The 72,089-nt window shown below is 34.7% G+C and overlaps 1 long non-coding RNA gene across 1 annotated transcript; it reads right to left on the bottom strand.

Moving 5' to 3' along the window:
- Window positions 1-21,285: 21,285 nt before the first annotated feature.
- Window positions 21,286-58,452, bottom strand: LOC103884999. The gene is made up of 5 exons (XR_002522462.2): window positions 58,252-58,452; window positions 53,790-53,947; window positions 51,684-51,844; window positions 23,351-23,451; window positions 21,286-21,741 (listed from the first exon to the last, which is right to left on the bottom strand). It is a non-coding gene; the product is annotated as an uncharacterized LOC103884999 (long non-coding RNA).
- Between the last annotated feature and the right edge of the window lie 13,637 nt (window positions 58,453-72,089).

Below are 72,089 nucleotides of genomic sequence, written 5' to 3'. Positions count from 1 at the left end.
TAGTAGGTGACTAGAATGTAAATATACTGGGCCAATATATTTTTTTAAATGGATGAAGAAAGAATCCAAATTAATGTAAAGAAAACAAATGTTAAACCTCAAGAAATGAATATTAACTGAGGATTTTAATTACAATTGAACTTACTGTGTTATTACTTGAGGTGTGAGAAGATGTAAGCTATGGCAAAGGTAAGACCAAATTTCATATACTGTGCTAGAGATTTGTGACTTTATCCTCTCCTGGGAGACAAGTCTGTATGCATCTTTTGCATTCCATTACATCTTACAAGAGGAGGCACTCACTGTTTTTGTTCCAAATTATGTTCCAAGTATGTATACAGTAGAATAGTGACTACAAAAAGAGAAGAAACAGTCAGAGAGGGATGAAACACAGAAGATATGGTAGAAAAAACAACAAAGAAAAATTATCAACAGTGACAAATGCTTTATAAATCAAGTAGCTTGAAAACTAAGTGAGCCTATCCAATTCAGTAATTAGGAAATTACTAGTGGTCAGAGTCATTTTAGTGGTAACTGGATTGAAGTAGGTCGAGGAGTAAGTTTGGAGTACAAAAGGAGAGACAAACAACTAGAGCAATGCTTTAATAAAATTAGACAGGCTAGTCGTTAAAGAGGGACCCATGTTGGAGGTAAATTTGTTTGTTTTAAGATGGAAAAAAAAACTAGAACATGAGTTTATGCTACAGCAAAACAACCTTGAGAAATTTGGAAATACATGACAGGAGATAATCAATGGGTCAATACTTTGCAGAGATAGAGTTCTCTGAAATTGGTAGAAAAAGTGGACATAAGTAAGAAAGAGCATGTGGGTGTTGTCACACAAAATTGAGGAATTCTGGATGTAGAAATCAAATTCAGATAACAGGAGAGTTAGGATAGTATTGGATAGGAAATTTGAGGACTATGTTATTAAAATGCGTCTTGTGGTTTTGTGCTAAAGCTAAGTCACAGTGATCCATGGCAATGATTAAAAACATTTTGTCATTTGTATTCCAAAGACTCCCTGAATTGATAATAATATTGGAGTGGTGGAGGAATAATATAAAATATTCATTAAGGCTATTAAAGAATATTCTTAGGCAGGAAAAAAAGAGAAATCAACAATAAGACTATTTCCTTAATCTCTTTTCTAACCCTAGTATTTTATAAATACATAAAAACCCTGTAGAAGAGTAAGAAAGGGTAACCACTTCTGAGAAAGTAGGCCCCGGAGGCACACATTTTTGATAAGTCCAGTTAATTGCCTAGAAGTTCCTCCAGGCCAAGAGCAATGAATCAGTGAACATTTGTGTAGGGATGGCAGTGCCAATTCCCTTTGGCTATAAAAAGTTTATTGGAATTGATGATTTAAATCTCTTCTCAGCTAAAAGCATGTATGGTTTATCTGGATTATTCTTTGTATTATAGTTCTGCGTACTTCTCAGGCCTGTATTCACTACTGAATTATATGCTACCTTAAGGCAAAGAGTAGGTGTTACTCATTTTTTTTTTCAGTACAGAGTCTTTCTCTCTCTCTCTCTCTCTCTCTATATATATATATAAAACAAGAGTGTGAACTTCAATGTAAACTATGAATTTTATTAGCAATAATGCATCAGTACTGTGTCATAATCTGAAGATAATAATAGCAGAAACGTGTATGTATGTGCGTGCACGCAAACACATGCATGTTTGAGAAGTGCAAGAAAACTGTACTATCTGCTCTAATTTTTTATAAGAATTGTTTTAAAAAGTTAAAGAATAGTATACAATGACTAAAGGCTGTTAAAATTGTACCAAAGTAGAAAATCTGAATTTTATATCATAGAGAATAAAATGATAAGGGTTTACTCTATATACAAATATATATAATATATACAAATATATAGTATATAATCATATAATCATACATATTATATATGATTACATATATGATTATATACTATATATTATATATATAATATTATATATGTATATATAAAATACATGCTCAGTGCCTAAAATTATATACACATTACTTTAAAAAATATATTTGCTAAAGAAAAAAATGCATTGCACAAGGAAAAAACATTCACTATTTAATAGTCATTATTTGTGCTTGAGAACAGAAAAGACAAAATTCCGTTGAAGTGTAAGATTTAGTATATGCCCTCTGGTAATCTACTTTCTACTTTCAGAAATAATTGAGATGAATCTAAGAGAAAGATCTTAAAGTGGCCCTGAAGCAGTTTACAGCTTTGCCTTCTTTACCATGAAATACTGTAGTTTTTAGCCAATATCGCATATACTACATGGAATGTATACAGAATTAAACATTTCTTTAGTTGTTCTACAAGTCTATCATCATCTGAAACAAACAATAAAATAGTTGAAACACAATTCTTATGAGATATCAAAGATCCTGACTTTTTGAGCTATTATAAGTAATTAATGACATTATCTCTTAAATGCTTTGTACAGTTTTTGGTACAAGATGAGTATGGAATAAATATAAACTTTTGTATTAGTTTGCTAGTTGACTTACAGAAACAGACATTTGTTTTCTCACAATTCTGGAGGCTGGACATTCAAGAGCAATGCACCGTTCTGGCAGGTTTCTCTCCCTGGCTTACATATGGCTACCTTCTCCTTGTGTCTTCACGTGCCTTTTCTATGTGCATTCTTTGTGTCTCTCTCTATCTTCTTATGATGACACTGTATTTAGGTACCCACCCTAAGGTCTACAGTTTATATTAATCACCTCTTTGATGACCTTATCTCTAAATAGTCACATAGATTAGTGGTCACCCTTAAGAGTTCATTTAGTCTTAATCATCTCTTTAAAGGGCTTAACTCCAAATATAGTTACATTTCTAGGTACCAGAAGTTGACACTTCAATTTATGGATTTTTGAGAGCTGCATCATGTCCCTCCAAAATTTATATATTGAAGTGTCAGCTTCAATATTAAATATTAAAATAATAATGTTAGTAACTATAGCATTATTAATAACACTATTATTATAATTATAAAATTATACTATATTATTAAAATATAATAACAAAATACTAAAATAATAATAATAATTTTACTGGTATTCAAATAGCAAAATTATTATTTTGTTAGAGTCAGGTGGTAAACTTCTACAATTTTCTTTAAATATCAGCTTATTTATTTTGATTGTATGTTATTTCGTAAGAAATTACCTTGAAACTTAATCGCTTGAAACCAAACCAAACTTGTTGTCTTCACAATTTCGCATGTCAGGAATGTGAGAATAGTTTGGCTGAGCAGATCATCTTTGGTCAGTGTTGGGTCAGTTGGATTGGCCTGGCCTGAAGAGTTAATTTCTAGAACTGCTGTTGCACACCAAAGATGTCTCAACTTCCAAGGTCTTTCCTCATGACCTGATTTGTGTGTGTGGAGGGGGGGATGGAGTTGTTTGTTTTTTTTTTCTTTTCACAACATGGTGATCACAGGTTAGCTCACTTTTTTTTTTTTTTTTTTTTTTTTTGATACTTAGTCTTGCTCTGTCGCCCAGGCTGGAGTGCCGTGGCACTTCTCGGTTCACTGCAAGCTCCGCCTCCCGGGTTCTCGGCATTCTCCTGCCTCAGCCTCCCGAGTAGTTGGGACTACAGGTGCCCGCCACCAAACCCAGCTAATTTTTGTATTTTTAGTAGAGTAGCTCACTCTCTTACATGGCAGCTTCCGGTCACCACAGCTTTTCCCTAGTCCAGGTGCCTGTAGCAGTAGCCGTGTGCAGTACATCCAGTTTAGCAGGAGCCGCGAAACGCAGCCGCCATCTGTGCAGGCAACTGGAGATGCCCGCCCCACTGCACTAGCCGGCGTGCGTGGCTGTGCCCGGTGGCCCGGAGCCCGTGATTGCTCGGCCACACACGCGGGGCTCATCTTCAGCAGGTGTGGAATCCAGGCCAGTAGCATGAGCGGATCACAGCCTGCTGGACCGGCGGAGGAGGTGGAACAAACCCAGTGGATGTGAGTGATACTCAGACAGAAGGTACAAGCGGCCACATAGGTTTCTGGCTGGGAAGCAACATCTCAAGGATCCTGTTACATTACCAAAACATTATTTACTTATCAACAAAATGTAATTGTAAATCCATGTCCACAGAATATCCCATATGATATCACAGAAAGTAACTTAAATAGCCACAACCCCTGCCTTCTGGAATTTTACAATATAGAGCAGAAAACAGACTGCTACAAAGGCATTAAATAAAAACCAAGAAAATGAAATGAGGCATGACTTGCATGTCTTCATTACATTTTTGTCAAACTTTTACTGGCAAGTAGTAATACTGATTAATCTCAGACATAAATTTAACATATATTTTATTTATCATTGTAGTACAAAGGTTAGCAATCTACAAAATGCTCGTACTCCACAAAGCATGAGAGGAAACTACAGGCTAGATATTAACTGAAATTATGGATTGTCTTTGTGTGAGTAACATTTTTATGTGTCATTTTCTTAGAGACGAAAATATGACAGAAATGTTAAAACAGGCATTGAAAACTTGGTAACACCTTTCTTCATTTTACATAGTGCAACTTGAAAGTGTGGAATAAATATATTTGGGGGAGGAATAAATACATATATCAGTCCTGTATCAGAGATTTGTTTTGCAAAGTTATTCTTCCAATTTTTTCATTTTTCTAAATGTTGTTTTTATTTCAATTTAATTATGGAAAAATTTTTGTTTTGTTTAAGGTAAGACACTCACTTCCATAATTCATGATCCTTTATAGTTTAGAGGCAGATAGCTTAAGTATCAAGCAAAGTTTACTTTAGAAAGGCCAAACGATTCTTATTTTAGCATATACTCAAAAAAACCGAATGAAAATATTCCTATTTATTGGTGTCATGTACAACCAGAAAATTTCTAAATCTCATTTCCATAAGAAATGCATGCACACAAATAGTTCTATATCACATAAGACTGTTTAGAATTCCTCTACCCTACACCATAGATCACAGTTTAAAATTTTGTTTTCTCATATGATGTGATCATATAATAACAGGATATCAGAAATTTAAAAAAAAAATGCCTACCAAACATATGTGAGTTTTGTCTTTTAAAGGGAAAAACAATTGAAGAACTGTCTGGATTTCTTGTTTTACATAATGTCAAAAAATTTCTCTATTTTTTATCTGAGGATTTTAAATTGGTGAAAATAATTTTTCTGTAGAGAAATATACCCCTTTTGTTATTAATTCTCTGCTTGAGTACTGCAATTTTATTTTAGTTTGTTATAGTGACATTTGATTTAATAGTAATGGGGTATTCAGAACTAAAATTGCTTTTAGATAAAGTAGATATGCAAAAACAGTATGGAAAAGATTTTTTTATCTGTAATAGAAAATGTTCCATTGATTTAATTACATATTCCAAGTAAAAATGTATGTTTTTCATGAAAATGTGCTTTAAAGTTCTTGTATATAATACAATATTAGTCAACAAGAAATGATAGCTAGATATGATACAAATAAACATTCATGTGTATGGCCTACTCTATAAATAGTCACTGGCCAACTAGTGAGGTAGGATTTTTCCTCTTTTCTTTCTTTTTACATATTATATTAGAAACATGTAAGACATAGAAAAGAAAACAAATGGCATAATGAACTTCATGTACACAAGTGTTATCAACCCACGGCCAAACTTCTCCATGCGGCATCCCAACCATTTCCCACCGTCCCCATTTTAGCACCAGATTATTTTAACACAAAGTCTCGATAACATATCATATATTAAAGGCAATATTATATTCCCTTTAAAACATATATGCAATGCTTTTAAAGCCTTAATATCATTAAACAGCCAGTGTTCATATTTACCTGAATATTATGTAAATTTTTCAATTCCTAATTTTTTAGTTTCACAAAGTCATAAGGATAGGAATTTTTACTTTCTGAGATCTTCTTACTTTTATCTGAATCTAGCCTGTCATTGGGTTTATTGTCCCTGTTTTGTTCCGTTTGGATTTCACTCTCAGCAGTTTCTCTTTAGTGCAAACTTTTATCCTTGAATAGTGCTTAGGTTAGTTATTTAGATTCCAAAACAGCTCCATTCCCGAGGACTTCCAATAGTCCCTGGACACTCACTGTAAATTTTAGCCTGTGATACTCCTGTTTAATTCCTGCGGATGTTCTTAGATTTTTCTACAGTATGTGTTAGTAATATGCAGGTTTCTTGGATCCAAAGATTATGACACGTTTCTTTCTTCATTTTTTCTAGTCCAAACTCTTGTATAAAGAGATTCTTAAGACTGTGGTGGCTGGTTCCTACCCATTCATATTTTGAGGTTTATGGAAATATATTGTTATGCAATGCATTAGTTTCCCATGGCTGCCTTAGTAAGTTCCATCACAAATTAATCTCTTCTAGTCTGGAGTTCAGAAGACCAAAATTATTTTAGGTGGGCTAAAATGTGAAGATGTCAGCTGGGATGTGTCCTCTTGGAGTCTCTGGGGGAGAATCTGTTTCCTTTGTTTCCGTTGTTTTCCTTGGCCTTCTAGACGCTGCCTGCATTCCTTAAACTCATGATCTGTTTTTCACAAAACTGCAAGTTTTTGTCTATTTGGCCCATTTCCCATTTCTCAAATCTCCCCTGCTGAACTTTTATAAACTCACATGTGATTACATATCGGGCCTGTGGTGGTTAATACTGAGTGTCAACTTGATCAAATTGGAGGATGAAAAGTATTGATCCTGGGTGTGTCTGTGAGAGTATTGCCAAAGTAGATTAACATTTGAGTCAGTGGGCTCAGGAAGGCAGACCCACCCTTGATCTGGTGGGCACCATCTAATCAGCTGCCAGTGAATATAAAGCAAGCAGAAAAATGTGAAAAGGCAAGACTGGCCTAGCCTCCCAGTCTACATGTTTCTCTCTTGCTGAATGCTTCCTGCCCTCAAACATCAGACTCCAACTTCTTCAGTTTTGAGACTTGGACTGGCTCTCCTTGCTCCTCAAGCTTGCGGACAGCCTATTGTGGGACCTTGTGATCATGTAAGTTAATACTTAATACACTCCCCAGATATATGTACACGTATATATATATATTTTATATATAGGCAATTTTGCCTAGTAAGTCTTATTTTCACATTGTTGTTAATAACAAGTGTTTTTCTGGGCACCTAGGAAATACCATTTGTTCAAAAGCCAAAAGATAGTGTCTATATTCTTGTTTATCTTTCAGGTTAAGTATTTTCTCTATTGCAAATTAGCCACAAAATTATAGCAAATAAACCATTTTGTACATTGAACAGTAGACCCGAAGAGCATCTTTTTAGATAGGATAAAAGAACTTGTTTAAAACAAGGTCACAGAAATTCACTCCTATGTTTTGTTTTAGAAATGTAATTATTTAAGCTCTTACATGTAGATCAGTTATGCATTTTGAGTTAATTTTTGCATGTGGTCTGAGGTAAGGGTCCAACATCATTCTTTTGCATATAGATATCTGTTTTATTCAGCATCATTTTTTTTGAAGGCCATTCTTTCTATGTTAAATTGTCATGCCTCTCTTGCTGAAAATCAGGCTATAAGCATAAAGGTTAATTTCTGGACCCTCAACTTTATTTCACTGATTTTATATCTTTTCCTTATGCCAGTACAACACTCACTCAAAAAATGTAGCTTTGTATTAAGTTTTGAAATCATGAAATGTAAGTTCTCTTATGTTATTATTTTTCACTAGTGGTTTGGCTTTTGGGGATCCCTTGCTTTTTTACATGAAACTAAGCCTAGTTTATGAATTTCTACAAAAACTTTAGATTTTAAGTGACAGATGTGCTACTCTTCCTTTCAACTTAGAGGCAATTATATTTTTCATCACTGACCAACTTTCAACATGTTTTATCTCAAGAAATAAAGAGGCCTGAGGAGAGGAAGAGAAAGGGGGGATGACTGATATGCAGTCAACACACACACACATTTGTTAATTAAGTTCTCCCTCTTATATGGGTGCAGTTTGTGGTACCCCAAAACAATTACAATGGAAATATTAAAGATCACTGATCACAGATCATAATTACAGAGAGAATAATAATTTTTAAATGTTTGAAGTCTTGTGAGAATTACCGAAGTCTGAAACAGAGACATGAAGTGAGTACATGTTGTTGAAAAAAATGGCATTAATATACTTGTTCAATGCAAGGTTGCTACAAACTTTCGATATATAAAAAATGCAGTATCTACAAAGTGCAATAAAATGAAGTATGCCTGTACAAGCTTATGTTATCTGTAATCAGATATAGTTTTACTTCTTCTTTTCCACAATGTATGTTTTAATTTATTTCATTTTCTTACTCAGTTGTCCATGCTAGAAACTCCAGTGCAAGATGGGAGAGAGATGATGAGAACAAACATCACAATTCTAGTGAAAATCATTTAATTTTTTTACTATTAAATATCATGTTAGCAGTGGGTTTTTAGTAGATGACTTTTATCAGATTGAGGAAAATCCTTTCTCTTTCTAGTTTGGTGAGAGGTTTTTTTTTTTTTTTTTTTGATACGGAGTCTCGCTCCGTCGCCCAGGCTGGAAGGCTGGAGTGCAGTGGCGCGATCTCCGCTCACTGCAAGCTCTGCCGCCTCCCGAGTTCACGCCATTCTCCTGCCTCAGCCTCCCGAGAAACTGGGACTACAGGCATCCGCCACCATGCCCAGCTAATTTTTTTTTTTTTTGTATTTTTAGTAGAGACTGAGTTTCACTGTGTTCACCAGGATGGTCTCTATCTCCTGACCTCGTGATCCGCCTGCCTCGGCCTCCCAAAGTGCTGGGATTACAGGCGTGAGCCACCACACCCAGTCCAGAGTTTTAAATTATGTGTAGATACTGGATTTGTCAAATGCTTTCACATCTATTGAGATAACCATGTAATTTTATCCTTTATTGTATTTATATGGTATATTACATTTACCAATTTTCCTGTTTAAAAAACAATTTAACATTCTTGGGATAGGCTCACATGGTTATAGTGTATAATCATTTCTGTATGCTGCTGGATTTGGTTTGCTAGTATTTGTTGAGAATTTTGGTCTGTAGTCATAAGTATTGATTTGGAGTTTTCTTGCAATGGCTTTATTTTATTTGAATCACAGGGTAACAGTGGCTTCATGGAATTAGTTCAGTATTCCCTTCTATATTTTCTAGAAGACATTTTGAAGGGTTGCTGTTAACTCTTCCTTAAGCATTTGAGAGAATTCACAAATGAAGCCATCTAGACATGGAGTTTTCTTTATGGGAAGTTTTTAAACTGATAAATAAATATTTTAATTATTTATAGATGTATTCATTTTTTTTTTTTCCTTTTGAGACAGAGTCTCTCTGTTGCCAGTCTGGAGTGAAGCGGCGTGATCTCAGCTCACTGCAACCTCCGCCTCCCGGGTTCCAGTGATTGCCCTGCCTCAACCTCCCGAGTAGCTGGTACTACAGCCACACGCCACCACATCTGGCTACTTTTTGTATTTTTAGTAGAGACAGGGTTTCAACATGTTGGCCAGGATGGTCTCAATCTCTTGACCTTGTGATCCACCCGCCTCAGCCTCCCAAAGTGCTGGGATTACAGGCGTGAGCCACAGCACTCAGCTAGATTTTTTATTTCTTTTTAAGTCAGTTTTGGTTTTGTAATTTTGTAGTCTGCTTCTTGATGCAACTTCCTTTTGGAAGTAAGTTCTGGAATTAGATACTGGTAATGCTTGTATAATTGTGTGAATATAATTTTTAAATAAACACTGAATGATATACTTTAAAGGAGAAAATCTGGTATGTAAGACGTATCTTAGAAAAACTCTTATTAAATATATTAAGCAATAATGCATTTTACGTGAATTTAAAGTTGAAAACATTCCTTTATAAACTGTATGAACTTAGAGCATTTGGTATGTATGGTGATCTAGAATTACTAGGCTTCTAATTATTGATCTATTTCTGGGAGAGGTGAAGTTACACACAGTTAAAACTTTTAAGACTCTTTTTGCAAATTTGCAGTTTATGAATGTACCTTTGAAATGTACATTAGGCATTTGCTTTTACTTCTTAACAACTGTAGAGGTCTTGGCAGTGAATCATGTTTAAGAAGCTGTAAGATGTCTTCCCAAACCGTGAATGATTTACTTGTAAAAGAATGACATTTAACTATGCACCTTTCAAGTGTCCCCAGTGTAAAATGAAACATAGTGTTCTTTGTTGATCTTACGTGATATCCCTGTGGAGATTAGTAAAAATTTATTATCTTTCTTGACTTAAAGAGGTATTTTTTACGTTAATGGTAAAGTGAAAGTAACATACTTCATATGGGTTATAAGAAATGTTAACCTTTTTTTTATTCTTAAGGAATTATAGTCAGCCATAAACTCTGTAAAAAGGATGAGATCATTACTTAGATCGGGAGCATTTCAAGATGAGAGAGGATAAGAAAACGTGAATGTCAAGATTTTTTGAAAAGTTAACATTTAATTGCACACTTTAAAAAAGTATGTATTAAGAAGTCAATATAAGTTTAATCAAGTAAAAGATAAAGTAATTTTTTACACTTTTCTTGGAAAAAAGAAATAGAGGAATTATAAAATTTTTTTGCGATTATAATATCATGATATATAAAGGCACAAACATATACAAGATTTGGCCATTAATAAAGTTAAGTAAATTTATAACTTTTAAGTGTCTATGTAAGTTTGAAACTTAAAAGTATTTCAACCTACATAGAATCTAATTTTATTTTATTTTATCAAATGATAATGCAGTACCATAAATGAATAATAAGCTACTTTTTTTTTAATCTAAAAAGCCATCCAGCTTTATTGAGATAAAATTGTTGAATCAAATTGGATATATTTAAAATGTACAAAATGATGTTTTTGTATATGTACACATTGTAAAATGATTATCATAATCAAGCTAATTAACATATCCATCACGTTTCATAGCTAACATTGTTTTGTATGTGGTGGGACAATTAAAAATCTACCTCTCAGCAATTTCAAGTATAAAATACAAAACTGAACTACAGTCATGGCCGGATGTGGTGGTTCATGCCTATAATCCCGACAATTTGCGAGGCCAAGGTGGGAGGATTCCTTGAGCCAAGAAGTTTCAGACTAGCCTGGGCAACATTGCCCTGTCTCTACAAAAAAAAAAAAAGAAATTTCACTGTAGTCAAGATTCACTGTAGTCATTTTGCTATGCATTAGATCTCCATGGCTCATTTATCTTGCACAACTAAAACTAGTATCCTGTGACCAATATTTCCCCATTTCCTTCATCACCAGCCACTGGCAGCCCCATTCTACTCTTTGCTTGTTTGAGTTTCACTTTTTGGACTCCATATATAAGTGAGATTGTGCAATGTTATCTTTTTTACCTGACTTATTTTATTTGGTTAAATGTTCTCCAGGATTATCCTTGTCGTTGCAAAAACAATCTGCTACTCTTTTATTTACAATGATACAATAATTGTTAACATCACTGTTATTACCGTTATCAACAGAAGAAGCAACTCTAATGTTTATTATATCTTCTATTCCAGTTCAATTATACATGCTTTGCTGTAATAACATCTGATGTTATATGCCACAGTTTTGTAAAGAAAGAAAACTATTGGGCCCTAATTTAAGAGATGAGAAAGTATAACTAATTTATATAATTCCACCCAGAGAGCATATGTTGGAATTAGAATTGAGCATTCAAACACATAGACTCTCATGTGGTGATTTGTCTTTTCACCATTTAACTTCTTTTAAAGCAAGTTTATGTCTTATTTACAAACCCATTGGCCTGGAAAGGAAAATCAGAAATTCTGAATTTTAATCTCAGCTCTTATTTCCTTTAGTTTTATGGCATGGGGTAATCAGTTATTTATCTGTAAATGCAAATATATCACTATTACTTAAAAATATTTTTCAGTTCGTAAATTCTAGCTATGTGTCTTATTTTCTACAAAAATGCTCCCAACATTTTTACTTCTACAATCCAATTGACTTGTGACATATTTCATCAGCTTCTACAGTCTCATGGAGAAAACTATGTCTGAGACAAAATTAAGAAAGGATATTTATTCATAAAATTGCAGCAACAGACCACATCTGCATCACTTTTGTTTCAGTGTATTTTAACGGTGTTAGAAACAAGAGTCAATTTTATAGAGTATGGAGAGGAAATACTTAGACAGTCTCTTATTGGTCAGTACTCTCATAGTGTTGAGAAGCGAAAGGCACATTCAAATTGGTCTTCAGATATATTTGGCAATCCTTGATTAGCTTTAAAGGTGCAAGCAAACAGTTTTGAGGCGTTTTAAAAGAGAAAGGATTGCTCGGTATTAGTGCAGAATGTTTACTGTGGCTGTTCAATTCTTAGAATAAGTGGGGATCGATGGAATGCTTTTCTGTGGTCAAGCCACAATAATGGTCCTTAATTAGGGGAGAGGAGGCTGCCACGATAGGCAGTTTCTCATTGGAAAGACTTTGACTGCCGCCAGGTGTGGTGGCTCATGCCTGTAATCCCAGCACTTTGCGAGGCCAATGCAGGCAGATCAATTGAAGTCAGGAGTTCAACTCCAGCCTGGCCAACATGGTAAAATCCCATCTCTACCAAAAAAAAGCCCACAAAAATTAACTGGGCATGGTGGTGCACTCCTTTAATCCTAGCTACTTGGGAGGCTGAGGCAGAATAATTACTTGAACCCTGGAAGTGGAGGTTTCAATGAGCCGAGATTGCGCCACTGTACTCCAGCCAGGGAGAAAGAGTGAGACCCTGTCTCCAAAAAAAAAAAAAAAAAAAAATTTTTGACTGCAAATTTATAAAAATACCACCATGAATAGGGGACTCATTTTAATGCATACATTTAAAGTGAAAATTAAAAGTTAAATTACTAGACAGGTTTTAAATACAAGCTTTTTTAAAAAATGAATTATTTAAACCAGAATTTCTAAAACTTATGGTAAATTATATTTTAGAAACAGAAAGGTGTAATTTTTTTCCAGCTATGAATCTATACAAAACATATTTAATATTTACATGCAAACTATTCTTAGTAATATCATCATATATTTCTAATATCACTTGCTTTAAGGACTTTAGGCAAAAATAAGAGGACTGCTTGTTGGTTGGTTAATTTGGCTTGCTTTTCCTTGCTGTAACAATTTGTAAGTATTATCTAAGGCTTTTCTCTGGTCTTTATACATGATATATACATTTACTATATAAGATATTGCACAATGGCTCAAGCCTGTAATCCAAGCACTTTGGGAAGCCGAGGCTGGGGGCTCACAAGGTTAAGAGATTGAGACCATCCTGACCAACATGGTGAAACCCCATCTCTACTAAAAATACAAAAATTAGATGGGCATAATGGTGCCGCCTGTAATCCCAGCTACTGGGGGCGCTGAGGCAGGAAAATCCCTTGAACCTGGTGGGTACAGGTTGCAGTGAGCCGAGATTGTGCCACTGCACTCCAACCTGGAGACAGAGCGAGACTCCATCTCAAAAAAAAAAAGAAAGAAAGAAAAGAGATATTTTTGCTGGATTTTAATAATGGAACACAAATTAATGATATTTCTTATTCGTGTTGTTACTGTCTTACAACTATTATCAAATTTAATATTTGTGTATGTGCGTGCATGAGTACATGGGCATACAACTAAGTCCATGAACTAAACCTGTCATGTTTCAGAGTACTAACACTGAACAACAATTTCATTTTTTTCCCACCTGACTTTCTCATGTTTCTCATCTTACTCCTTTCTGTCACATCAACTATAGAGATGACAAGATCTTGCATGGATAGCTATTTTAAGAATATAATATTAGAGCCCTCATTTGTTCTTTTAAAAGTAAAACAAATATAGTCTGCAAATTGAAGTATTTAGAAAAAGTTATTTTCTGCTTTTTAATTGTTTTGGTATTTTAAGTGTTTTGAAGATTTATCTTGCCTAATTAGTTTCTTGCTATACAATTTCCACCTTCAGGAGAATACACATTCAAGAGATTACTGTTGGATTAAATCCTAGAAATTTTGATGAAGCAGTTGATTGTAGAAATGGAATGGTATCAAATCATTAATCCATGCTACCTTAATAGCTATGTTGGAACTTTACTATTTTACAATAAGAAATCAATAAAAAGGGAAGTAATTCTTCCTGACAATAAAAGGATTCTAATTTTCAGCATTATAGATGATTATGGATGCAATTTTAGAAAATAGATTATTAAGGAATTTCGTATCTTTGCAGAAGCATGATCAAAATTACAGCAAAAACTACTAAATGTCATTTAAATCCAAATATGCTCTACTGATTTGAATATCATATTGTGCTATTTATACATTTATTCTGTCATTCTGTAAATTTATATAAAATGCTCTAACATTGGAAATTTTAACAAAAATAAAATATTAATCAAAGAATATTTCCAAGAACTCCTATATTTATGTTCACTCCAAGAATGTTATATTGAGATACTTTTAAACTATTCTGATCATTATATATTTATATAATCATATTATTTCCATATTCTAATTTAGAAATTGTATTTAAATAACACTGAGAATTGAAACATATGGGCTGCTATGGGAATTTCACCATAATTTCCCTACCAACTACTTTTATTCATAAAATAAAATGAGACATACAATTACTGCATGAATATGAGACATACAATTACTGTTTTTAAGAATATGACACATACAATTACTGTTTTTCTTGTGACTAATACACACAATATGCATATTTTTATTGTAACTTGACAGGCAAATTTGATAAATTAATATATTTAACATAGAGTATAATAGTAATAAATATGAGATGTATATAAATTTTAGGTAAAAGAAATATTATACATCCAAATATAATGTTCAAGGTTAAAAAACTGAACTATGAAAAATTGAAATGATAAGCCGAAACAAAAATTCTAGATGAGATTATAAGGTGACACAAAGCAACAAATGAAAAGTTATTTTCTTTTAGCATAATGTAGTTTATAGGCAAAGTTATCCAAGGTAAATTAAAATTATTAAAATGTATGTGGCTTCCATATGTTGGATAAGAATTCTGATAGTTACTCATGTCATAAGAAGAAAACTAAGGCACAGAGAAACTAAGTCACTGGTCAAGGTTCACATGGTTAGTTAGTGGAAGAGCAGATGATTAATATTTGTAGGGTGTCTTTAAGGCCAACTGCTAAACAAAGTTAGATGAGCCTTTTCCAAAATTTGAATTTAGCATGTTATAATTTGCCCGCATTTATTATTCTGAGTTTGTAGAATGATATTTTAGGAAATGTTCTGATATGATTGGAAAACTTTGGCAACACATTCTTATTTGAAAATTCATAAAACCATGTATAGAATAAAGACTCTGTGATGGATTGAGGTTAGGAAGTTGTTTATGTCAGCAAGTTCCAAATTTATTTCAACACGGAATGTTATTTTCATAGAGTAAATGAAATAATGGTCCTTGGGGAAATAACACTAAAAATTACTTTTAAATTATTTGCACTCGTTTTACCTTGCAAAAATGAAGAAGTAAAATACACAGATAAATGAGTTTGTACTAGTACATGTAAATATTATAGCATTGTTAGTGTTGAGAAGAGAGCTATCATAGAAACTAATGGATGGATGCATAGATTCATAGTATTGATCATTATGAAAAAATAAGATTGAATGAGGTAGAATGGTATTGTGCTTAATGTTACAAAGTGCCCAAATGTTTTCTACAAATACAAGCTGGCCATATCTAACTTAATTCCCAACATTCTCAACACAAATCTTTTTTTTTTTTTTTTTTTTGAGACAGAGTCTCAGTCACTCAGGTAATTTATAGATTCAATGCCATCCCCATCAAGCTACCAATGACTTTCTTCACAGAACTGGAAAAAACTGCTTTAAAGTTCATATGGAACCAAAAAAGAGCCCGCATTGCCAAGACAATCCTAAGTCAAAAGAACAAAGCTGGAGGCATCACGCTACCTGACTTCAAACTATACTACAAGGCTACAGTAACCAAAACAGCATGGTACTGGTACCAAAACAGAGATATAGACCAATGGAACAGAACAGAGCCCTCAGAAATAATACCACGCATCTACAGTCATCTGATCTTTGACAAACCTGAGAAAAACAAGACATGGGGAAAGGATTCTCTATTTAATAAATGGTTCTGGGAAAAGTGGCTAGCTATAGGTAGAAAGCTGAAACTGGATCCTTTCCTTACTCCTCATATGGAAATTAATTAAAGATGGATTAAAGACTTAAATGTTAGACCCAACACCATAAAAATCCTAGAAGAAAACCTAGGTAATACCATTCAGGACATAGGCATGGGCAAGGACTTCATGTCTAAAACACCAAAAGCAATGGCAACAAAAGCCAAAATTGACAAATGGGATCTAATTAAACTAAAGAGCTTCTGCACAGCAAAAGAAACTACCATGAGAGTGAACAGGAAACCTACAGAATGGGAGAAAAATTTTGCAATCTACTCATCTGACAAAGGGCTAATATCCAGAACCTACAAAGAACTCAAACAAATTTATGAGAAAAAAATAAACAACCCCATCAAAAAGTGGGGAAAGGATATGAACAGACATTTTCTCAAAAGAAGACATTTATGCAGCCAACAGACACATGAAAAAATGCTCATCATCACTGGCCATCAGAGAAATGTAAATCAAAACCACAATGAGATACCACCTCACACCAGTTAGAATGGCAACCATTAAAAAGTCAGGAAACAACAGGTGCTAGAGAGGATGTGGAGAAATAGGAACACTTTTACACTGTTGGTGGGATTGTAAACTGATTCAACCATTATGGAAAACAGTATGGCGATTCCTCAAAGATCTAGAACTAGAAATACCATATGAGCCAGCCATCCCATTACTGGGTATAAACCCAAAGGATTATAAATCATGCTGCTATAAAGACACATGCACACGTATGTATATTGTGGCACTATTCACAATAGCAAAGACTTGGAATCAACCCAAATGTCCATCAGTGACAGACTGGATTAAGAAAATGTGGCACATATACACCATGGAATACTATGTAGCCATACAAAAGGATGAGTTTGTGTCCTTTGTAGGGGCATGGATGCAGCTGGAAATCATCATTCTCAGCAAACTATTGCAAGAACAGAAAACCAAACACCGCATGTTCTCACTCATAGGTAGGAATCGAACAATGAGATCACCTGGACTCTGGAAGGGGAACATCACTCACTGGGGCCTATTATGGGAAGTGGGGAGTGGGGACGGATGGCATTGGGAGTTGTACCTGATGTAAATGATGAGTTGATGGGTGCTGAGGAGTTGATGGGTGCAGCACACCAACATGGCACAAATATACATATGTAACAAACCTGTACGTTGTGCACATGTATCCTAGAACTTAAAAGTATAATTAAAAAAAAAAAAAGAAAATACGAATTCTACAATTACATTAAGTTGAACTATTTATTAATTACCTCATTTTAAGGAAAATATCATATATTTTATTTTTATGATTAAAAATAAAAATACTCTGATTATAAAATTAAAGGGTAATGAATATAGAATATGGTTAAAAGATGGAAGTACATTTGAAATCTGAGATATAAAATAGCAGGACTTAAATTTTACTATTGTATTAAGAGCAAAGTAATATTTCAAATATAGAACTATATTCAAAGGGGATTTAGCTTATTTAAACATTTTTGTCTTCTACCATTATATCAGAAATTCAGGTCATATTGCATTTTATAAAATGAGCACTTCATGCATTCACTATAAATTTTATAACATTATATTTACAAAAAAAATTTATTGTCTATAACTGTCACCTTAATAACATAAGATGATATTATAGGGTATGTAACTATGTAAAATATTGTTTCATTGTGGACTTTCAGGACAACTACTGTGAAATAACCAACATAGTGGCAAACAGTAATTATGAACATTATAGAACTCTGCTTATCAACAGGAATAGGCAAGTCAGAGAAGTAAAAGCTTGTGTTTCATTTCTACACAAAACAAAAATGAATTTTCAAAATTGCTTAACTAAATGAACATGTGAGTAAATAACTTCTAATGTCCATAATTTATGTTTGTTAACATTTGGCTTTATGATCAAAATATAAATAGCACAAAATTACCTTGGAAAATATGTGGAAATGTGTCTAAGTCATAGAAGCAAACCATTGTGTGCCTCATATCTCGTTTGTTAGAAATTCCTCTCTGCCCTTTCCTGGTTTTGTATTGTTAGTGTTAAACTCTTATGGTCAGGGTTTTCTTTCACAGCAAACAAATAAAACTCTAGGCCTTTGGCTTTCTAAAGCCAAAAGGGAAAAGAAGAGAGAAAGAGAAAGTTAAAAAAGGAGAAAATGTTTTATTCTGTCTTATGGCTGTGGAAATGCAGACACTATTCTGTGTCAAGAAACTAGTTTTGATAAAGTGGTGAATTAAGAATATTAACAAAAGCATCAATCTTATTTGCCTTTTAAATGTGAAGACGTATGAAAATCTATAATCCTGTTCAAGTTAGTGTTTAATGAACACATATTTTAAGGCAAATGCTCTACAAATATTGTTACTATGTCCTCTAAAATAGAATCTTTAATCCCTAACAGTTTTTCCATCTATTTTATTCTTTTTTCCTAACTAAGTAGTTGCCATGTTAACATTTAAAATATATTTTACATTTTATAAACACTTTAATAATACCTATAGGGCCTTTTGTTAAGCCAGAGAAGAAAGTAGATTTGCCATTCTCTCCCTTCATGCATAAAAGTATGATTTAGATGGATTCCTTATTAAAACAATGTAACAGTCTTTCATACCTAAGTTAAGAAAATAAAGTGCTCTATATAAATGATGATCCCCCAAACTGGACAAAGTCAATGAACTGTGCATTAGTTCTTGACTATTTGTATCCAGACATATCTTTCCTTTTATCGTAGGATTTAGATTTTACCAAGTCATTATTGTGACTAATGTAGTTAAAATATACACTCTGTGAAGGAAGAAACATGCCTATTTGGCCCACCACTTTGTCCCCAAGCTCCCAATATATTCCTGACACACAGAAATCATCCACTAATTATTTATTGAATAAAACAGTGAATTACAAAATGGATAGATGATTGTTTCATTGAAATTTGGATTTCGAGCTAATAATGTTCTTGAAGGATACCATAGTGAGGGAAAGGGCAAGAAGATGATACCCTGCTGCAAAAATGGAAAACATAAAGTTTTAAAAATGCCTGACTATAGTATTTATCAGGATTATACTTGCACCTATGATATAAAGTTCAGTTAGAGAAAGCATTTTGGAGAACTGATTTTCAAGCTAAGACAGTTTTGGAAGTCTGGTATATATGAGTAAAAGATTTCAATTTCTTTTTTTTAAAACAGCAGTATTAAATAATATAGAAGATATTGTATAGGAAATATCTTCCAAATATGGAAGGACTAGAGGAATGGAGCTTTATTAAAATTAAAATATATTATGCAAATTAATTTCTAAAAGCTAAAAATGATTTCTCAAATATATTTCTATAATGTACTATATAGTAATAGTTTCATAAAATATAAACAAAAGTCTCACAGAGTCAGAGTAAGAAAAAATTATATCACTAAGAAATTTCTTTCACATAACTAAAATTTCAAGGAAGACATCTTTGTCTTAAAATCTAGAATGTAAAACCAGGAAACAGTAGAATTTGCCTTTAGAAATGCTTTATCTCTAGCATTTCTAAAAATGTGGAGTCATTATTTATTGAATGAGTAAACAATTCTGCAAATTTTTAATATTTATTACTTGTTACAGGGGTTTCCAGTGAGCTTTTTTATTGAAAAATCATGCTTCCTAATTTACCAGAAAAATACTCACAATCTGCAAGATCCAGAATGAAATCCTTCAAAATCTAATTATAAACTCATTAATGAGTCATACACATTAAAAAGAGTTAACATCTTTATAAATGCAGAACATCTTGCTTTTATTAATTTAATCTATCTTGTTTTAGTCAAGTAGGCCCAGACTGGTCAGCACTAATTTTTTTCTCTGTCTCTAGGGTATATAGCTCTTCAAATCCTTTTAAAAATGTATCCAGGTTTCTGGTAGAAGACAAGTTATTAACTTAAATAATGTTTAAAAGTTAGTTTAGGCTTTGTAGACTTTCTTGTGTGGATGAGTGTCAGAGGCTAATACCAACAAAATATGGAAAATGTATGTTGATGAGGGAAAGAAATTGGTACAGATATTGATAAGCTAAGAAATGGGCTGTTTGTGTGTTCACTTTCTCAACTTTGCTGCCAAAAAAATTGAAAAAAACAAAAAAGGTTGCCTATGCACAGAAGCTGAGTTCTATAACTGAATAGTCTCTGTAGTGCAGAGATTTACCCGTACCAGGGGCCTATTAAGTTCTGATGATGGCGACCTCAACTACAAGTAACTTATAGGGAACCCTAGGAAGTCAGTGACCACATGGGCATTTGCTCCCTAGTGTCTCAGCAGACAAAATTTACCCGTACAAGCAAACTTCCTGACCCAGCCTGAAAACCACACATCACCCATTGAATTTAAAAGCTCATATAAGAAAGAAGAAAAAAAAGTTTAAGTAATTACATTATAAAATATCTTTCATAAATTAGTTTTTGGGTATTTATTTATTTATTTATTTATTTATTTATTTATTTATTATACTTTAAGTTCTAGGGTACATGTATTTTTTAATATAGAGTTCCTCCCCAGACTGAAGCAAATAAAAATTTGGTGAAGATAATGACTGAACTCCATGGACACGGCCTTTATAAAAGCCCAGTAAAATTCAGTTAAAAGCAATGGGTCAAACTAGGAAGATATATACAAATCAATTTAGAATATCTGTATAAGTGCGAGTAATGCAGTGAGAAATCAGGAAATCGATATCCATAAAATTGGGGGCAGGGCAAAGCAGAGAGGTGAGTAACTAGATAGAAAAGCCTAGTGCAGAGTTTCTGAAATTTGACACTGTTGACATTTGGGGCCAGATAATTATGTGCTTATGAAGCATTGCCCTGTGTAATCAACAATATCTCCATATGTTGTCAAATGTTCCCTAGGTGTCAAAATCACCTCTATTTGAGAACCAATGGTTTAGAGATAGGAGTTGAGCAGTGGATCAAAAATTTAGGCCTATCTATGCAAACTAGTAAGAAGGAATCAAAATGAAGTTGGGCAATAGATACGGATGACTAACGATACCATATTCTATCTCGACAATTAATAATGGTACAAAGTAATTATAAAATGACACTCATTGTTAAGCCCCTTATTAGTTATATTTTATTTTTAACTTCATAAGATATAAAATAAATATTATTTTGGCTTCTATTTCACAGAAAAGAAAAATAAGGTTGATAGATGGTAACATCATAGTAAATATATCATTATTCATGTAGGCCTAAATTCAAAAGCTATGAATGAGAGAGTATGCTGGCCAGGCACGGTGGCTCACGCTCGCAATCCCAGCACTTTGGGAGGCCGAGACCGGCGGATCACGAGGTCAGGAGATCGAGACCATACTGGCTAACACGGGGAAACCCAGTCTTTACTAAAAATACAAAAAAATTAGCCACACGTGGTGGCGGGCGCCTGTAGTCCCAGCTACTCGGGAGGCTGAGGCAGGAGAATGGCGTGACCCCGGGAGATAGAGCTTGCAGTGAGCCAAGATCTCGCGCCACTGCACTACAGCCTGGGCGACGGAGTGAGACTCCGTCTTTAAAAAAAAAAAAAAAATTAGAGTATGCTGCCTTACATTTTTTGTATGATTCCTTCTTGGAAAGGAAGCAGTGTATGGATATCTAAGCGTTAAGAGTTGGTAAGTGTCAGTGGACTCTAGAAATTGCACAAATAATAATCAAGCTTCTTTTCATATTTCTTCCATCTATAAATACTGCTTATTACCTACATTAGCATAGTAAGACACAGGCACAAAGTTGAAAAGAAAATGTTAGGATTTCATTTAATGTGCTCATGTTAACTCTGGCTTCATCATGTTGTCATATGATAGTTTTTATTTTTCTGTATTGCCGCAGTTTTATTTCATTGTATGTACTTTGATATGTGTTTCTGTAAGCATTGAAATCATTTGAAAGAACATGGGTTATTTGTAAATATTAATAGCTCAGAAGTTCAACAGCATGAATGGTAGAGCCACATAAAGTCATGTAAAATTCAGAATTTAATGTGAATTTTAGTCAAGTATTTAAAATTTCTGTTTAGATAATTTGAAAGGGTGTTAAATAGGTTTTCTCAGTTACAACATAAATATAACCCCTGCTATGTTTTTTGGTAGATTTAATATTAAAAGATATTTAATATGCAGAGCTTATCTCTGGCTATTTAGATATTCAAAAGTTACATGATTCACCTCCATTTATTTTATGACTATCAGAATAAAGGAAAAATTCATAAAGTGTATCTTCAGTGCTAGATGTAAATCAAATAAAATATGTATGGTGGGGCCATTTTTATTTGAATTTGTTTCTGTTGATAGGAACTGTGCTTTGTGGCTGTCTGATAGATATGAAACATTTTTATTTATTTATTTTCCTTTTCCCAGAGTGAGATAACTATCATTGTGATTCATTCTTTTAAGTTGCTTCTGTATGGTGACTAACGTGTTCACTCAAACATCTGGTCAATCCACTACACAATATCCAGCTGTTCACTTAATAGAAATAGTGCCTGCAGGCATACACCAGCTTGGTGTGCACAAAAGAAATGCATATTTGAAAAGTTGTTTTAGTCTCAAATTATTAATAAGTTACCTCCATCAGAGCACTTTAAATATAGGGGGAGAATATTGGCCTGGAGGAGAACAGGCTCTTAATATATTTATTACAAAATTGAAAAAAAAACTGTTTTGTTGTTGAAATGAATGTAGCAGTCTGGGGTGTGTATGATGTTTCAAGGAGTTTGCAAACATTAATAAACTATAATATGTAATAATCACGTAACTGGGGCTGAAATATATTCCTAACAAATGGTAAAAAAATGTAGGTATTACAGGCTCTCTAAAATACTCTCAAGGAGGTGAAGTTTTACTTGGATTTTGAAAAAATGATGTATATATAGCCTGAGAGAGTTGAAGAGACATTTATTCACTAAGATGGGTAGAATGAAGTACAGAAAAAAAAAAAAAAAAGACAGGAAAGTGGAGGACAAATATCCAGGAAAATAGATGGAAAAAGAATAATCTGGTGGTATTATGCAAGATGAATATGAGTGTCTATATGGTAATAGGGGGAGCAAGTTTAGCAGTGAGAACAGTATAAAATCTATAGCAATTATTCAAACATGAAGTAAAAAGAGGCTGAACTCACCAAATTGCAGTAGAATAGAAATGACAGATGTGTGAGGTATTGCACATGATGAATCAGGTCTTCTTTTTGCAATCTCCAAAATAGCCTGATAGTTAAATATGCTGGTAATACAAATTTATGGGTGTGGTAAACAAGAAGCAAAGTAAATGAGGATTTGAAAGGGTCTGGAATGTTTTGATAAACAAGCTCGTTGGCAAGCACATTTAAATGACAGCTCCTGTGAAGAAAAATATGTTCGATAATAATTAAACACCATCAGGAATTAATGGTTTGATTCATGAAGGAGCAGTGCTTATCTTTTAGTCAATAGAACCCATAGCTACATTTATCATTCACACAAAATAATATTTATCACATTTAAAAATTTATAAAACATTTTTACATATATTATCTCATTTGACATTAAAAGGCCACCATCAGGAAGACGTAGCTCATACTCCAATGTGCATTTTATAAGTGCAGTCACTCATTCATTTCATTGTGTAACCATCCCATTGAGTAGGAGTACATTCCAGGCTGTACAGCAGGGATACTATGTTAGGCAGAGTCATATTTGCCCTTGCAAGCTCAAGAAGGTGTATCAGTCATTGTCCTGGAAGGAAAAATTATCTTTGAGGAACATTTATAATGTTTAAATGTTTGCAATACCCTAAGGTGAATGAAAGCAGGGAACTTTTGTGTCTATGGTAAGAGGAAGGTGAAGTTAAATGAACCCCACAATAACTACCATTTGGTAGAGAAATGTGACCAACATGTGGAAGCTTGGAAGCGAATCAGTAGGGAAATAAATACTTCACCTTTACCTACTCCTTACTCCCTATAATTTTGATCTTGTCTTACTGATTCTCAGTAGCCAAACCCATCCATGAGCCAGTGGAAGGGAATCTGTTGACCTAGTCTGTATGGGGAAGCCTCCCTAGAGCTAGAGAAAAGTAAGCTATATGGCAAGTGGCTCAGGAAGGAAAAAAAGTCCAGTTATAAACCTGTGATGTGTCTTTAAGACAAGGTGTTAAAATAACTACAGTAAATTATAGGACTATATGCATCTTCCTTACCCAGCGATTCATTCTAGGCACATGGTTAGTTTTTTCCACAGAAGTTTACTTAGATTTGTCAGGTGAAAATGTCTAGGTCTAACTTAACCGGACCAGGAAAGTTACCCTAAAATATATACGGGGTTGGGCATGAGTGAAACTGACCATTTTTGAGGGGACTGTATGTTCCATATGCCCCAGATATATCCATAATAAAAACATTATGTGCACAAACATTCGTCAGTTTCCTGAAGTTCTGGATTAGCCATAAATAAAAGTGATGGTGTATTTTTTTTTGGATCCAATAGTTTTTTTTCTTTATTATATCGCACAAATTGAGATGCTGCTTCAAGTTCACTTACATGCGTTTTAGCAGAGTCCTGTTTCCAGAAGTAATTTATGAATAATTCACTCTTTCACCACTTAAAAAGTTAATTAAAACATAGTTTCCATAAAGTTCCTAATTATTCCTATAACTGCTTCATAAATAAGTAGTTTAAATTGAATATTGAAATGTCAAGCCCATGGTAAAATTCTCCAGAAATTATTAAGTGTTATGGCAGACACTATCAGATCTCAGTAACACACATAGTCTGCCTGTCCTTTGGCACCCACCACATTAATTTTAGATCATGTGATTGGCATTGGCAATTTACTCATAAAACAGTTATGTGTCTGGACTTTGTCAGACTCCATCTAACAGCAGGGGTACAGTTCTCTAAGATGTCCTCCTTCATTGTGGTGAACACTGAGGCCCGATACCACAGAGGCTATAGGGAAAGATACTGGGGACTGCTGCAGCTTTGGCGCCTATTTGATTCAAATGAGCAGAGCCCCTTGAGGACCAGCAGTAGAAATATACAAAGAATAAGAATTAACTTTTTATTGTTTTAATATCCTGATATTTTGAGGATTGTTTCTTACCACAATATAAATTAGCCAAGACTATACTTCTTAATATTGCATAGGAGGCCCTTAATGATTGCCCACTTCCTGTTTATCATGTTCTGCAAAAAAGTGACTCTTTATACATACAGAACTGCTTTAAGTCCGTCAAATATTCCGTGTTATGTCTTGAAGAATTTTCATGTCCATGCATGATGCATCCATGAAAATGCATTTCTTGCCATTTTTCACCTTACCTACTCTTAGTATCCCCACCAGGTTGCCTTATTCATGAAAAAGCAGTGTTGTGCTGGAGCCAAGTCCATGAGAGCGAACTGTTCAATGTTCAGTAATTTTGCAACACAGTTTTTTTTTTATATATTTTATTTTATTTTACTTTAAGTTCTGGAATACATGTGTTGAATGTGCAGGTTTGTTACGTAGGTATACATGTGCCATGGTGGTTTGCTGCACTTATCAACCCGTCATTTAGGTTTTAAGCCCCACGTTCATTAGGTATTTGTCCTAATGTTAGGCCTCCCCTTTTCCCCCAATCACCTGACAGGCCCTGGTGTGTGATGTGCCCCTCCCTGTGTCCATGTGTTCTCACTGTTCAACCCCCACTTATGAGCAAGAACATGCGATGTTTGGTTTTCTGTTCCTGTGTTGGTTTGCTGAGGATGATGGTTTCTAGTTTCATCCATGTCCCTGCAAAGGACATGAACTCATACTTTTTTTATGGCTGCATTGTATTCCATGATGTGTATGTGCCACATTTTCTTTATCCAGTCTATCATTGATAAGCATTTGGGTTGGTTCCAAGTCTTTGCTATTGTAAATAGTGCTGCAATAAACATGTTTCATGTGTCTTCACAGTAGAATTATTTGTAATCCTTTGGGTATATACCCAGTGACGGGATTGTTGTGTCAAATGGTATTCTGGTTCTAGATCCTTGAGGAATCACCAAACTATCTTCCACAATGGTTGAACTAATTTACACTCCCACCCAGAGTATAAAAGCACTCCTATTTCTCTGCATCCTCTCCAGCATCTGTTGTTTCCAGACTCTTTAATGATCACCATTCTAACTGGAGTGAGATGGTATTTCATTGTGGTTTTGATTTGCATTTCTCTAATGACCAGTGACGATGAACTTTTTTTTCATATGTTTGTTGGTTACATAAATGTCTTCTTTTGGGAAGTGCCTGTTCATATCCTTCACCCACTTTTTGATGGGGCTGTGCAACCCAGTTTTTAAAGAAGCCTAAGTATTAAATTAGATAACTTATAAGCAAACATTACTTTAAAACAAAATGTATACTTAAAATTAATGACTTTGTGATGATTTTCCTCATTTTACTATTATTTATATTTATTACATACACATGTTGAAAATAATATTCTGTATTGTACTATTGTACTATTGTACTCTTTCTAACTTCAAGATCAATGACATCCATTTGGTAGTTTGAAATTGATCATAGTGAGGTTACTTTTACCATGGAAATCAGCAAATATCAAAGCAGGGTTGGATTAATTCACTTTCTTGACTGTCTAGATTTAGGAAAGTATGAAGCGAATGTTTACAAAGCAGATTAAACTTAAATGGAAAGTGTGTTTGTAGTCTTTACAACTGCCAATACATACAAAAATATTGAGGAAATAGTCTTCCAGTCTCCCAAAACAAATATCTGGTTCAACAAAGAAGTTGCTCACATCATTAATAAGCAAGTGCAGTTTTGACATACTTTTTTTTTTTTTTTTTTTTTGAGATAGAGTTTCACTCTTGTTGCCCAGCCTGGAGTGCAATGGCATGATCTTGGCTCACTGCAATCTCTGCCTCCTGGGTTCAAGCGATTCTGCTGCCTCAGCCTCCCCAGTGGCTGCGATTACAGGCATGCACCACCACAACTGGCCAATTCTGTATTTTTAGTAGAGATGGGTTTTCACCATGTTGGTCAGGCTGGTCTCGAACTCCTGACCTTAGGTGATCCACTCACCTCCGCCTCTCAAAGTGCCGGGATTACAGGCATGAGCTACTGCTCCTGACATACATTTTTATTGTTTTACTTTATTTTACTCGTAAGCATAAATTATGAACCAACATTCATTGTCCCCAAGTGTCAGTTATTAAACATTTACCAGCAAATGGCTGCAAAAAAGTTACTTCATTCAGAAAGTTTATTTTTATAATCTTCTTTCAGGAAGTTTTATACATTAACCCAACTTTTATGAACTTAATGTTTGTTATTCCCCCAAATTTGTATGTTGAAATATAAGCAGGAGGTAATAAAAGTAAAATGCAGTTATAAGGGTGGGTCCTTAATATGATAGGGCTGGTGTCCTTGTAAGATGAAAAAGAGGAAATACTGATCTTATTCTTTCCACCATGTGAGGATACAGTGAGAAGGCAGCTGTCTACAAACCATGAAGAAAGCCCTCAGCAGAAATTTCATCAACTGTTACTTTGACTTTGGACTTTCCAGCCCCAGAACTGTGAGAAATACATTTCTATTATTTAAACCACCCAATCTTTGGAGTTTTCTATGAAAGCCTAAGCAGACTAAGACACCAGCTCCCTCTGAGCAGTGTTCTTCCTAACTGCTTTATTGCTCACTTAGCATAATATTATCAGAGAAATTATTATAATCTAGTATAAGTGTTTCTGTTAGTCACAATCAGTACTAATAGTTATTTATTGTATACTGTGTGAGAAATACATTTTATTTGCTATATTTAGCAGCTCTTAACAAGTGAAAAATATTCTTTGTTCTTTTGGAGATTATAATGTAGTGTAGGGAGACAAAATAAACAAGTAAGAAAGATCAATATTTTATGGCGGATAAAAAATAAAGGAAAATTAGACAATGTAAAAAAGTAATTGTGAAGAAAGGAAATTTTTTATATCAGGTGGTGATGATTTGCCTTTTGAAATCAGCACTTTGATTTGCTCCACACATTCCTAATTCTCTGCTTTCAGTAATGAAACAATCCTTCCATAGCTACTGGAAATGCTAAGAACTGCCTTTTTGCATTTAAGTCTCCCTCCAAACACTGACCTTAGCTGAAGTGAATTGCCTTTCTTCGTTGCCGGCAGCGTATATCTAACGACAGGGCAATGAGTGTTTAAAGGGCTCTAGACTCCTTGTCTCAATTCAAGGTAACTCTGTGTGACCATTCCAGCTTCAGAGCTCCCCGTGAAACTGACTGAGGCCTCCATACCCATAAATTGGCAACCAACTACTTTTGTATGACTGCATTATGAGCAACCAACTTCTTCCTCTGCTCAATTCTGCTTCCCTAACTCCTCACATTGTTAGGCCTGAAAAACTTCTCACTAATATTTTTACATGTGAATATCTCTGTTTCAGAGTCTGTTTCACAGGGAATTCAACTACCAATAGTTGGGAACAGAAGTGGTCCAAATAAGCAGATGTTAAGTGGAATTCCTGAATTACTCACAGACTAATTGACAGAGTTCTCTTTCACTGTGACAGGGGACCATGAATAGCCTTTGACAGTGGTAGTGTTGCAAATGTGCAGTTGTTGAACGCTCCATTGGTGGTTAACTAAGATGATTCACCAGTGGAATAAAAAGGCACTGGCATGTGTAAAATGGCATGTCTTGAAGTATAGGAAAAATTGTAATCATGACAAAACAATTAGATAACTAATGCTGGGGATAATCAAAGACTGAGAGTAAGTGATCAGCAATTAAATACAAAGTACAAGTATCAGAGGAAGTCCTGGTGGCATATAAACAGACTCTTATTAATCAAGAATACAGAAAAAGCTAGGCCTCTAGTCCAAGGCTTAGTTATACCGTTAGCAAACTTCTGAGGTTAAAGTTTTACTCCAATATGTCTGTTACCAAGAGTTCATGGCATTAATTGAAATAGTATGGGGAATTGAGAAATCAGATGACAATTTATGTTGAAGAGTTTCAAATTACAAAACTGAATGGTACATCTGATCCTTCTGTAGTGGTGACCCAATCCTATAATTTTAGAGCTAGAAAATAGAGTTTAACTTGTATGAAGAGAATGCCTTATAAGAGTACATTCTTATCACTCACTCCCTTCCCCTACCTCCCCTCTTACCACTAGAACAAACCTAGGGTAAAGGCACAATATAATTCTATTATATGGCTCTGTGTCCCCATCTAAATCTCACCTCAAACTGTAATCCCCACGTGTCAATGGAGGGACCTGGTGGGAGATGATTGGATTATGCTGACGGTTTCTCCCATATTGTTCTTATGAAGATGAGAGAGTTCTCATGAGATCTGATAGTTTTTAAAGTGCTCTCTCTCTTGTCATCTTGTGAAGAAGACGCTTGCTTCTCCTTTGCCTTCCATCATGATTGTAAGTTTCCTGAGGCCTCCCCATTCATGCAGAACCATGAGTCAATTAAACCTCATACTTTATAAATTACCTGGTCTCAGGTAGTATCTTTATAGCAGTGTGAAAACGGACTAATACACCCTATTTGGAAGGTGCAAAGTATTCCAAGAGAAGGCATTATCTTTCCAAATAGGAGCAATAACAAGTCAACATATACCTTTTGGAAATAAATAAACATGATTAGGATTATATCCTGTAAGTACTTGATCAAGAAGGGCAAAATATAAAGTTGGATAAGGAAAAAAGTTGTCATTTTATGAGCACTCTCCCGGAAAATAGTAGTTCATATTTTGGCTAGTGCTTTGGGATGCAACACTGAATCATTGCTAGTATTTATCTTAATAATGTGGAGAAAGCAGGACAAGTAGGAATTCCAGAACTGTTATGACAGATAAGGTAAGTACAATTTAAAAGACAGAGAAAGTGCGCATGTAAATATGGCACGTTGTGCAAGTCTAACAAATCAACAAGAGGAGTATGTTTCATGGGAAAGTTCCAAAGGACATTCCATCTACCAAAGCCATTAGAAATGTGATCGCGAGTGAAGCAAGAGTATCTCTGAGAAACACATAGGCAACCTGCTATGCAGATTAGAACTGAGAGTAGAAAATGTTGATGTGTAACTTTTTTCCCTGATAGAAATGAGAATGATAGAATTCTGATGTCTCAGAGACCAGATGGCAGCACTTAACCATCAGAAGAAAGGTGGGTGCAATTATCACAATGAGGAAGGGAGGAGGGTTGGGAAAAGAAGTGATTCATAGAGAACTACAGAGATAGTTAACAGACGACAAGATCCTAGGGGCAAAACATATGGTCTCAATCAATAATAGAAATGTTCAATCTACCAGAATGTTTTATTAAATATAAAATAAAAAATGGAAGATCGGGGGTTAAAAGCAGTCACGGCTATGAAAAGTCATGTTCCCTTACCCTATTCTCCAACCATTGTAGACTCAGAATCTATTAAATGAAAGAGAGCCCAGATTGTCCAGAGAAAGGCTCTTGCCTTACCATGACAAGTGTGTGTATATGGTGATGATTATAGTAGTCCTTTCTGAAACACAAAAACTGTCGTTCTTATTCAGGTAACCAACACTGAGATAGGGTAATGTCCAAATGTTTCGAGAATTGTTCCATTTGGAATCCAATTGACATTGAAACTAAGAGATCCACCTTTAAGAATGCAGCCAATGGGACTTCGAGTAATAAATAATGTCCTAGCATAGTTTGGGCTTACAGTGGTTTCACTGGCTCCGAAGACTTATTTTCACTTCACTTTTTCACAAATGTGTAATTGGAATAAACATTATATTCTGGTAGCTGAAGAAAAAGTTCATATTTGTTCCTTGATTAGTAGGGTGAAATCTGCAGTAGTGAAGAAGAGCAAGTAGAATTATCAATAAGTGCTGCTTCCTACTCAATATATTGTGTCAAAAGTAATATAGTATTGTGTGGCAGGGGGAAATATGAGACTGGATATTCTTGAATAAATGACACAGGTGATATTCCCTTATTACATCCTCTTTTTGATTTACCAGTGTGATCCTTACAAAAGCACTCTGGAGAATAAAAGTAAATGAATGCAAATTCAAGAAAATCATAGATCTAATTACAGCTTCTCTTCCAGATGTTTATTTGCTCAAGTAGATTGGCACTCACTCAGATTCATAACATACAGACATTAATCTGGGAATAGCAATTTTCCCCCACCCCTGTGAGAAAATAAGGGCTTCAACGATTACATTTATTTAAAATGGTAACAATATACATTTATGAATTAGCTCAAGGACTATGTTAACTCTCATGCCATTTGTCTGACATAGTCCAAAGAGACTGTACATGACAAGAATATCACATTGTTCCACTATATTGTTGACATCATGTCAATCAGATCAAATCAGAAAGTAGCAAGTATGTTGGTCCAGAGTGTATGTGATACAATCTACCTAGTTTCAGAGGGTGTGGAGCATGCCTTGACATCTCTCCAAAGAAAATAACAAATTATTGTACCTAGTTTCATCTACCATAGAAAAGGAAACTCCTGAAGCAGAGAAATCAATGTTTGTTTTTCTAAACCATGTTTTACAGTAAACCTTTTTATTTTTTCATTTTGAGGAGAATATATAGTAATATATCATGGTGGGAATTTAAAGATCAATTATTACAAAGCTCCATATTGGGGAGGTTTCTACCATGGTGTTGATGAAAATTCAGATAATTAAAAAGTGTGCAATAGATTTTTAAGGTTTAACTGAACAACCTTCTATTGGATGTAGAAGATATATAAAGCGAAAGACCAAGGATAGTATAAAATTATTAAATTAGTCTATTCTGTGGGTAGAGTTGAAACCTAAATAAACATGGAAGACTTTTAAAGAAATATTTAGAACATGTTAAATTGCTTGAAGAATCCAAGTGAGAATGAAAAGAAGGAAATAGATTTCTGGATCTGAGCTAGAATATACATATATACAATTTGAACTGCTAAACACATATTTAATATCAAAATCCAGAAGCCTGAAAGAACTGACTTTAGTTTGACACAGAAGTGGAATCAAAAACAACTCCTCAGTTACTGCAACAGTATTTTTAAAAGAGTAGAATGGGCAAAGGATACTAAGAAGAGACAAACATTCAGCAAGGGAACAATCAAGAGTGGTGGGTTATGAAAGTGAATACAGATATGTGCTTAAAGAAAAATGGACAAATTAGTTATATCCTTCATAGTTTCAGGTGAAGTAAAATATTAATAAAATGTGGTCATTGGATTTGATATTGAGAATGCCGTTTTTGTGTTCATTGGAATGGTGGGGGGAAAAAAAAAAGTCTTTTGCCAAATATGCCAGATGTGGCATTTGGTAAAGACAAATAAGAGACAGTTAGAGAATGGTAATTGAGTGATGCTGAAATGGAATCAGCAATGTACCTTTTTTTTTTTTTTCTTTTTTAGATGGAGTCCTGCTCTGTCGCCCAGGCTGGAGTGCAGTGGTGCAATTTCTCAAAGTTGTGGGATTACAGGCATAAGTCACCATGCTGAGTGCAATGTCCTTTTTTTAAGAGGCATTTTTGCTCTAAGATGGGTAGAATACTGATATGGGAGTAATGAGATGGGAGATTATATAAATGCCAGGGCAAAAATACAAAAACAAAAACAAAAATAAAAACAAAAAACAAACAAAAACCAGAACTTTCTCCATTATTTTCTTTTCAAACTTGGAGAACGAAGACATGCATGTTTCTATGATGTTTGAGATTTTTGAGTAAAGTAGGGTAAATGAGTAAAGAAAGAAAGAGACAGAGTAATTATAATATGGAATCATGTCCTTCCAAAAGGTAAGTGAGATAGGAAACTGAGCAGAATGGAAATGCTACACTCCTGTCACAACATTAGCCAGAAACAAATCATCTACAAGTTAATGTCTCTCTCTAGTTACACTTTCTGTAAGCACCAACGAATCATTTTACTGAAATATTATGTATATTTGGTTGTTTTATTATTCTCTATCCTTGAAACTCACATAGAGGGAATTTAAACCTTTGGTATCTATTTGAGACATTGTTCATATTTTCTTTGAAAAGAGTGGTATCCACCTGCATACTGCATCAACTCATCTCGTGTCCACCAATGAAATGAAACTATCTTTTATTCTCAAAAAAAAAATATATATATATATATATAGTCTTTTTCCTACCGTCATTTTTATATTTTTTGTAATGTTTTATCGCATCCAGTTGTTCCTGCACGTATTTGAATATTTGTGCTTGCTTGTGCCATATTCCATTTCATATTACCTCTCTGTTCCCATATATAATAAAGTCACTATAGAAGAATGTCGCATGCAAGTGATTTGTGTTGAGCAAAGCTTTCCTCTGCATGCACTGTTTTCTAGATTCTCACTGTTTGATGCCTTTCACTTGCCTTTCAATTTCGTGCAAAACATATTGATGTCAAAGAATAATGTTTTCTGAGGAGTTCGTCTGTCAAAGTTGTGGGAGTTCCAATCTTCAAAAGGAATAAACAGACAACAGTGTGACTATGTGGCTTAGTCTAAAGTGTAATCTTAGAGATTTATGGTGAAACTGTACTACAATATATAAAGATCTGGATTTTTTTATATGATCTTCTTTCATGTAACTTCACTAGCTCTCACACATCATAAACTCTCCAAAAGACAATTGATTTCTTGTTTGTGTGCAGTGACGACTGCTTCTTTGTCTCAGTACATTTCCTAAATAATTTATTGAAAAGTTAATTTTTAAAATAAATAACAAATACACACTGCTGCTTCCTTGGTATGTGTTTTTATAAAAATAAAAGATATTAACAATATATTATGCATTATTATTAAATTAATTTTATGACTTCAGGTATTTTTACTTAAATATGATTAATATTACTTAAATAATGTAATAATGTTGAAAATGATAAATCAGTAAACCTTTCATTTATTTGGAACTATCGCAATATATGTGTGGTTAAAATAAAACATTATCTGTAGATTTTATAATTTTATTTCTACATTTGTGGTTGTGCAACATAAATATTAACAATAATTTCAAAGTAAAATGTGTGGTTAAAATAAAACATTATCTGTAGATTTTATAATTTTATTTCTACATTTGTGGTTGTGCAACATAAATATTAACAATAATTTCAAAGTAAAATTTTGCAATTTCAAAAAAGATCTATAATTCCAAAGATGTTTGAAGTTGTAATGCTACATTGATGTTAGCTATGTTTTGTGACAAAACTATGCCATCTATTCCAAATATTATTTAAAATTAAAGATAAATTGATTTCATTCGAAAAGATTTGCAATTCTTTTTCTTCAGTAGAGATATTTTAATGAAGTAATATAAAAATTAGCCATCAAAGACTTGACTTCTGAACACATAGAAATTGTTCTGCCTCACTGAATTCTTGTTAATTTTACATTCTGTGATGTTTATAGCATACTACATTATTATTATATAAATTGACATTACATTTCACATGTTCATTGATTTTCTGTTTATTTCCTTGATTTTATTTTTTTCCCATTGGTGACTTTTTATCTTTACTTAAAACATTTTAATAGGATCCCTTTACTGCAGTGATGCTGTCATCAGATTGAGCCAAAAACATCTGAAAATATTGACAAAGCAAGTTGATTTTGAATTTTTGACAAGCACTGCTTTATGCTTCCATTTAACAGAAAGCAAATAGTCTCTTTTATAGACCCACATTACAAATAAGTACACAAGCAAGTATCAATATAAATATTTGAAAACAAATGATTATATATTTATAAATTAAATTGGTATTGGGGTGTGTGTATGTGTGTGTGTGTGTGTTACTCTTCACTTCAGACACTAGGAATACCAGATAAGTTACCGTCTATGTATGGATGATAAATAAAATATGATTAATGATCACATTGAAAATAGTTCTCATAAAGCCCGTTTAGGGATTTTGTTACAGTACTTGAAAAAATTGATTTGTTAGCAGCATAACAAAATCTTAGAAATTTTAAAAAGTGATGTTTTCTGGAATGTCATCACAGCTAAACACATCAGATAGTGTGATATATGAGAGAAAAAGATTTTATATCTTTGTATTCTTGGTGTATTAAATAATTGGTACGGTTATTTTTCTTCACTATAATATTAAAAAGGCATTGACCCTTTAAATGATATATGTTGTAATAACCATTTTTCTCAAATTGTTGTGCTAAGTGGGTTTGATTTTAATTTAATAATTTGTCGACTTTGGCATAAGATTACACAACCACAATAACAAATATTTTTGAACATTTTATTGTGTAATTTTCAGTAAAATAGAATTCCAACTGTTGTGAGAAATGGAAAACTCAGAGACTATATAATCTTAAGTTCTGCAGAAAATTTGCTAGGTTAAAGTAAGAGCAAGTTGGGCATGTTAACACTTCAAACTTAAGCAAAATACAATATTCTGGTCCACAGGTACACACGATGGCTATATTTACAGTCCAGTTTCTTTTGAAATTGCATACCTACTTCAATGTAATATTCTTAAAATGCTTCAGGGTAATTTTTACAATTCACGATCTTTTGGAATAATTCATTAATTTGACTAATATTTATCACTATATGACTAGTATGAAATCATCCCTGAATATTACCAATTTTAATTTAGTGTGAAGTTCTTCCTCCTTAATTTTAATTATCTTTCTCTCTTTCTCTCTTCTTTTCTCTCCCCTCCTTTCTTTGTTCTTTCCTGACTGCCCTCCTTCCTGCCTTGTATTTTTGAAAGAGATAATTTGGGATTCTTTGGCAACCACGAGGATTGGCAGTCAAGTCAAGCGTGCATGGAATATAAACAGAAAACACTGAGATTGAGGTAAATCTTGAACAGCATTGAAAGTCAAGTTGGCATTAACCAGATAAAATGTGACCAGGAGATGGGCATATGCAAACAAACACATAGAAAGGCGAGGGAACAGGGCAGAAATCAAATAATGTAATGACACTGAGGGAGTATACTTTGCATTTGGAGAAGTGACATAAAGAAGGTCATGCAGGAAATGAGGGAACAGGTTGTTACAAATCCTAGGTGCCATCACAAGACTATTACTTTTAATATGAAAAAACATGAGGAAAGCACAGGATTATAAGAAGAAAATGTCAGGATCAAATTGCTTTCTGAAAAACATCTTCACTGCCTCTATTGTTCAGTAAATTGTAAGATAAAGTACTTGTGGGAACATCTCTGTAAGTTTTTATTTAAACAGGAATCAGCTGGTTGGGAAGCCAGGGCAGATCACTGGAGGTCAGGAGTTTGAGACCAGCCTAGCCAACATGGCAAAACCCATTTCTACAAAAAACACAAGAAATTTAGCAGTGCGTGGTGGTGCATGCCTGCAATTCCAGCTACTCGAGAGGCTGAGGCACAAGAATTACTTGAATCCGGGAGGTGGAGGTTGTGGTGTGCTAAGACTGCATTCCACCCTGGGCGACAGAGTGAGACTCCACCTAAAAAAATAAAAAAACACAAAAACAGAAATCAAACAGCTTTGATGATTAAAATAACACAGATCAACAACAATAATTGAAAAATCATTTAAAAATATCACTATGTAAAATATCATTTAAAAATAGCACTATTATTACTACATATACACACGTATATACACATATACATCACATATTTCTTGTGTATATTAAAATTATTTACCCTGTCATAGCTAAGTTATTTCAATTTTTATTTTTTTGATTTAATAAGGATATTTGTCTCAATTAGTTCAGCTTAAGAAAACATCTATTCAATTTGGACATCTATTTGTCCAGCACAAGCTTTTCTGCTAAGCAACAATTTTCCAGCTGCATAATGGCATTTTTAACTGCATTTGTCACAAGTACTTCAAATCTAATTTGTTCTAAACAGGGTTTACCTTCATGATACTTCACAAAAACGATTTCAAATTATTGCTCATATGATTTATTGATATCCTATTAGTCTACAAGCAAGACATTTTACAATCCTCAAAATTCTCCCTTCCATCAATTGGCTATGTCTGACTGAGAAAGCTTATTGCATCTATGTCATGAATACTTTGAAATCCAATTTCTTTTGTTCACTCACCCTGGTGAATTAGAAAAGATTTATATCACTAATTTATTATTTTTCATATTTTCTCTAAGTATCAATGAAATTAGGCTAATTGATTTTTCTATTTTCAATTCTATCACATTTTTATTCCATCCGCCAATTTCAGTGCATCTTTCACTTTCAGTCCATTAACCAAAACATAGATGTCTCCTACCTACATCCTTAGAGTTCTTATCTATTGCACACTAAAATAAGATTTCTCGTAATAGGCTAGGAAGCCTAGTATTATCTTGAACACTCCAAACCCTTTAGCTTCATATTGTCACTCCTTTTTCCATTCCTTCCCATATGTATGCTTATGCAATATTCAGCTAATTGCACTTTACCTAAATTAATCATTGTTTGTGGCTTTATTCCTTAGCTTGTGCTCCCCCTTTGACCCAAATCTCCTTTCCCTCTCTTCTTATTCCATCTGGCTACAGGATACCTACCCTCTGAGACTAAGTTGTAAATATATTTTCTTCCCAGCATACTTTCCAAATCACTTCAGGTTACAATAAATATATTTTCTATATGTTCAAATGGAATCTTAATGTTACAGGTGGAGCTGTTCGATGTGTTATTTAATAAATCACAATGTAATTTTAAGTACCATTGGACCATTTTTTCTCATAATTTATTGATATTTGTAGACTCTTACTACTTATTGTCCTTAGCAGTCTACTTTGAATCAGTTACAAGGGCACAAATATCACTTTAAAGTACCTTTAAATTACATCTTTTAAAATTCATAAGACAAGCATAAAGCAGTCCTTATGCTTTTCCTCATCCATGTTTTTAAGAGTTCTGACATTTTCAGAAAGTGTTTCCTGAAAAAGAAAGGTGAGATGGTGTTTAATAAGAAAAGAAAATGCAAGCTTATGAAAGATGAAAACTTTGTGCCATTAGATGATAACCTCTTTATTTTTAGCTTTCTATTGAGCACACAGGCAAGCTCTCATGTACATTAATGTATCTTTGAAAGTGTATCTACTTTTTCTAGAAGAAATACATTCCTTGATAAAATTCAATCTATTGTAATCCCAGCTACTCAGGAGGCTGAAGCAGGAGAACTGCTTGAACCCAGGAGGCAGATGTTGCAGTGAGCCGAGATAATGCCATTGCTCTCCAGCTTGGGCAACAAGAGCAAAACTCCATCTCAAAAAAAAAAAAAAAAAAAAAATCCAGTCTACTAATCACAGTCTAATCTATATAAAATTTCCTTACATCTGACTCTCAAGTCACCTCAAAATTCTGAGACTATTATAGAAAGTTTTACAATGTATGACCTTATTGAATTTATAGCATAAACATTTAATCATTAAATTGCAAAGTGCATCATAAAACGAAGCCTAAGAAATTAAAGTCTTTTTGTTTGTATATCGTGCCTTGTTTAGCATAATTTTATAGTAAAAAAATTACTAAACTAAGATCATGACTCATTAAAATTTAGCCAATAACCAAACTATTATTTAAAATGAAAATTTAACAAGCATTATTTTATCTTAGGGTGGATGAGGTATAAGAGCTTTACCAAATAATTTTAGTCGGGTAGTTTAAGTTTAGTTACATTACACACTGAGCCAATGAGAACAAATATGGAATTTATTAACATATAGCTATTATTCTTCAGTATATCTAGACTGTTGCTCTGTTAGATTTCTGAAGGACCAACTGTCTCAGACAGTATCTTCATATCTCATTCATTTCATGGTTGACAAGTCCACATTTCCAAATTGCAGTCAGTCTACAATGGAAAAGACCTGCAATCTATGAGATACACATAACCAACTGGATTTGTTTTTTTTTAGAACATTCAAATGTTAAAATGAGTTACTGAAATAATATCACAAAACAGATTTTTTTTTTCACCTAAGTCACTTATTTGTGGCAGTAATGTAATGAAGCACGTCGATTTATGACAATTTTTGGTAACGACGTATGAATTTCACATTGAGTGTCTTGCTCAATTAAATGCTTCCATGAAGGTGACTAAGTCATAATTTTTAACATCTGAAAACCTATAGCTTCTGATAACTAGTTATTATAATTACTATTTTTAGATTTATTTGGTGCCTTTTAAAATGACAATGTGATAGACATGAAAGACTCCAATCTTTCATAGTGCCACAAAAGATAAAATAAAAATATTTAATATCCCAAATGGCTGTATGTTATATAAAAATATTAATAACTTATTAGTAAATAATTCTGTTTTACACTCAAATATTTTGAAAATCTGTTGATACCTGTGTTTCCAAAGATTACATTTTCAGACTGGACTTGTAGAAATCTGAGATCCTTTCAACAACCTGACACTCAAGGATACTGTGTTATCAAAAAGTCATTCTCAGGTTGAATATACATATTGATTAAAAAATATATATATATAAAAAATATATATATACACACACACACACACCAATTAGTCTTCTATATTTTCAGGGAGAATATTATTTCATTTATATAGGGATAAATTATTTAGCCTAAATTATATGATCACTCAATGTCGAGGATGTGGTCAATAATTTTGTTTTATTGTTTAAAGAAAATCTTCCCAAATCATATAGAGTGAAAAATGGCATACATATAGCAGCATATGAAAAACACTAAATTAAAAATGAGAAAGTAATACAGGAGAGATTAGATTTGATAGACCTGGATGAGATGATGTTGTCTCTTTAGGATGACCTCCACATTCTCTCTCACTGTTGCCATTAGTAGGTAAGTTTGAGTATTCATAAAACTTTTTGTGGTATAACTGACCCTCCATGCATTTGCCATTTTGTACAACAACCTAAACTTGGTTCTTTTTGCTACAGAAATTACTAAAATTTCATTACTAATTGTGTAGAAGAGAATAAATGCATCCGTGAAAAAGCCTTTTGAATAAGTCTTTTAGTGTAGTTATTGAAGCATTAACCACTTCCAGTTTCCCACTAACAATCTATGTGACTTTAGCAAATTGTTTATCCATCCCATGTCGCAGTTTCCTCATCTGTGATATAAGCTAACACACACCTAACTCATCGATTTTTATAAAGATTTAGTGATTTCGGGGGGGCGGAGCAAGATGGCCGAATAGGAACAGCTCCAGTCTCCAACTCCCAGCGCCAGCGACACAGAAGACCGGTGATTTCTGCATTTTCAACTGAGGTACTGGGTTCATCTCACTGGGGAGTGCCGGTCGATCGGTGCTGGTCAGCTGCTGCAGCCCGACCAGACCAGCGAGAGCTGAAGCTATGGGCTGCAGGCATCGCCACTCCGGGGAAGCCGCAAGGGGAAGGGAACTTTTCCCAGCCGAGACACACAACACCTGGAAATCGGGTAACTCCCACCCCAATATTGCAGCTTTTACAAACAGGCACACCAGGAGATCATATCCCACACCTGGCCGGGAGGGTCCCACGCCCACGGAGCCTCCCTCATTGCCAGCACAGCAGTCTGTGATCTACCGCAAGGCAGCAGCTGGTGCTGGGGGAGGGGCTCGCCATTGCTGAGAGGCTTAAGTAGGTAAACAAAAGCGCAGCCCAACCTGGGTGAGCTCACAGCAGCTCAAGGAAACCTGCTCGTCTCTGTAGACTCCACCCTGGGGACAGGGCACAGCTACACAACAACAACAACAACAAAGCAGCAGACACCTCTGCAGACGCGAAACCACTCTGTCTGGACAGCTTTGAAGAGAGCAGTGATCTCCCCAACACGGGAGGCTGAGATTTGGAGGAATGGACAGATCGCTCAAGCGGGTCCGACCCCTGAGTAGCCTAACTGGGAGACATCCCCACTAGGGGGAGGCTGACACCCCACACTCCTCACAGGGTGTGGAGTACACCCCTGAGAGGAAGCTTCAAAGTAAGAATCAGACAGGTACACTGCTGTTCAGAAATATTCTATCTTCTGCAGCCTCTGCTGCCGGATACTCCAGGCAAACAGGGTCTGGAGCGGACCAAGCACTTCCAACAGACCTACAGCTGAGGGTCCTGGACTGTTAGAAGGAAAAACTATCAAACAGGAAGGAAGGACACTCCACACCAAAACCCCATCAGTTCATCACCATCATCAAAGACCAGAGGCAGATAAAACCACAAAGATGGGGAAAAGCAGGGCAGAAAGCTGCACCGTAAAAAAATAAGAGTGCATCTCCCCGGCAAAGCGAGAGTTTGAGCTCATCGCCAGCAACAGATCAAAGCTGACGGAGAATGACTTTGACGAGATGAGAGAAGAAGGCTTCAGTCCATCAAATTCTCTCAGAGCTAAAGGGAGGAATTACGTACCCAGCGCAAAGAAACTAAAATCTTTGAAAAAAAGTAAGAATTGACGGCTAGACTAATTAATGCAGAGAAGGTCATAAACGAAATGAAAGAGATGAAAACCATGACACGAAATAATGACAACGCACAAGCTTCAGTAACCTGACTCGACAACTGGAAGAAAGAGTATCAGCTTATTGAGGATCAAATGACGAAATGAAGCGAGAAGAGAAACTCAAAAGAAAAAGAAGAAAAGAAATGAACAAAGCCTGCAAGAAGTATGGGATTATGTAAAAGACCAAATCTGCGTCTGATTGGGGTGCCTGAAAGTGAGGGGAAATGGAACCAAGTTGAAAACACTCTTCAGGATATCATCCAGGAGAACTTCCCAACCTAGTAGGGCAGGCCAACATTCAAATCCAGGAAATTAGAGAACGCCACAAAGATACTCCTCGAGAAGAGCAACTCCAAGACACATAATTGCCAGATTCACCAAAGTGGAATGAAGGAAAAATCTAAGGCAGCCAGAGAGAAAGGTCGGGTTACTCCACAAAGGGAAGCCCATCAGACTCACACAGCAGATCTCTCGGCAGAAACTTCCAAGCCAGAAGAGAGAGTGGGGCCAATATTCAACATTCTCCTAAAGAAAGAATTTTAAACCCAGAATTTCATATCCAGCCAAACTAAGCTCTTTATATGAAGGAGAAATAAAATCCTTTATGAGCATTAGAGATTTTGTCACCACTTGTGCCTCGCCTTTACAAGAGACCCTGAAGGAAGACCAACATGGAAAGGAACAACCGGTACCAGCCATTGCAAAAACATGCCAAAAATGTAAAGACCATCGAGGCTAGGAAGAAACTGCATCAACTAACGAGCAAAATAACCAGTTAATATCATAATGGCAGGATCAAGTTCTACACATAATCTTAACCTTAAATGTATGACTAAATGCTCCAATTAAAAGACACAGACTGGCAAACTGATAAAAGAGTCAAGACTCATCAGTCTGCTGTATTCAGGAGACCCATTCACACGCAGACATACATAGGCTCAAAATAAAGGATGGAGGAAGATTTACCAAGCAAATGGAGAACAAAAAGCAGGGTTGCAATCCTAGTCTCTGATAAAACAGACTTTAAACCATCAAAGATCAAAAAGAGACAAAAGAAGGCCATTACATAATGGTAAAGGATCAATTCAACAGGAAGAGCTAACTATCCTAAATATATATGCACCCAATACAGGAGCACCTAGATTCATAAAGCAAGTCCTTAGAGACTTACAAAGAGACTTAGACTCCCATACAATAATAATGTAGACTTCAACACTCCACTGTCAACATTAGACAGATCAACAAGACAGAAAGTTAACATGCATATCCAGGAATTGAATCTAATCTCTGCAGCAAGCAGACCTAATAGACATCTATATAGAACTCTCCACCCCAAATCAGAATATACATTCTTCAGCACCACATCGTACTTACTCCAAAATTGACCATATAATTGGTAGCAAAAGCACTCCTCAGCAAATGTACAAGAACAGAAATTATAACAAACTGTCTCTCAGACCACACAGCAATCAAACTAGAACTCAGGACTAAGAAACCTCAATCAAAACCGCTCAACTACATGGAAACTGAACAACCTGCTCCTGAATGACTACTGGGTACATCACGAAATGAAGGCAGAAATAAAGATGTTCTTTGAAACCAATGAGAACAAAGATACAACATACCAGAATCTCTGGGATTTAAAGCAGAAAGTGTGTAGAGGGAAATTTATAGCACTAAATGCCCACAAGAGTAAAAGGTAAAGATCTAAAATTGACACTCTAACATCGCAATTAAAAAAGAACTAGAGAAGCAAGAGCAAACACATTCCAAAGCCAGCAGAAGGCAAGAAATAACTAAGATCAGAGCAGAACTGGAAGGAGTATATCAAAACCCTCCTAAAAATCATCAATGAATCCAGGAGTTGGTTTTTGAAAAGATCAACAAAATTGACAGACTAAATTACAAGACTAATAAAGAAGAAAAAGAGAGAAGAATCAAACTACCAAATGATAGCGATCACCACCGACCCCACAGAAATACAAACTACCATCAGAGAATACGAAAACACCTCTACGCAAATAAACTGGAAACCTAGAAGAAATGGATAATTTCCTGGACACTTACACTCTTCCAAGAATAAACCAGGAAGAAGTTGAACTCCTGAATAGACCAATAGTAGGCTCTGAAATTGAGGCACACTACCAACCAAAAAAAAAAAAGTCCAGAAAATCAGATGGATTCATTACCCTACCAGAGGTATATGAGGAGTTGGCACCATTCTTCTGAAACTATTCCAATCAATAGAAAGAGGGAATCCTCCCCCCTTAACTCATTTTATGAGGCCAACATCATCCTGATACCAAAGCCTGGCAGACACAACAAAAGAGAATTTTAGACCAATACTGATGAACATCGATGCAAAAAATCCTCAATAAAATACTGGCAAAACCGGATTCAACAACACATCAAAGCTTATCCACTATGATCAAGTGGGCTTCATCCCTGGGATGCTGGTTCAACATTCGCAAATCATCAAACATAATCCAGCATAAACAGAACCAAAGACAAGAACCACATGATTATCTCAATAGGATGCAGAAAAGGCTTTTGACAAAATTCAACAGCCCTTCATGCTAAAACCGCCTCACCTGGTATTGATGGAACGTATTCTCAAAATAATAAGAGCTATTTATGACAAACCCACAGCCAATATCATACTGAATGGGCAAAAACTGAAAAATTCCCTTTGAAAACTGGCATAATAAGATAGGATGCCCTCTCACCAATTCTATTCAACACATAGTAAGCAGTTCTGGCTAGGGCAATTAGGCAAGAGAAAGAAATCAGGGTATTCAGTTAGAAAAAAGAAGAAGTCAAATTCGTCCCTGTTTGCAGATGACATGATTGTATATTTAGAAACCCCATTGTTCAGCCTCCAAAATCTCCTTTAAGCTGATAGCAACTTCAGCAAAGCCCTCAGGATGTATGTACCACGTGCAAAAATCGCCATTTTAAGTACACCAATAACAGACAAACACAGACAAATCAGGAATGGTGGAACTTCCATTCACCGTCAAAGAGAATAAAATACCTAGAATCCAACTTATTAAGGGATGTAAAGGACCTCTTCAAGGAGAACTACAAACCACTGTCACTGAAATAAAAGAGGACACAAACAAATGGAAGAACATACCATGCCTATGGATAGGAAGAATCAATATCGTGAAAATGGCCATACTGCCCAAGGTAATTTATGGTGACTCACGCCATCCCCACCGTTTTCCACCACTCTTCACAGAATTGAAAAACTGCTTTTAAAGTTCAAGTATGGAACCAAAAAGAGCCCGCATCTCCAACATATTATTATCAATCCTAAGCTCAAAAGAACAAAGCTGGAGGCATCACGCTACCTGACTTCAAACTATACTACAAGGCTACAGTAACCAAAACAGCATGGTATACTGGTACCAAAACAGAGATATAGACTAATGGAACAGAACAGAGTCCTCAGAAATAATAATACCACATCTACAGCCATCTGATCTTTGACAAACCTGAGAAAAACAAGAAATGGGAAAGGATTCTATTTAATGTAAATGGTGCTGGGAGTTGGCTAGCCATAAGGTGCCGAAACTGATCCTTTCCCTTACTCCTTATACTGAAATTAATTCAAGATGGATTAGAGACTTAAATGTTAGACCTAATAATTATAAAAATCCTAGAGGAAACCTTAGGTAGTACCATTCAGGACATAGGCATGGGCAAAGACTTCATGTCTAAAAACACCAAAAGCAAAATGGCAGCAAAAGCTAAAATTGACAAATGGGATCTAATTAAACTAAAGAGCTTCTGCACAGCAAAAGAAACTATCATCAGAGGGAATAGCAACCTACAGAATGGGAGAAAATTTGCAATCTACTCATCCGACAAAGTTGGCTAACATTCAGAACCTACAAAGAACTCAAACAAATTACAAGAAAAAAACAAACAACCCCATCAAAAGTGGGCAAAGAGCAGAACAGACATTTCAAAAGAAGACATTCATACAGCCAACAGACATATGAAAAATGCTCATCATCACTGGCCATCAGAGAGAAATGTAAATCAAAACCACAATGAGATACCATCCTCACCCAGTTAGAATGGCGACCATTAAAAAGTCAGAAACAATAAAAGTTGAGAGGATGTGGAGAAATGTGGAACACTTTTACACTGTTGGTGGATTGTAAACTAGTTCAAATCATTATGGAAAACAGTATGGCGTGATTCCTCAAGGATCTAGAACTAGATGTACCATATATTCCAGCCATCCCATTACTGGGGATATACCCAAGGATTATAAATTATGCTGCTATAAAGACACATGCACACGATGTTTATTTCTGCAGCACTACCCCACAATAGCAAAGACTTGAATCAACCCAAACGTCCAGTGACAGATTGATTAAGAAAAATGTACATATACACCATGGAATACTATGCAGCCACAAAAAAGGATGAGCTTGCGTCCTTTAGACATGGATGCAGCTGGAAACCATCAGCCTTAGCAAACTATCACAAGAACAGAAAAACCAAACACCGCATGTTCTCACTCATAGGTGGGAACTGAACAATGAGATCACTCTTGGACTCAGGAAGGGGAACATCACACACCGTGGGGCCTATCATGGGAGGGGGGAGGGGGAGGGATTGCATTGGGAGTTATAATTTGATGTAAAATGGACGAGTTGATGGGTGCAAAAGAGACCAACATGGCACAAGTATACATATGTAACAAGCCTGCATGTTATGTAATATGTAACTTTACAACTTAAAGTATAATAATAATAAATTAATAAAAAAAAAAAGATAAATCAAAAAAAAAAAAAAAAGAAGGGGAAGGGCAAATGGAAAGTGGGTGTGGGCTCATGAAAGGGCAAATATGAGGGATCCCCAGATAGAAGTAATCTGTATCTGGTTATATCAGTGTCATGATCTGGCTGTGATAGTACCATAGTTTTCCAAAATATTACCATTGGAGAAAATGGGTAAATAGTATATGATATCTTTTGCTTTCTTTTCTTTTTTCTTTTTAAAAATTTTTATTGAGATGGAGTCTTGCTCTGTTGCCCAGGCTGGAGTGCAGTGGTGTGATCTCTGCTCACTGCAACTCTGCCACCCGGGTTCAAGCGATTCTCGTACCTCAGCCCTTCCAGGTAGCTGGGACTACAGGCATGCACCACCACACTTGACTTATTTTTGTATTTTAATTAGAGATTTATCTCGCCATGTTATTGGGCTGGTTCTGAACTCCTGATCTCAGGTGATCTGCTGGCCTCGGCCTCCTGAAGTGCTGGGATGGCGACAGCCACCATGTCTGGCCGAGATCTCGTTTTTGGGAACTGCATGTAATCTATAATTATCTGAAAATAAAGTTTAATTAAAAAATATAGAGTAGGGTTTTCATAAAAGATAGCTCACTGCTGAATTGATGAATGTGAACTCAAAATACATTCTAAAATATCCCTCATTTGAATTAAGTCTAATAACTTAAAAGTTTGGATCATACCATACATAATTCTTACTATGAATTTATTTTTGATTTTTATGAGTACATAGTAGGTATATATATTTAAGGGGTACATGAGATATTTTGAGGCATATAATGCATAATAATTACATCAGGTTAAATGGAGTATTCATGACCCCAAGCATTTATCATTTCCTTGTGTTTCATCTTTAGCATTAAAAATGAATTTTATCACAAAAAAAAAAAAAAAAGATTTAGTGATTTCTCATTTTTAAAGTTTTCCAGTTTTTTTTTTTTTTTGAGGCGAGTCTCACTCTATGGCCCAGACTGGAGTTCAGTGGCGCAATCTCGGCTCACTGCAAGCTCCGCCTCCCAGGTTCAAGCCATTCTCCTGCCTCAGCATCCCGAGTAGTTGGGACTACAGGCGCCTGCCACCACCCCTGGCTAATTTTTTTTTTTTTTTTTTTTTTTTTTTTTATTTTTAGTAGAGATGGTGTTTCACCGAGTTAGCCAGGATAGTCTTGATCTCCCGACCTAGTGATCCGCCCCCCTCGGCCTCCCAAAGTGCTGGGATTACAGGCGTTAGCCACCGTGCCCGGCCAGTTTTCCAGTTTTCATGCACACAGAAATGTCAGGGCTTTCATTATTTCTGCTGAAGGTATTTTGTCAAACATCCAGATCATGGGTTCTTAACTTGGAGTTCATGGAATCTGTGTGTGAAATTCAGGGATTTTGAGATCTTGCATGGAAACAACACATCTTTGAAATTTCAGATTATTTTCATTTGATATATCTTTTGCAGATACCTCAAAATGCCATTTATAGTTACCTTTACTGCAAAATCATAATAATTATTTTGATCAACAAAACATTAGTGATTACCATCTTCCTCTGTGCCCTAAAACTGGCCATCTATTGAGCTATATTGGTCCTGGCAATAGTCGTTAGGCCACAAAACACTCAAATTCAGAGTTCTCCACTTCTGATCCAGACAAGAAGTTACTTTCTGTCATTGCCCATTCACAATCATTTGCTGATCAATATGTAAAAGACAGTTAACAACCAGCCTAGAGTTTAATGTTCAGCCATTACATTTGTTACACTAATCCTTCTTGAAACACAAAATTTAACTTGCCTGGATTTAAATGCTTGCTTATTTATTGTGTCATGAGAAGCATATATATGTTACAATTTATAAAATACTGTAATAATTGTCAATTATTTCATGTTTATTGTAATACTAGGTATTTCTATGTAATTTATGCATTTAAACATATATTTTGATGGGTGGTTTGTGGAATTGAACATTGTACAAGTGGGCCATGGCACACACATGTGCACACACACACACATTTAACTTTCAGACTCTACCTACTAAGTTGTTTGTAAAAGCTCAAAGGACACATTTTCTCATAAAACTTTCATGGTTTTCCCCAAACATAATTACAGTAACTACTATATATGAAGTGACTTACTTTATGTCAGGCAGGCACTTTATATATACCATTCTAGTAAGTCCATACAGAAAATCTGCAGGCTATTTGTTTTAATCTTCAGTTTACAAATACAGTCCATAGAATTTCAATAAATACTCAAGACTAACCAGACTGCTACAGGTTGAATTAAAATTACAAATTATAACTTTAAAGCAATATTAGATATATTTCTGTTTTATTTATCTGTCACTCTTTTGTCCTTATTGCTTCTAGTACATTCTAAGGCTTTATATAATTGATATCAGCCTTTCTTGTGGCAAATGGTGCAAAGATTTATACATAGTGGGTACTCACTACATATTTTCTTGACAAATCAAGGCATTTTAACTCAGAGAGGGGAAGTGGAGACCAAGGGAAGTAACAAAAATAATAAAATATTTAAAAACTTGGCTGGGCACGGTGGCTCACAACTGTAATCCCGGCACTTTGGGAGACCAAGGTGGGTGGACCACAAGGTCAGTAATTCGAGACCAGCCTGGCCAATATGGTGAAACCCTGTATCTACTAAAAATACAAAAATTAGCCGTGCATGGTGGTAGGCGCCTGTAGTCCCAGTTACTCAGGAGGCTGAGGCAGGAGAATCACTTGAACCCGGGAGGCAGAGGTTGCAGTGAGCCGAGATCGTGCCACTGCACTCCAGTCTGGGTGAGACTCCATCTCAAAAAAACAAAACAAAGCAAAACAAAAAACAAACAAACAACAACAACAACAGACCCTCATAAACTCACACATTAAATATTCAGAGTTTTGAGTCTTTTTCTTTGTTAATTCCTATAGATAATACTGACTTTTGCAAATTAATTTTTTTGTCTTGAGTTTTGATTTTTCAATTTGTAAGACCTTAGAGAGTCATTTCAAAAATAGGGCTAAGCCTCTATCTACTCATTTCTTAATAATAGTATTTCATTTCCTAAAGAAAATCAAGTTTGTTTTGTTCACTGTGTAAAAATCCATACTAACGCCAAAATATTTTGATAAAATGAGTTATTGTATTTGTAGATTACATTTACTCTCTAAATTGATTTATTTTCTTTGTAGAACCTCCTAAACCATTTATTCACAATGATATTAATATTAATATTCTATTGGCCATTTTCCCCCAAGAAGTGATTTCTAAATTGCTCCAGAGCACACAAATACTCTTTTCCCCCATGTTTTCTTTAAAGGAAACATATGTCTAAGAGATTAAGTGAGGTTACAAAGTTCACACAGTCTTACAGACCTTGATGTTAGGAATCAGATGTTTAGTCTTCCTGGCATTGACAGCATATAATTGTGATAATAGCGTTATTCATTGATTTCTTTGTTTTGAAACAGTTACTGTACTGAACACTTTAACACAAATCACTTCAATTAAGCTTGGCATAAAAACAACAACAGCAACAACAACAAAAAAAACGTTGCTTTATTATTTCTTAAGTTTTTTCTATTAGGAAACTAAACAATCAATAATTTTAGAATATTGCTCTAGTTTATAGAGTCCGTAATAGAGTCTTGATTGGAAACGCTAAGTATTGTCTTTTGTAGGCGTGTGTTTTTAGCCATTAATCTGTGTGTTTCCTAGGAAATAGACCAATGTTTATTGCCATCCTGCCCCATGCTGGGTCTCTGTTACATCTTTCATGAAAAACCTGTTCATCATTTATTTCTCATGAAAAATCATGGTATATTTCCTTATTATTTATTTCTCTGTCCCCTGGGGCATTTCTTATAATAATAATTATTAACCATTTATTAATTGTCAGTCACTCTTGTTGACACTGGGAACCAAACAATGTGTAAAATTAAACTCTCTTTTCATATAATTTACATTTTAGAGTTTTCCTCTTTGACTAATGGATCTTTTAAAAGAACTTTGCTTTCCTAGAGTACAGTCACTAATTTCTAATTAGGTTTCATTGTAACCTAATTAGAGATATACACTCTATAGAGACAATACACTCTATAAATTGTTAATCTATTTAAACTCATCTACATTAGGTTTATGTACAGTAAAGGGTCTACCATGGTGAATATATACGAACACTGGAAAACAATGTTGACTCTGCAGTTTTCTAGAAATATTGATTAGTCCAAAGTGTTATTTGGATCTATGTCTTTATTATTGTTTTCTTATTATTTCCCCAGTGGTTGTATCAATTACTAAGAAACTGGTATATAATCTTTTTCTATAATTGTGAATTTATTTATCGATTCTTCTTTTTAATTCTGTCAGATTTGCTTCAAATATCTTGAGGCTCTCTTATTAGGTATATACATTATAAATGATATTATTTTTCTGATAAATTTTTCTATCACTATGCATAATACTCTTTTTATTAAAGTCCTTTTTATGTTAATATATCTTCTCCAAGCTACATGTGCTCATTTTTCATTTGAATTATTTAATTATTCAATTTTATTATTTAATTATTACCTTTTTTTTAATATTCAAAGTGGATCCTTGTAGACGATAAGTTAGATCTGGCTTTTAAAAATTCAGTTTGTCAGTCTAACATCTTTTCCTTTAGTCCTTCCAATCTGTTTCTCACTAGTATAATTTCCACCCAGCCTGAGAAATTTCCTTTATAATTTCATGTAGAACATAACTATTGTTCTCTTGATTTTTTGTTCACCTGCATATGTCTACTTCACATTCTAATGAAGGTTATGTTCAATAGGTATAGAATACTAAACTGACAGGTGTTTTATTATGTCTTCTTTTCTTTTTTATTCTTTTTTTTTTTTTCTTTCTCTCTCTCTGAAATTTGAAAATGTTGCTCCACTGTCTTCTAGTCATGGTTTCTGACAGTCCATTCAAACTATAACTTATTTATGTATAATGTTTCATTTTTGTCTAGTGCTGTGAAGACTTTTTCTATTTGCTTTTTAACAATTTGATTTAATGGATCTAGGCATAGCTTTCTTAGATCTTATGTTGCAGAATTTTGCTCCTTAGTTCAGCTAAAACCTAGGTTCTTGTCACATGACCAGGAAAATTTAGGAATGCAGATACATTGAAGGGTGAGTAGAGCAGAGCTTTATAGGGCAAAAAGAAAAAATAAAACTTTCAGCAAAGCTAGAGGGGTTCCTGCTAACCGGTCCTCACCTCGCAGATTTGTTGCCAGGTTACCACAGAAGCTCAAGAGAGCAGGCTCCTCCCCTGCATAAGGCATGACTTCCGCATGGCTCCACTCACTTCCTCCAGTGAGTGTTGGGCTCCAGTCCGCTGTGGGCATGCCCAGACAAGCCCTGGGAAGTTTCCCTCATCTGCACAAAAGCATCTGATGTAAACACTTGTGTGGCAGGTCGGAAATTCTCCGGGGACACCTTTTTATCTGCCTAGGCATTTGACGGTCTCATTCCTCCCTCTAAAGAAATACCTCTAACTGTTATTAGAATAAGGATAACGATAAGGATGAAGACCAATCTTAATTGCTTCCTGCTGACAGGGAAGCTGTTTTGGGAAAACGGTAGTCAGATTTCCCTCGGAGGCCTATCTCAGGGTTCCCAGTAAAAAAAAGGCCATCATCCAAAGCTCCAGTTGTAGTTTGTTTGGAGTCTGATGGCCTAAAAGTGAGAAGAGACAAACAGGTTATTAGAAAATATGTATCAAAATGAAACAAGGAGTGGGTAAGGACAACTTGAAAGTCCAGAGACCTTTTACCAGTTTGTACAGGGAGAGAGAGGTCAAAAGCCCAATGGGTTAAAAAAAAAAAAAATTTTTTTACCCTTTTGCTGGCATGTCAGGTTTCTGCATTCCCTTCCCCTAAACGTAATCCTAAGTCAATTAGTCTACAGTTTGAGAAATTAACTCCTTCCAATTTGAAGGATGCATCTGAGGGAAGTGTCCCGTGATACGTGACACCATTAGCTACCTATCAGGGAATAGAGGACAGAGGAAGAAAAAGGAAAAAAGAAGACATTTTTTTCAGAAGGGTCCCAGGGGTTCAGAATGTGTTCTAAAAGGGTGCAGACTAAAGATGAATGGCTACTCATCTAGAAATAGGAGAGCATGTGTGCCTGGTTCCTTTCTTTAACTAGCAAATACCCAGGGTGTGTGAGGGAGAGAAAGTGAGTTGTTCCTCTTTCTTTCCCCTGTCCTTCTATTACTGAGTCCCAGCAACTGTGACAGGGTGCCACCCATGGGTGTCAAAGTGGCTTTCATCTATGTTAACATGGGGCCTAGGGGATGGGAATAACTGCTCTTTCATGTGTACTCCCTATCTCCCCTGCTGGCAATAGCCTTTGAATTCTCTAAACTTCATTTATGCCATGGATACTAGCATGACTTTTATCCATGAAACAGGAAGCTTGGCTTAATCAGCAGGAATCAGTCATGCTCACCTGTGCTGTACCTTTTGACTTTCACTATTGTCTGTCTTCTGGATCCCTAAGATCCAGTTTTCTTAAGCCTTTGATACAAACTTGGAAAAGACTTTGGGACCAAAATTGTGTCTCAGCATGGAAGTTGCATAGACTCCTTATTACAAGCTGTAATGCTAAAGTGAAGCTGTGGAATTGAGTTCTCCTCCAACAAAGGAAAGAAAAGGATGTCTTGTGACACACCCAGATAACTGGTGGCTATAGTTATGCTTGTTAAGATTTGGGTGCATGGGGTGTTGCTTTGGTTAGCTCCCTTTCCCAAAAAGGAAACCTCCGGGTGATGGGCATCCTATTTATTCCCATCAGCTGGCAGGATTTGCAGGATAATTGTTCAGAACTAAAATATTGATCCAGATTTCTACATTACTCATCCCCTTTTGTCCTTTCTGAGCTGCAACCAGAGATGGTTGGCTGGTTCACAGGAATAAGCAAGGTTAGTCTAAAATGTAGGCAAAAACTTAAAAACAAATAATAAGTCTAGAAACTAATGATGGTAAGTTTTCAATCATAATTTATCTCTGTCTTGTCCTCATTTCTGTTAAAAACAAATCATAATAAGAGTGTATTGCTTGCAAAATAGACTTTAATCTTATACTTGGCTTGATTACTTGCACAAACTGCAGCAAAAACAATTATTTCTACCTAAGCCCTTTAGGTTGGCTATCATGAAAATCTGTTTCACAAAGAATCTCAGATAAGACCATTTAAAGCTGAGCCCAGCCTAGATTTTTATCCTTATGTAACTGTGAATCGGGTAAACTCCTCTCTTCTTGAGGTGCCAAGAGCATATGATGTCTGAGCCTGTTGGAAAGTGATATTCTTTACTCACTGCAGGTTAAGAATCCTGTATGTGGACTGTGTAGACAAGCATTTGAGGCCAGTTTTCCCAAGGAGTTCTCATCAGCTCTGCAAGTTGAGCTTGACTCCTTAAAGAGCACACATTTCCAATCAAAGCCTGGCAAAATAACCAGTTGCTCCAGTTGCATTCTTAATGCACTGATGCAAATGACTATATTGCCATAAGTTAAGAATATGCAATACTGGTTTCCAAATTCTAGACAAGCCAAGCAGAGAGAGACAAATATGCTCCAAATTTTGTTTGCAGGAGTACAACTTACTCAACTATTAAAGGCCATAAACAGTTCAAAATAAGTTTCCTGGACTCTGAAAAACAAAACAATGATCAGCAATATTCCAAGCAAAAGTTAAAAAGATTATTTAAGTTTTCTATTAGTTCAGTCCACTCAGTTAACTCTTGCTTGATATCCATGAACATTTCAATTTTCATGAGTCCTGTTTTTCCTTTATTCCAATGTCACAATCTCCAAAGTCATCAGAAACTTGCATTTGAGAACACCTGTCAAAGTTCCATAACTGATTATAAACCATTGTTTGAAGAGGATCAAAACAAGACAACAATGGTTTGTGAGTACAAAATGTCTAGGGTAGTTGCATTCAGAAACATGATTGACAAATACATTTGGTTATCTCCATGGTTTAAAATAACATAATAGTTATAATTATGATTGATAGCATATGCTCAAACATTAGAATTTTATAAATCCCATAAATTTTGGAACATATATTAGTATTACTCTCAACAATACAACGTAAAAAAGATTGAACACCATTTTGTCAATCCCATGTACTGAAAACATATCAGATAATCCTGTTTCCCTTTTTTTTTTTTTTTTTTTTTTGATTCTGCATGTGTCTTCTGTAGCATCCAAAAGTCTGGTGTCAAGAAAGACAATTTTGAAACTGAAGTTTGATTTTGGAAAGCCTGTTAAGTACGTTAGTGATTTAAAATACTTGATGTTATGAAATAGAATTCCAGATTACCATAAGTTATTTACTTTGCCAAAATGATGACTCAGAAATTTTAAAAGCAGAAACCTGTTATAGCTCTTTACAAATTTTGCTGAAGAGTAGCTTAGTACTTTAACGGTACCTTGTTGTGCTTTTATTTCAAAGCTGAATTTACAGAAAAACCATACGGCATCCTTTGAATTTAGTCAATATGTTCACACATGGAATTTCCTTTGCAAGGTTAACTTTTAGCTTTTACAATCCTTCATAACTTTTTTGAACTTTTACTGTTATCTTACTTAATTCAAAATAACCATTTAATCTGAGGCAAAATTTTACATTTCTATGCCTTCTTATAATCTTGTACTAAAAACACATTTCACTATCCTTACCTAACTGAAATGTAAATATATTTTTAGTAGTCTCAATTACATGTTATAATGGTAACTCCTAGTACTTGTTACCTTTAAAGTAAAACCTGGTAAGTTTTTTAAATTATGTGCTAGGTGCAGTCAAGGTTTGACTTCTTCCAGCACAATTAAGGGCATGGTTAGTAACATATGTCCCCAGACCTTACCAGTTGTGAAGCCAGCAAATTGAATCAGTTTCAAAAAGCATTTTGTAACTTTAAAACATTTAGCAAACCTAGTACCTGACCAGTATAATTTAGTCCACCTATTTACATTTTGATGGCATCTGCATTTTACCAAATAATCTTTTAGGCTGTTTTTATTTCTCAAAGGTTAAAGTCACGAGAACCAAAAGCTACCACAGCTTTTATATTTCCATTAACAAATATTTGATCCAAGTGCTTATTTTTCTTTAGGCCAATGAATTAGTACTATTTTTATAAACATCACAAACACAACACATATATAACTACATAGCCAGGCAGAAGAAAACTCAGCAGCCACAAAATTTTTCATTTGCCAGTCTCTGAATTGGATTACAGTCTTCTAGCTGGATCCTTTTAGGGTACAAAAACATGCTGCTTCTAGGGCATAATACACAGCCATAATTGGGACCCAAAAACAGATTTTGAGAGGGATGTATCTGCTTTTAGTTCCTGGGGTTCTATTATGAAAACAGATTTCTTCCCAAAATGGGGTCAGTAGTGCCTTCTGTTTTTCCCAAGGAGTTCCATGTCCCCCAGAGCTTTCTTAGTCTCATGCATCCATCGAATGCCAAGAGAAAATGGAGAAAAGAATTCAGCCGATTGAGAAAAACACCCCTTTTCCAGCAAAACAAAATCCAAGGGAGGGTGGGAAATAAATAAAGGCCTTTTAAATATAACTATAACTTGGATGTACACTTTTAATTAAGCTGAGTGCTCTTTAATTTTTAAAAAGCCCTTATTATCTGATTTTAGTTATGCCAAGCAGTCAGTATTTCTGGCTTTCAAACTTTCCTAAAGGCTAAAGGAAAGAAAAATCCAAGGCTGTTGAGGGGAAAAGAACAAATAAATTGCAAAGGTCATCCAGATATCAAACCAGAAAAGGTTTATTGCCTAAGCTACGACTGAACTCAGTTGCCATTGTAAAATGGTGGAAGCTAACAAAACGTTGTCATTGTGTCCGGAATTGGTGGGTTCTTGGTCTCACTGACTTCAAGAATGAAGCCACGGACTCTCACGGTGAGTGTTACAGTTCTTAAAGACAGTATGTCTGGAGTTTGTTCCTTCAGATGTTCAGATGTGTCTGGAACTTCTTCCTTCTGGTGGGTTCGTGGTCTTGCTGACAGGAGTGAAGTTGCAGACCTTCGTGGTGCGCATTACAGCTCTTAAACGCAGCTTGTCTGGAGTTGTTGGTTCTTCCCAGTGGGTTCGTGGTCTTGTTGGCTTCAGAAGTGAAGCTGCAGACATTTGTAGTGAGTGTTACAGCTCATAATGGCAGCGTGGACCCAAACACCTAGCAGAAGCAAGATTTATTACAAAGAGCAAAAGAATAAAGCTCCCACAGTGTGAAACGGGACCCTAGTGGGTTGCCACCGGTTGGCTCGGGCAGTCTGCTTTTATTCCCTTATCTGGCCCCACCCACATCCTGCTGATTGGTCCACTTTACAGAGAGCTGATTGGCCCATTTCACAGAGAGCTGATTGGTCCATTTTGACAGAGTGCTGATTGGTGTGTTTACAATCCCTGAGCTAGACACAGTGCTAGACAGAAGGTTCTCCAAGTCCCCACTAGATTAGCTAGACACAGAGCACTGATTGGTGTATTTACAAACCTTGAGCTAGACACAGAGTGCTGATTGGTGCATTTACAATCCCTTAGCTAGACATAAAGGTTCTCCAAGTCCCCACTAGGTTAGCTACATATTAACTAATCAGAGTACTGATTGGTATATTTACAAACCCTGAGCTAGACACAAAGTGCTGATTGGTGTGTTTACAATCCCTTAGCTAGACTTAAAGGTTCTCTCCAAGTCCCCACTAGACTCAGGAGCCCAGCTGGCTTCACCCAGTGGATCCTGCACCAGGGCTGCAGGTGGAGCTGTCCCCCAGTCCCGCACTGTGCACTCACACTCCTCATCCCCTTGGAAGCAGCTGAGGACTGGCCAGAACTTGAGCACAGCGCTGGCAGGCTGGCAGGCTGGCACTGCTGGGGGACCCAGTACACCCATCACAGCTGCTGGTCCAGGTGGTAAGCCCCTCACTGCCCTGGGCCGCTCCCAGTGCTGGCCCGCTGAGCCCTCCCGCGGGTAGGCTGGAACTCACGCTGGCCTGGAGGCGCAGGGCCCCAGTTTCTGCCCTTGCCTCTCCCTCCACACCTCCCCACAAGCAGAGGGAGCTGGCTCTGGCCTCCGCCAGCCCAGAGAGGAGCTCCCACAGTGCAGTGGTAGGCTGAAAGGCTCCTCAAGCACCACCAGAGTGGATGCCCAGGTCGAGGAGGGGCCAAGAGTGAGGGCTGCTGACACATTGTCACCTCTCACCATGAGGTTACCGGTCACACTTTCAAAGATGTAAAACAAATGGAGACCTGCAGCAAAGCTTGCTACTGATCATACAGAATGCAAAGCACACTAGATTGGCTACAGATTAAAACCAACCTCATGAATCATTTTTAATAATTAAAACTTTACAGATAATATAAACAGTGATCCTTATAATTCCTGACCTAGTAAAATGTCTTCTAAAAGGAAAAAAAATAAAAACTCTCACTTAAAAGTTAACTGCTGGCAGAGTAGAGAAAGGCAGAAAAATTTAAAGTTCATGGTTGGAAAGATGCCTGCAGGAAGAACATCTTATTCTTACGGAAATGGGTTCCTCCAACAGGGTGAGGAACTTAAGAGGGGAGAAGGGAGCCTCTGATTCACCTGTCTATCCCTTAAAAACAGTAAAAGGCTGACATTCCCGACCCCTGGAAGTGACAGGAGTGGCGAGGAGGGAGGCATAGTTTCCCCTACCCTCAGAAAAAGCCCAAGGACACAAAGGCTTAGAAGCAAAAGGAAAAAAAGGGGCGTTTTGGTTCACATCTTACTCACCATTTCTCAAGCCCCTTGTTTGGGTGCCAAAATAGTTCAACTAATACTTGGGTCCTTTTCACATGACCAGGAACATTTAGGCATATGGGCACACTGAAGGGTGAGTAGAGCAGGGTTCTATTGGGCAAAAAGGAAAACAAACACCAACAAAAAACTATTAGCAAAGCGACAGGGGTTCCTGCTAAAAAGCACCACCTCACAAATTGATTCCCAGGTCACCACAGAGGCTGAAGAAGGCAGACTCCTCCCCTGTTCGAGGCATGAATTCCTCATGGCTCCCCGCCACCTTGCCCCAGTGAACATGTCAGGCTCCAGTCCACTGTGGGCATGCCCAGACAAGCCCTGGGCAGGTTCCCTCATCTGCACAAACACATCTAATGTAAACATTTGTGGGGCAGGTCAGAAATTCTCTAGGGACCCCTTTTTATCTGCCTAGCCATTATGATGTCTCACTTATACTATTTGGAATTTGCTGAGCTTCTTTAATTCATAAGTGTATGTCATTGACTGTACCGCAGATTTTGAAACTCTTTGGGTATTTGGAAGTATTCTCCAGTTTTACCTTTGGTTACTGAAATTGCACATATGTTAGACCTTTGAATATTGTCCTTCACGTTTTGAGGTTTTCTTATTTTTCTATTTCAAAGTATCTCTTTAGTCTCATTCGTTGTTCTGTGTTCTTTAAGTTGGGGAATTTCTACTGATCTATTAATTTGTTTACATTATGACCATTTTCTTTGTATTCAAAGTGGATTCCTTGTAGGCAGTAAGAAGTTAGATCTGGCTTCTTGGACATACTATTTTATATTCAACATCTTTTTTTTTTTTTTTTTGCTCTTGAACTTAATAAATTTTTAATTTCAGATATTTTAATTTTCATTGAAAAAATTTCCATTTGTTTCCTTTGTAACGTTCCTTTGTCTCTACTGATACTTACTACCTGTAGGGCTCTTTATCCCTAATTCTCCTCCTGAATCTCGTTTCTCTCTCTAGCCCACAGAATATCCATTAATTATTTTTGTTTTTGTTTTTCTCCTAGCCAAATAGACAGCAGAGTGTCTAGTGAGATTTGTAGTCACCTGTGCTTTTCCACTGTGTGAATGGGAAAAAATATCCTAAGGAAAAAAGAAATAATGAAAATCACTTTAATGACAGTTCCTATTTCAAATTTTGATTTCTCTTAAAAAAAAAAAAATCTGACTTGTTTATTTTCAGAATTTTCAATTAGGGTATTTTTAAGTTACTTTTTTTTTTTTTTTTTTTTTTTACTCTAAAAAATGTATCCAAAGCTCCCCATCTCTTTTAAAACAAAACTACAAAAATTATCCAGGTATGGCAACAGGCACCTGTAATCCCAGCTACTCAGCAGGCTGAAGCAGGAGAATTGCTTGAACCCAGGTAGCAGAGGTTGCAGTGAGCCAAGATCACACCACTGCACTCCAGCCTGGGCGACAGAGTGAGACTCATCTCAAAAAGGTATCCAAAGTTTATAGTTGCAATGAGTAGGATGGATGGACTATGGGGATCTTTCGCTGCCAAAGATTAACCAGAATTTCAGGGTTATATTTTTACTTTTGTTTTTATTTTTTAAGATTAACTTTAAAATAACTTTGTTAGGTCTTCTTTCTGATATTCCACTTACTATAAATAAGAATTTTATTCAAAAAATATATTAATTTGAATAGACAGGTTTAGAATATTTGTTATTTAGTATTCATATAAACAAATATAGATTTTATTTAGTCTTCTTGTCCTATTATACACTACTATTTATTGTTTTCTTCCTTCCATTTTGTTGCAATAATGAAACAGATTGTTATCTATTATTTACTCTCTAAGTACTTTGCTGGTATAAGGAAAGGTTATAAACTTTGTATAAATACTTAGTGATTTCTTAAACTTTATTTTTTTTAAGACATAGAATTATGCCATTTAAATTAATTTGTATCAGGTGTTCCAAGTTTTTACAACTTAGTTGCTTTTATTTCATATAATTTCATGACTAAGTTAATAAAATTGGGACATTTCATACAATTTTATTTTATCTTTAAATATTATACTGAGCTTTGTAGCATCTGTTGAAATAATTAACGACATTATCTTAACGTTTTTTGGAGGTAATATTCATACAAGAGATTTCTCTTCATTGATGCACTCTCTCACATGAAGAGAGAATGCTCTATCTCTATTACTGATGCTTCCTCAGTGTAACACTTTATTACCTATCCATTCCTGATTTCATTCTATTCATGATGCGTAGATGAGTTAATGTTAATTGATAAGTTGAGGAAGACAAATTCTTTATAAAGACTACAACCCTCTGTTTCATTTTTCTTTGGAACTAAGAGATTCTCAAAAGCCATATGCACAGCTGTTTCCTCTGGCTTATAGTAAAACAGCTTTTTCCTGAGAAAGAATCTGTTTAGACAGAAGACACTTGAACAATTCTGGAATCTAGCATTATAAGCTCCCTTCCCAAATTTAGTTTAACTTTACTGGTTTGTTATCCAGTTTCTCATTTGATTAAGAACTTGGGCATACAAGAGTGTGTTATTTATCAACCCCCTTGGTACACCAGCATTTTATTGCTCTTAATTTAATTGGGTATACTATCAATCAAGTGAGTTTTACTTAATCATATATGAGATATTCTAATATTTTTAGTAATTGTCAGCAAATTTTATTGTGTTTTCTTAGAATCAAAATATAAATCTTTTGTTACTTTAAATTTTGAAGCATTTTTATTGCCTTTACTGGTTATTCTTTGAGCATTTGCCAATGTAATTGAGTGATTCCGTTTTCCTAATTTTGAATCAATTCAGATTTTTATAAATTATATGTAAATATCTCTGAGAAGTTGCAAGTAGCCAACTTTCACACTCACATGGGATGTGTAAAATAGAAAACTATACTATGCGCCCACTGTGAATATATACTAGAATAATACATTCAATCTTATCTGACAAAGAAATTTTAATTAGTATTATAAATATTTGCTATAATGGTGGCTACAGGTTTTTTGGTTTTTTTTTTTTTTTTTTTTTGACTCATTAGTAACACCGATACGTTTCACATGTTAAAGTCTGAGTCAATTTGAAAATCACGTTAGTTACAACTCTCACTGATAATAAATGCTATTTTGGTTTGGCATTTTTTCATTCTTTCAAATTAAGGCAATGAAAACTAAAAATCAAAGCATTTGATGTGCTGAAATTACTCTAAAATGTGCATAGTGATTTAAAATCATTGAAAGGCTTTACATTTTATGGGTACTCTACTGTGAGATTTAGAGCACTTTGATAATTTTAAATTACTCTTCACTACACAAAGCAATTTAAATTTATTGGAAACAAAATCTGGAAGAGTTCAAATTCTGGGCAATGTCGTACATATTGCTTGAAAATTACGAAGAGCACTTAAGCAATTTTTATGTGCACTTCATTTAAAGGTGATCCAAGCTTTAGTGTGGAATGATATAGAAACATTTGGAAGTACTAGGATCACTCTAGCTTCAATTCTAATTCAGAAAATGTTAAGTTTTCTGATAAATACATTTATTTGATATTATTTAACTCTTCAAATATTCATAACATGATCTTTTAGGGAAAGATCATAACATGATTGTTTTTCCCTAAAACAATCATAACATGATTGTTTTAGGGAAAAACAAATAAATACTTTTAGATTTGAGTTTTGAGAAATAGTTGTCAAGGTAGAAGTAGGAGTGATGGAAGTGAAAAATAAGTGGCTTATGAAATTAAATATTTACTTTAGCTTGCAAGCAAAAACATTACCCTTGCTACATCTTAATGAAAAAGACACTCAATCTGATTCTCAATGAGTGCATAGTTTGAAAAACACTGGTATTTGTAAACAATTTCTTCCTAACATAAGAAATTATTTGAGGAACCTCAAACCTAATTATCAAATTGTGACTATGACGAGACTTGACTCTTACATTGCTATTTACACAGTTTAATCTCTTTCCATTTTAGTAAAGTCAGCATTTTGAAAGAATAATAATAAAAAATAGAAAAGTATCAAGGGGTGAGAGTAAATAAAATCTCATAGACAATAATATAAAAAGAAGAGTGTAGAGAAAAATGACACAGGAATTAGGTTTGGAACTAAGGCAAGGAAACTGTGCTGAAAGAACTTTGACTATAATAAAATTATCCCCAGAAAAAGTGACCTTTTTTGTTTATTTATAGGCAATAAGTAAGGAAAAAATAAGTCAGACTGAAATGAGGAAGCTTATGAAAAAAATTAAAGAGGAAAGGAAGAAAAAATGAAAATACCCAATCTCAACCCACCAGAGTAAGCTCTGCAGCCACTTCCACTTCAAGGGATTGATATTTCTCTGTCAACCCTTGGCTCAGCCCAGAAGTATAGGAAAAGTGGAAGCTGGTTCCAGGCAAACCAAAGCTCCCAAATCCGAAGAGTCATGAGTTGTTAGACAGCCCTTTCCCAGAAAGCCTGACACTCGTGTCTTTAGTCTGGTGGCCCTGATAGTTGCTTTTAACTTGCCAATAGGTGCCCACTATTTAGCCCCCAAATTCTAAGGAAAAATAGGACAGACTAGCAAGTGAAACCGGTCCAGTGGTACTCAATGCTTGGTGATAGTCCCTTGTGATCGCCAAGAAGTGTCTGGAGTTGTTTGTTCTTCCTGGTGGGTTCTTGGTCTTGATGACTTCAAGAATGAATCGGCGGACCTTCGCAGTGAGTGTTACAGCTCTTAAAGGTGGCACAGACCGAAAGAGTGAGCAACAGCAAGATTTATTGTGAAGAGCAAAAGAACAAAGCTTCCAGAGCAGGTGACCTGACGGGTTTGCTGCTGCTGGCATGGGTGGCCAGCTTTTATTTCCTTATTTGGTCCCACCCATGTCCTGCTGATTGGTTCATTTTACAGAGTGCTGATTGGTTCATTTTTACAGAATGCTGATTGGTGAATTTACAATCCTCTAGCTAGACACAGAGCACTGATTGGTGCATTTACAATCCTCTAGCTAGACAGCAAAATTCTCTGAGTCCCCACCCCACCCAGAATCCCAGCTGGCTTGACTTCTCAGTGCCAAATCCTCTGAAATTAATAAGAGTCTATATTAGTTATTTTGGAAGATTAGTAAGAAAAAATGATAATATTAACTTAAAAAATATTGGTATAGCTAATGTAACTGGTTGTTAATTATGGTTGGTTGTTCTTTGGTTTTGATTAGCTATTGATTGAAAAAGTCAAAAATTATGTTAGAGAATGAATGAATAAAGAAAAATTACAGTATTAATCTTTATATCAAATAATGTTCTTTTCTTACCCATATCATGAAGAATTTAGAGAAGGTAATTTATTGTGAAGGTCTAGGTGAGCCATTTATTTAAAATTTGTCTCTTTAAAATAGTTCCCTGTGATAAAATATTATTATTGCATTTTACTAATCAAGAAGCTGAGACTGAAAAACATCAAGTGGCATGCCTACATCATAAAAGAGCTGAAATTTAAAACTAGATTTATATTAATTTCAAAATAATTATAACTATATAATAATAATTCTACTATATCGTGTTAGCTCTCTGAAAGCCAACTCTTGCTGCTCTGTTGACAAGCTTTGAAATATATAAATATTTCACAAAGTGTAATAGCAAGTCACAGTACAAAAACACTTATAAAGTTGAATGAGAGAAAGTCAAGTATCACACTACAAACCACTAAACTATTCTCTCTGATGTCTCCTTGAAAGAAATATATTACTCAAATAATGTTGAAACATTGTATATAAAGCCTGAGGACAGCTTACAAGAAAGGATGATATGCTTCAGGCACAAGCATTGCTTTGCTCTCAGTTAGTGAAAAGCTCTGATGATAAACAGACAAACTCAGAGTTAGATGTACAAAAGCATGTTGTACAAAGTAATGATAAGCCTTATTAGATGTGTCATGCCAAATTTTGGACATACCAAAAATGCTTTCCATGGAATCATCCTGCTCTGAGAAGTGTTGAATCTACAATAAGCAGTTATGACAGAACTTACTTTTACAAAACCTTCCTGTCCTCATTGATTTGTTCTGCTATTTCAGTTACTTGCTATTACTAAGTTTCTCTAAATATGTGAACCCATAGACTCTCAGTTATGATTAATTGACAGGTCTATCACTGTGCCAATATCACATTATTTTAATTATTCTAGCTTTATCATAAAGCTAAATCATAAATCTTATAGATTAAGTCCCCATCTACCTTATTCTATCAATATATCTTGATAAGGGCAGCTCCTTTAATATTCTGTATAAATGTTTCAATCAACTTGTAAGTTTCAAGAGTAAAATTACATTAGAGGCATTTATTACAATTGTATTGAATACATAGATATAATTAGGTGTACTGAAATTGTTATGGTATGTGACAATTTACATAAACACTTTATCTCTGAAATAATTGCTATTTATCCTCAATAAATTTTATAGTTTTTAACAAATGGCTTTTATAATATGAGTTAGATATATTTATATGTTCCTTACACTTTTTATTACTCTATTAAAACTTATAAACAAAATTGCAATTTCTAATTGGTTGTTTAGTAAATATAAAACATGATTTTTGTATATCTCTAGCAACATTATGACATTTTAAGTACTAATTTATTTTGGGTTTTTGTGGAAAACTATATCATCAATCTATAAATGACAACTTTTTCCTTCCACTTGGTAATTAAATTCTTTTTCTTGAGATATTGTGCTATCTGGCCAGGGATTTTACACACACACACACACACACACACATATGCACACACACACAATGATGTATGTATACATATCATTATATGTCATTTTAATATTTTATCTATTTTTAAATTTTAAGAATGACATATATTTATTTCAGCAAGTAATTCACATTATAGGTCAGAAAGAAAACATGAAAGGAGATTTTTTCTGACTTGTGTTTATAAGCACAATTTTTAGTTATACGCATATTTCAAAAATCTTATTGTCCAAAAAAAGGCTTTTAAAAACTAAGGCATTCTAAAAGATCATTATGCCCTATTTTATGCCAATACATCGTAAAATCTTATTGTTTTCTTGTGGTAGAAATTTTCAAATTAACGTATGGAAAAAAGGGTAGATAAAACAAGTAAAATAGTGTATTGAAAAAATAATATCATCATACTCAAATTTTTAAAAATTCAAAAACCAGAGTTTATCAAGTGAATTATCTTAAACCTCCAATAAATGGAAGTTACAAAGGAATTTGTTTTAAAGAGAGAGTAGTGTCAACTAAACCAAAAGTTGGTACATACACACAACACACAGGCACACACACACAAGTGAAAATTACAGACCAATATCCCAGGCAAAATATATATAATTTTCAGTAAAAAATTCAATTCTGTGGTTTTATAAAATAAAGTTTATTTCAGAAGTAAAAAGATAAAACTTATGTAATGAACTAAGCCATAATTTATTAGTAAACATTGACCAAAAAAGGACAAATTTTGCATTATTTTTAAAAAGTTACTGTTTCTTTGAAATCATGAAAACATTTCAACTTCTCAATGTTACATTTAATTAAAAAGCTTTATAACTTGGTCATTTGTTTGTCTATTGATCAATTTGTCAATCAACTTCTGTATTTATTTATATTTTGCTTCCAATAAGAAATAATAAAGTATTTCATCTTTCTATATTTTATTGTTTTTAACATCAATATCAGAGCATAATTTTTGAAAATGTCTACTTAAAATAATTTTAAAACTTATTAACAAAACAGACATTTCAGTAAGTAAGAATAATAAAGTAGAACCCTAAAATAACTATCAGGGTACATGCATTCATACACACTCACACATACACACACACACACACCCCCCAACTGTATTTTCAGAAAAATGGGTGATGAATGACCTTAAGAGCATCAGGGATATAAAATGAATTATATAAGTCCAGGATCTATGAGACATGGTTTCCTTTATGGTATCACATAAGCTATAAAAAAATTCTGCTGATTAAAATATAAATGCTTTATTACATAAATGTCCTCCGTATTAGATGAGATGATCCCATAAGCTGCACTCACAGACATCCTGTATTATTCTGAGTAGAAAGTTCATATCCAACATGGGAAGGAGCTATCTGACCAAAGTTTATACTCAATTATACGTAAAACTCTAATTCACATATTATTTCACAGTCTGGTCTTGTGTGACTGCTCATGTAAAAAGGTGTGGTGTTATGTGTGTTTGTCGCATTTTAGTTTTGTATTATTATAACTCTTATCAAATATTGTTACACCCCTCTCCTGTCTCTGCTTTCCTTCTGTGATTCCAGGTATACATTTATGAGAACAATACACCATGTCTCATGTTTCTTATGTTGTTCACATGTACTTCAAGTGTGGTTCACATGTAATCCACTTGTAGTTCATCTGTCTTTTCTCTCTTTACTTCTAATTGACTAATATCTCTTGATATTTAATTTCCACATGATCAATCCAACTTTTAGCTAACTATTCACCTATTAAAACCATTTTAGTGTTTTAAGATTCAATGTTGCCCCTTTTCCAGAATTTTAATTTGATACTTATTTATATAATCAATTTTTCTGGGAAAATTTTTTATCTTCTATTTTCTTTTACCTATTAATGAGCTATTACAGCTTGTCTGTCTTCAACTCCAAAATAGGGATTCATTTATACTCTGTTTATGTTGTCAATTAATTTTGTAGGTGTCTTTTGTGTTTGTTTTGTCTTTCTGTCCCATCATACTGACATTTTGTTTTATTTTTAAACTGGACTTTATGTTAAATGCTGTGGTTTGAAGATGGTTTGTTTGGTCCCATCAAGTTTCATGTTGATATTTTATTCCTAGTGTTGGAGGTGGGCTCTGGTAGGAAGCGTTTGAGTCTGCGGGGAGAAGCTTCATGAATATCTTAGTGGCATTTTTGAGAGTGAGTTTTCATTTTCAGTTCCTGTGAGAACTGTTTGTTGGAAGGAGCTTGACGCCTCCTCCTCCATTCCTCGCTCTTGCCATGTCATGTTTACAAGCTGGCTCCCCATCACCTTCTGCCATGAGTAGAAGCAGCAGGAGGCCATCATCAAAAGCTAAGTAGATGCCTGTGTCATGCTTCTGGTACAGTCTACTGAATTGTGAGCCAAATAAGCCTCTTTACTTTGTAAATTACCCATCCTCAGGTATTCTTTAGAGCAACACAAAAATGAACTAAAACATTAAGAAGGAAAAAATTAAAGAGCTGAAGTAGTTGATCAGGTGAAAGTGATCTATATCCAGTTAGAATTTGTGATATTTCGCGTCTGAGTTTCAGCTTCATGAGAACTGATCTATTCTATTTCCTCTTTGCTTCACTCTCAGATATAACATTTCAGAAGACTCAACTGAAACCCAGTGTTTATTAGGGCATCTCCTCTTTGCCTTCACCCAAGTTGCAATTTTCATGTCATCAGCATAGTGAGTCTGCCAGCATTTCTGCTTAGGACTTTGGTGTCTCAGCTGCTGCTTTCAATGTGATATATAGCCTTCTCTCCTCTCAGATTTTTTTCACCCTGGGTTCTCGGTGTCTCAAGTTTTAGCTGCCGTGGTGTCTGTTCAATGCCTTTTTTTTTTTTTTTTTAAAGAAAATTGTGTTTATTTTTAAAATTGTATTCAGCTTTCATAGTTTTCCTCAGCGGAAATATCTATCTTCTAAATCTAATCTATAGTAGTCAGAAATGAAAGTTTTGTTGTTGTTTTTAACCAATTATTTTATTCACCTTTATCAACATTTAAGTCTACGATTTCTTTCTTTTATCTTTTTATTTTTAGCATTTTCATCACCCTAGAAAGTTCCCTTTATGTTTTCCTCTAGCAATTCTTGTCTTCCAGAGGCAACCACTGCTTCTTAAATCCTTCAAAATAAAGAAATGCAGTTTTATTCTACTGAACTCTATGGATGCGACTATTATATTTTTGGTCTGTTAGGATAATGACTCTTGTTAGGAAAAAGAAGCACAACAAAATAAAAATGTAACTAAAACTTCTGGAGTAGTATTTGATTTTTCTAGTTAAGTTTGCCAGGGATATTGAGAAGATAATCAACAAAGTACATTTATCCATAATTTAAACAGTAAAAACTCTCTAATACCCAGGAGAAGCATACATCTGTGGCAATGACTACTAATCTTCAAACAGTTTTTTTGTTTTTGTTTTTTTTAATCTTTTTTTGGAACACACACTTTAATTAGATTTTCCATCTTTCTTGCAGTTAGGTAGAACAACATCAGTGAATTTTAGCCAAAAGGATATGGGCAGATAGATAACTACATTTTGCAGACTTGGTCACTAAATAGCACTCACATACATTCTCTATTGTCATTCATGTGACAGGGAACTTGGAGTCCAAGTGGTGACAATAATGGCAACACAATAAGGAGCATGGACCTTACATCATTAATTGGAGAGGAATTATTTGTCCTGTATTGGAATATAACAAGTAAGCAATAAACCTTTACTGGGTTAAGGTACTGACACTTGGGAGTACTTTGTTACAACTTAGCATAGTCTCACTATTCACTTATTAAGTGATAAAGACTGAATATTTTAATCCAACTTATATAGATTTCCATACTATTTATATTTATTCTGAGTTGTTAGCCAGTCCCTAGAATCATTCTGAGAAAAATAGCATTATGTTAAAATATAAAGTTAAATTCATAAATGTATTAATAAACTTAAATGTTTATTAAATGTCTATTATATCATGGATGCTATTCAAAGAACTAGGGATTTAGAATGGTAAATACAAATTTCTGTCATGTTGGAAATTATCTATTAGTTGAGGAAATACTGTTTTACTTGGATACACAGAATCAAAATGGACTTTGGGAGTCATAGATATTAGAAAATATCCTCTAACTTAGAAACAAATATAAATGCTATAAATAATTGGTTTAAAGGAATTAAATATTTTTAAAGTTATCTATTTCAAAATAGAATAACACAAGTAAAGAGTTTTTTTTTTTAAAGGTATCAAATACTTTCAATATATTATTTGACAAAACTTAAATGTCCTGTCTTCTTTTGGTTATTTTCAGTATGAGAAGACATTAAAAATGCTGTGATAATATGTCTCTTCTTTCTGAGATTACCATATTCATTGTCTAAACTCAAGTACCTCTTTTCTTTGATCTGTTTTCTGAGAAGGCCCTTATTGAACTAAAAAAATCAGGATTCAGATTTTCATCAAAAAAGCCTAATAAAAAGCCATAAATCTTGTGTAATTTTGTATCTTAAATTCCATCTCTAGAACTAGTGGGTTTTCTGATAAAGTATTACTTTTTCAGGTAAATTTTCCAAAATATTAAACTTCTGAATTTTGAGTTTAAATGTAGAGTTTCTATGTCTGACTTTCTCTAAATAATATATCAATTATTAAAAATGCATACGGAAATAAATAGAATAAAATAATCATAATTTACACATTATTTAATGTTCAATGCACAACCTTTGTGAAGTAGCTTTTAGTTTTCTTTATTGTGGAAATTTTTTTTTTTATTGGATGATTTAACAAAGTAGACTTTGCTTGAAAAGACAAAGTGACATTAATAGCAAGTGTCCAGTTTTTCCTTCAAATGAAATCAAGTAAAAGTGAAACAGAGAAACAAGAAAATGTGATTAGTGCTTAGAATTGGCTATGACACAAAATAAAATATAATGAAATAAAATAACCCATATATAGAGAGAACTTCTTTCAAAAACATATTTGCTGGATAGCTGTAAGAAGTTTGGCTAGTTGACATGTTTTCTAGGGATAGACCTTGACCAAAGGCACTGTAACTGTTAATAGTGTTAACATTTGTCCAGCATTCTTGAGTGGTCCTCAGACAATGACTGCACAAATCACAAGTTCAATGGTTTAATCATTTTACCCAAGGAAAGACTTTGCTTCAGAAATTTTAGGGGACTGGCAGAAACCATCAAGTCTACATTGGGGGACATTCCTGTGTCTTGCCTATTTCCTTCAGTATTACTTTCCAATATACTTTTTAAATTCCTTACTCTCTTTTACCATTTCCTTCACAAAGAAATAAATCTGAAACACACAATAAATTTCTTTTTAGGATATAAAAAAATCATAAAAGTAAAACCTATCTTACAGTTTTGTTGTAGAGATCAGAGTTTAAAAGGATTAATTTTTCTTATTATATTCAGACATCATGCATTAGGTTGAAAAAAAACTTGATTGATTTTACATTGAAGTTATCTTTGTATCCGTTTTAACATTTCTATGTAAATAAAAACAACACTAAAATTTCTAACGCCTGTTGTCTCTGGTTGTATCACCTGTGATGTCAAGATTTTATTTTTCATATTTTTTGTAATGTCGTATATGAACCGATGCTTTTCAACTATAATCTATGTATGATGGTATGAAAAACATTTTTTATTATTTCTGTAGATTTTTACTCTAGAGAGAGTAAGTGCTCAGGAAAGGAAAAGATGTGCCTACATTAGACTAGATCATTTTTATGATATTTAAAATTATGTTCATAACTAGAGATAAAATAAGCAATTCATGGTTGATAATTTCACAATTTTGGAAAAATTTGTCACACAATACAAATCTCTTTTAATTTTGTCAAAAGACATAACAATGTTATTTGCTAGTAAGCACCTCTTTTTCAGAGGCATGCGAAAAATGACAAATTGGTATCTAATGAACTTCAGAGAAAATAAACCTTGGAACTAGTCTAAATCATCCTAGCTTGACTCCGAGAGTATAATGCTACAGCCAGTTGCCTAATGTTTCTCATGGCACTGATAGATTCATACTGATGATATTTGGAATTTATCAGAATTCTCTAGTGTTTCTTTTTATCATATTTCTCACATTAGCTATTAGTTGTGTAAAAAGGAGAAATATTACAGAGGAACTTTCAGTAGTTGCAATAGAAATAACATTATATCACTTGGTGCCACATGACCTTTCCCTACACTACTGTAAAACTCCAACAGAAAAGAAATAGACTCAATGAATTAGTATTGATTCTTGGATGGAAGCATCAGGTTGTTGTCATGACGATGAACCATTGCTGCAATTGTGTTCTCATTGGAAATGATACAGCAAAGCTTCTCACATCTCTCCACAGGCACAGCATCTCACTCTGCTTACATGCAAAGCCGTAAGAGAAGGATGCAGTCAATAAGCTTTATATCATGTCTGTATACCAACCGCAAATTGGACATAGCCTTGAAAATTGGCCGAACTATTTGTACTACCTAGTACACAAATTGTCAGATTGCTAAATTTATCATGTGCAGTCTGCATTGAATTGCTATGTTCTTGTCCTCCCAACACCAAAAATCAAATTGATTATCATCTACGGTTGTACAATGCCATATGAGCTGATTCAGATGAAATCATATGATTCTACTGCAGGAATAATGATATAATAAATCTAGTACATTTTAACAGAAAATAGATTCCCATGCAAAAATACTTCATTTCCATTTGTGCACACAGAAAATGAAAAAGAAACAATTGCTCTCAGTGATTGCTAAATTTTTCTATATGACCTCATTTAGATGTGTTGAAGCACTTTTGATTTTGTACAAGCTATTAGAAGATACAAAATAACTGTTTTTAAATGAATTCAAGTATCTTTTCCATGTTCTATTGAGCCATACACTGACTTGTCTGATATAAGAATAACATAAGTTAAAGCAGCTTATTTTTCAAAATTAATCATATATTCAAAACATGAAGTTAGAGGTTTGCTTCTCCGATTTCTGTTATTACTAGTGGTCTAAAAATTCCATCTCTGACCAGGAAAATATTTCACCTATCTTTCTCAGCA

The sequence above is a fragment of the Papio anubis genome, chromosome 5, assembly GCF_008728515.1.
Source record: "Papio anubis isolate 15944 chromosome 5, Panubis1.0, whole genome shotgun sequence".
Classification (NCBI taxonomy): Eukaryota; Metazoa; Chordata; class Mammalia; order Primates; family Cercopithecidae; genus Papio; species Papio anubis.
This window is presented reverse-complemented; position numbering and strand designations above follow the sequence as displayed.